At 45.5% G+C, this 72,089-nt stretch overlaps 3 protein-coding genes across 3 annotated transcripts in view; all 3 read right to left on the minus strand.

Moving 5' to 3' along the window:
* Positions 1-7,789: 7,789 nt before the first annotated feature.
* Positions 7,790-13,052, minus strand: LOC144166389 (uncharacterized). The gene is made up of 3 exons (XM_077695903.1): positions 12,902-13,052; positions 11,507-11,587; positions 7,790-8,404 (listed from the first exon to the last, which is right to left on the minus strand). Exons 2-3 carry the CDS (start codon positions 11,577-11,579, stop codon positions 7,860-7,862), a joined length of 618 nt encoding a protein of 205 aa, XP_077552029.1. The 5' UTR covers positions 11,580-11,587; positions 12,902-13,052; the 3' UTR covers positions 7,790-7,859.
* Positions 13,053-19,253: 6,201 nt separating this feature from the next.
* On the minus strand, positions 19,254-52,283 carry LOC144166350 (uncharacterized). The gene is made up of 4 exons (XM_077695875.1): positions 52,130-52,283; positions 42,698-42,794; positions 32,383-32,585; positions 19,254-19,688 (listed from the first exon to the last, which is right to left on the minus strand). The coding sequence occupies exons 2-4, from the start codon at positions 42,771-42,773 to the stop codon at positions 19,308-19,310; spliced, it is 660 nt and encodes a 219-aa protein (XP_077552001.1). The 5' UTR covers positions 42,774-42,794; positions 52,130-52,283; the 3' UTR covers positions 19,254-19,307.
* Positions 52,284-69,921: 17,638 nt separating this feature from the next.
* Positions 69,922-72,089, minus strand: part of LOC144166352 (uncharacterized) — a 17,001-nt gene continuing 14,833 nt past the window's right edge. Inside the window, exon 3 of the mRNA XM_077695876.1 lies at positions 69,922-70,787. Coding sequence (XP_077552002.1) covers positions 70,234-70,787 — 554 coding nt within the window. The 3' untranslated portion in view covers positions 69,922-70,233. The remainder of the gene's footprint in view (positions 70,788-72,089) is intronic.

Here is a 72,089-nt window from a genome sequence, read left to right on the forward strand (position 1 = left end):
GCGTGTGCATAGTGCTTCCTATGGTATGGATTACCTTTCTCGAGCGACGTACGACTCAACCTCGCATGGGGTATGTGCAGTGTGCGTGGCTAAAAGCCATCTCGGCTTGTGCGCCAGAGTTAAGTGACTTGCTGTTCGTCCCCGCAAACCGCCCGCGAGGTGAGTGCCGAACTTACGACGGGCAGGAGGAGGCAACCGATCGTCTGGCAACCGCGGTTCAGACTTGCAACGCATGTTGTGACGTTGTGTTCGTTCTAAACGCATCTCTGGATTGTTTTGAAGTTGAATAAAATCTATACGTCAAACCCGGGCATTCGGCTCAGGGCGTTCTCTGCGATTGCACGAAAGAAGTGCCACGGGGCTTCAACGCTTTCTTTATGGAACGTACTCAGGTAAGATAATATCCATGTCGTGTTATGGCCGTGTTGCATTCAGTACAAACGGGTAAACGTTTGTTTACACTTTTCGTTTGTCGTAAAATGTCCGAGCCCTCCGGTACTCCGCTGGCTGATCAGCCTGCGAGCCGACGCTGAGCAGACTCATCTCTTTGCCGGAAGTGCGTGAAAAAGCCGCCCAATAGCAGGATGTCTAGCTCATGACGAACATCTGGGAATCGATGATGTTGACGTGTGAAGATGGCGGCGTCCAAAAACAAGAAGGGAAGGGTGAGAAAAAAGCGACAAACTGTGCAACAAAAGTGTGAGTTTTCCGCTGCGCGTAAGAGAGTAATACTTGGCACAGATGACGTTGACGACCCAATCTAATGATTGCGCTACTTCATATAGTGTGCTCAAAAGGCCTTTCAGGGCCCCTTTGATTGGTCACTTTCTTATCGTTTACCTGATTTTACTCCTATATTCGAAGCTGAGTTTTTTGCAATAGTTATGGCCTTAAGAGAATTACCTCCACAATATTTAAATGTTGCTATTATTTCTGATTCCCTGTCGGTTTGTACCACGCGAACATCTCCAAAAAATTCATTACTTATCCGTACCTTCAGCCGCCTTGTGCCTCCCCATTTACGCGACATCCTGCTCATCTGGGTCCCAGGGCACAGGGGCCTATGGCTCAATGAAAGGGCTGACTCTTTGGCTGGTTCAGCGTTAGATGGCCCTACGGTGGACCTCAGCCCTACCCCATTTCTCCTGGCGCGCGCAAGGTTCCGCAAATTTCTACGACTAGGGATGACACAGGAAGGTTCTATCACAGGCTTGGATGACTATGCCTATCTTGCTCACACTTGGAATGCGAGATTTTGCGAGTCCCACCAGTGTGAGGTCACTTTAACCAGTATCAGATGCAGAATACCGCAGCTTAATTTTTATTTACATCGCGTGGGTCTCACCTCCTCTGGTCTTTGTGCTGCTTGCGGTGAAGTTGAAACAATCGAACACTTTTTCCTGTACTGCCGCGGTTTTTCTTTCATTCGGAAACGGTATCTAGCCACACCAATTCAACGTATTGGCCTTCCTCTGTCGATGCCGGTGCTTCTTTCGTTCCGGGCCACATCCCTGTGGTTTTGTCATACAGGGATTATTGCGGCCATTCACGCGTACATATCTGAGACCAGACGCATGTCCTGCTAACTCGGTCAAAATTTTTTAGCCTTTTCTCCCAAAAATGACATCGTTCACTGATTCATTCTTTAGACTTATTATATAATTCGGTAACCGTTTCCCCAATTCCTACAGGCTGATTATATAGGGCCATGACATGTGCGATTTAGCCCCAAAAAGGCGCCCCGTTTCTTGGCCAATCCCCCACGTGGGTATGTGCTACTCGAAAAGGAACAACAACAACAACAACAACAACGACAGGCCCGGTAGTTAATAGAACCAAGAAAATGCTTAGCGCTCGTGTCTGCGCGCCTCACGACGACCATCCAGCGTCCCCAGTGCACATTTGTCAAGCCAAACATACCCACTTATAGACATTTTCCAACATTGCGGCGACCGCATAGCAGTTAGGATAGGATGGATAGGAGTAAGCAGTTAAAAAAACAATAAAATTACGAGCGCTCATGCGTGCGTGCCCCGAGGCGACCGACCTCAATGTGTGTATGCCCAGACATTACTTTCACCTCTTAAAAGTAACATTCCGTCCGTTATGCAGATGTCCTGGGAAGCTCTCCCTGTTCCCCTAAGCTTTAATAACATTTCTCCCAACAATGCGAAAAGGCTGTCTACACGTCTACTAACGGGTTTGTTGAACGACTATCTGTCTAGGTTGGATACATACGTGGTTGTAGCGACTGATGCGTCTCAACTTGAGGAGGAAGCGGGTGTGGGGAATTTCAGTCCACAACTCAACTGGTCGCTTTCGATTCGTCTACAGGACTTCACCCCAATCTTCTATGCTGAGTTTATGGCAATAGTCATAGCATTAAAAAAATTTGCTCCCCAGTTATTAAATGTCGGAATCGTGTCTGATTCATTAGCTGTTTGCTCCGCTTTGATATCCCCCAAAAATTCTTCTCTTCTTCGCACATTTGGTTTTTTAGTTCCTTCCAACTTAAGAGAAATCCGCTTGATATGGGTGCCTGGGCATAAGGGTTTATATCTGAATAAAAAAGCAGACTCTTTAGCGAGGTCATCACTAGACGGCCCTCCGATCGACGTCTGTCCATTTCCATCCATACTGGCCGGAGCACGGATCCGTCGGCATCAACATCTGGCGAGGAGGCTGGAGGATGTCATCACCTCCCTTGATGATTACGCCCATTTAGCATATGCCTGGGACTCCCGATGTTGCGAATCTCGCCAATGCGAGGTTACTTTAACTAGCTTACGTTGTAGAGTTCCGCAGCTCAACTTCTATACGCACCGCGCTGGGCTCACCTCTCGTCATTGTGCTCTTTGTAATGAACCCGAAATCCTAGAGCATTTTTTCTTACATTACCGCGGCTTCTCTTGAATGAGAAGAAAATACCTCGTGGAGCCAATTCACCGCCTTGGACTTACCCTTTCAATGCCGGTCTTATTGTCGTTTGGTGCCATTTTGCTGGGGTTTCCCCGCAGGAATTTGGTTACAGCCGTCCACACCTACGTCTCAGAGACTAAGCGCCTACCCTGTTAGCCGCTCTTCTTGTACACAGACGAAATAAGAGCCTATTGCAAATTCCCGCATAGCCTTTTGTTGCAAATTCCTGCATAGTGCACTCTTTTCTTCTAAAAACTCCTGTATTTGCTGTGCAATTATTCTGATCAACAACGTTTTTTTTCTCCAAAATTTAGTCTCCTAAATCGGGCACATTAGACCCAATGTATCTCCCAATCCTGGCCAATCCCCAAAGTGGGTATGCGCCACAAAAAAAAAGAAACAACAACAACAACCGCCAGCGTCATTGGCGCTCGCTTGCAAGAGAGAGAGAATGCATTTAATGGTAAAAGCGAGGTTAGCCGAGCCATATCGCTTAGCATGCTACGCCATATGAAGGAACGAAAACATGAGAGTCTGTGAACTGAAATAAATAAATAAATAAATAAATAAATAAAAAAATAAATAAATAAATAAATAAATAAATAATAAACAAATAAATAAAAAAGAGGTAATACATGCACACGAGTGTTGAAGCACATACACAGAGTTTGGAAGTTAAGTTCATCACAGCACTTGTTCCAGGCCAGAACTACGCAAGAACACCAGCAGAGCTTCGGTAGCCCGTACGTCTTTGAACTAAGGGCAGTTATGGGCCCTTGGTCGTTTGCAAGCCTAGCCTACGCACTTGAATGGCCAACATTGGCAAAAAAAAGTATCCAGCGTTCGCATCCTGCCAATACTAGCACGGAACGAGGAAGACAGGTCACAGTGCACACCCCTGCAAGGTGATGTCCGATGATTATCACTTCCACAGAAATGAAGGAATTTCAATCTTATAGCAACAATGACGGAGTAAAGGTCGTTGCGGCAGCAGAGAAGGAGCAAAACGGCTATAATCATGGACTTAAACAGTCGTGATGGTCGTGAAGGTTGCGCACAGCTTCGCTACCTTCAAGTCTCACCCGTTAGTGTGAGCTTTCTGTATTTTTGCAAAAAACATTGCAAGAAACTAACCAGAAACTTTTATATTCGAAAGAGGTCAGGTCTATTGCGTAGTACGCAGACGTAGTACGTAGTTGTAATGCGTAGTACGCAGACCGCCATCGGAGAGAGGGCGCGCTGCCACGAACGAGCTTGCTTGCCTTACGAATAAACAGACACTTGGTCTTGACTTCGCTGCGTGCAGACGTCTCTTTCCCGCGCTCGGCTGGCCTCATAGCCGCCAGTGTATACCCCGATGAACATAACATGGTGTCAGAAGTGGGATACGAATTCGTAGCGTATGCTGCGCGTCTGCACGTAGTAAGTGCTCGGGCATCCTCGCTCCGGCGCACGTTACTGGATGAGTTGTGCGTTAGGGTAATCGGCTGCGGTGTCTGGTACGCCCTGCCCGGATGTCTTCATGGGTGGCATTTGGGTCAGATGCGTTCGGTTTGACCTTAGCTCCCCCGCATCTGTAGTAACCCAAAACGACCGCGGTGTTCCTGCTTCTTTCGATATTTTACCGGGGTGTTGAAGGTCTATGGTCCAGAGGTTTTGGTTCGTCGAAAGCGCCGGGAGTCGGCGAACCCTGTGGGGTCGGTCGAAATGGTATTTCTCAGCTGCCTTGAGTTGTTGTTCTTTGGGTCGGAGCTCGGCCATATTTACGAGGTAGGGCTCGAACTGTTTGCCTGCCATAGGAACTTGACTCGTGATGCGTCGGCCCATGAGTAACTCAGCAGGGTTAAGCCGTTTTGGAGCGGTGTTGAGCGGTAGGCAAGAAGGGTTTCATGCTGGTCGTTTCTATTCTTCATGGACGCCTTGATAATATTCACTGCCGCTCCCGCCAGTCCGTTGCTCTGTGGGTAGCGTGGGCTTGAAATTAGGTGGTGGAAATTCCGCAAAATATAACAAGTTCCTGCACGCGAACTGAGGCCCGTTGTCTTCCACAGGTGTGATGACGTCCACATGTCGCACACGGTTCAGCTCTTCCTTGGTGTTGTCGTAGAGAGGTAGGGGAATCCGACGAGGTGAGGTTAAAGCGAGAGGCATGGCGTTCTGTCGCAGCTCAAGCTTGCATTCGCCCTGTACGAGTCCAAGTACCTTGAAGAGTCGTGAGTATAGCTGCAGTGGCAAAGACGGCTTTGCTTCTAAGTGGCAGAGCTGCAGGAAAAGCCCGAGAGATTCGATAGCTAATTTTCCTAATACTATCTTGTTCAAGCTCTTAATCACAAAAACATCTTGCACTGTGAGCTTGCCAAAAGCGGTCATAGGCAGACAGCGCGTACTTTTCACCTTTAAGGGTGTGCCGTCTGGTCCGTATGGCTTCTTCGGGGGAGGCGGAGGGGGGGGGGGGCTCGAAGCTTGTATTGCTGAAACGAAACAATTGCCTATGCGTATTATATGACATGACTGTTACGTCTGCACCGGCGTCGATTGTGAAGCGCAGTGAGGTGTTGTCAACTGTTACGTCTTTGCTCCACTTGTCGGGGAGATATTCTGCCGTAGTTATATGAAAGGCAACGTTAGTGCTTGCAGTACGCTGTTTGCAGATGACAAGCATACTGAAGCGTAGTGGACCCTCTTGTGGCAGGTCGAACAGATCGATGCTTTCGCTGGGAAAGCTGCACGAGAATAGTTGTCTTTACGGCCGCATCGGCAATGTTTGTGCTTTGAAGGCTTGACGGCAGTACTTTCCCGGAACACCTGGGATTGCGACGATGTGCCCCCTCCTGAATTGCGACGTTGCACACGGTCTCTGTTGTGGTAATTATCCTTTTAGGAGTGTAGCTCCGATTACCGGCTTTTGACGCCTCCGCTCTGATTGGCTTGCATGCGCGCTTTGTCGCGATTGGGGTCTGCATCGAGCTGCAGTTTTTCGGACAGTTGCGTGCCTCTGAGTCCTGCAACAAGTCGTCGCGTTCCAATTGGTCTCGCAGACTTCGGTAGTCGCACGTCTCCGAGAGCTTGAGCAGCGCAGTCGCGAACTCTGACTGATTTTGTCGGCTGCTGGACGCTCTTGTTCAACTTCGCTCTCTCAAAAATGTCATTTCGCCGAGGTACAAAATATTTTTATACCTTTACATCACTTTTTTGAATCTTCGGAGTCGGCTTCCGAAAGGTTGAACACGCGCGGGATGTCTTCGGCTTGTGAATCCATCAGGTAGAGGAGCGTGTTGACTTGCTGCTTCCCTGGCTGGTTTTGAAGCCCTGGTGCGGAGTCCAAGTGGAGGAATCGCTGTTTCCACGATGGCCAATCGTTCCCAGAGAATGTGAACAATTAGGGAGGAGGTATCTTGAATGACGACGCCATGACTGCGTAGCTGCAGTCGTTTTAAGACAATAATACCACGTTAAGTTCTCCGAGTATAGAACACACTGGCGGCCAGCCGGCCAGCCGAGCGCAGGACAGAGAGGTCTGCATGCAGTCAATTCTAGGCCCGAAATGTGTGTTTATTCGTAAGGCACACACGCTCGTTCGCGGCGGCGTGCCCTCTTCCGGTGGCGCGCTGCGTCCTACACACCTCCCCTCTTCGGTGGCGTTGTGGTTGAACTCAGGCTGAATGTTGTCGGCGAAATTAAGCATATGGATGCATTGAAGACAAATTTTGATTCTGAAAGATGTGCTGTGGGATATAATTTTTTAAAGCAAAGCTTTGTATACCTCACTGATGGCCCCTTTGACCACCAAGACGCAATGCGGGACAGCCAACCTCTTCTGACGATGATGATGATCGTGAATGAAGTAAAAGATGGTTGTAACGCGAAGCTTCCTGTGGTCGAAAGCCAATGTCTTCAAAGTCTAAAGTCGAAGTCGCAAATCAAAATTGTTACACCCAAAAGGCACTGGAGGAAAGTCAATTTGCACAGTGGGTTTCCACAAAGGCACATTAAGCGCCTCAGCAAAAAAAAAAAACACTTCCTGTGGTCGAAATGGAACCGGGGTTCCTTGATAGAATATTAGGTTTATCGCGCCGACGCTACACCCGGGCTATGAGGTACGCCGCGGTGGAGGGCTCCGGATTTATTTTGACCACCCGGGCATCTTTACGTGAGCCGAAATCATAGTGCAATTTCTGTCATAGTTTATTTTCTGCATTTATGATTACAGTTCTTTATATCAAGCATATGCCAACTTCGGGCCTCATGTCTGATTCACCTTATCTTGACGTTAATAATTTCAGGAGTTTGGGATCAAATAAACGAAATTTATATTGTTCATGGCTGTTCCACACATGAAGCCCACGTGCGAAGCGAAGTCACTTTTGAAAAAGCATGAACATGACGTGCTTATCTGCGCTCGGTAATGCAGGCACGGTGCGTGTAAAAACGGAAAACTGCTGCCTGCTCAAGAGATGAACAAACCTTGCGAACCTTACACTGCACTGGTAACCCATGATTACTGCAACGACTGCCGTAGTGTACATACAGCGTTTTACTACCGAAGCGAAGCCAATGCTGTCGAACCTGAATGTTTTCAACGCCATAGGGCTGTCTTTTCAGCCACAAGGCAGACTACACTAGAAAGATGGTGTCTAAATAACTTACGTAGCTTAGAACAAGTTGCAAACATATGAAGGTATGTGGCGGTGTCTTCAGCTTCTGCAGGCCAGGCTATCTATACATTAGCGAACACGTTCTCAGAAAAATTTAATAAAAGCGAATGAACATGCGTTAGCAGAATAAGGGTGTGCACGTTTTAATGTTTTACGGTGTTTCGTTACCGCGTGTACAGTCTTTGTGTTTGACACATAATTAACTCCAACAAAAAAAAGTTTCGCAATGACATTTAATGGGCAATCAAAGAACTTTACAAAGCATAAATTCTGGACCATGTGTTCCTATTTCGGGAGTAGCTCAGAGAACATTTTTTCCAGCTCAAAAAACAGCGTGCCATGCCACAAGTCTGCAAGGAAACCGCCTTTAGAGAGGTTGAGAAAAGTGTTCACTTCTTCGTCGGCGTCTGTGTCCAAGCCTTTAACTTCCAGCGAAAGCCCGACCATTGACACGGGCATGTTCACTACAGGGTGAAGCTTTACCTGCTCACCCGAGCCATCTACTGTAAATTGTGACGTCAGGCGTACGAGCAGGGCCCGGCTTTCGATTTCGTGGGTTTTGCCGTCCTTTGGCGAAAATGATCCCACGATTTTCAGGGGTTTTACGTTGATTAAGTCGAACTGCACGACCTTCGTTCCGTTGCGGCAGAAGGTAAAGAACGGCCCAAATGGTCGGAGGTGATCCAGCCCAACGAACTTGAACCCGCTGAGGTTTAAACTATCCGAGCCATTCCCTTCATTCACAGGCGTCTCTTGGCGTTCGGCGGGCAGCCTCTCGATGAACTCGAAGATGGCCTTCTCCAGATGGTCGTCATGAAAATCACAGTCTTCTGCAAAACAGGCAAACACAACTGTAGGATTTTTCTTTTTCAACTAGGCGAAGGAAAAATGCGCGTTTGTTAGTTGATGGTTTGAGAGCAATGTATAACGTTATGAAATTGCACTAGTCCCTTTTTCAGTGTTTTGTTTAGCTTGAAATTTGCCCATGGGGTATAGAATCCCCTTATTTCGTGCCTACCGTATTGTTGTCCGCAATCGCCACTGGGTGTTTGAATGAAAATGGTTTAGAAATCTATGTAAGTTTTCTGGGCGCAAAGTAGCGAAAATATTTAAACGCCGATACAGTGTGTGGGAGATTTACATTTGAGCCCGATTACTCAAGATTGATTGATTGATTAACCGATTGATTAATTGGAACTGTGTATATTTGGCGTCAAGGTTGGAGAAACCGAAACCAAAATGCCGCAAGGTAAGTACACAGTTTTCCTACAAAACTATATGAGCAGCCTTAATAACAGGAAAATAAAGAAATTAGAATGCACAGAGTGAGAGAAAGAACCTCTTTCTAAAAACATTCGTAGAAATTTAAACAACCTTACGGGCGCACAGTCCAAATCCTGATATGTTCAGTTCATGGTATGAGTGCTTTTATTTCAGTCTCGTGTGCATTCGTCGTATTTGGCTGTGCGGCTGTTAGCTTGGGTTGATTTCATATCTTAGCACCATATGACCATTTTAAACACATTCTAGCCCTAGAGAAATAAAAGGGTGGATTCATTCTAGCATATCCAGCGTGAATGTGGGCCATAGTACCAATAAGTACAGTCACAGAAAAATAAAATCCCAACGCCACAATATCCGCCAGAACAGACAAATAGCCCAAATTCTTTCAATGAAAAGCAACTCGTTGCGTGGCTTCATTACAGTAAGAAAGCTTAGAAAAGAGTCTTTACAAATATGCCACACCCGCGTGATTGCATGGTCTTCAAGAATAATATTGTCAGGGGCTCGTTCTCTTGCGTCGTTACTATAAACTGAACCAGTGGCCAACCCCTCTATGGGGGTATGCACCCTCTGGGATAAGTGAACCCATAGGCTGGAGACGCTTACGAAGACGCTCGCTGATGTTGGTGTGCGTGCCGTACCTGGGACATCGCAGCTGTGAACGTGACGCCCGCTCCTAAGCTCCGTATTGCCTCAAACTGGCCCGGCGAGCGGTACGGAGACGGGAAGTAGCACCACCACCACAAGATGTGACGTGGAAACGAAAGGAATGTATTTAAAGATAGTAATTACAAAAAAAAACGGGATAGTAAAGACAGACAAGGCAGCTTCGATGTCCCAGGTACTGGTTGGTTGGTTGCCTCACACCGTGACATACCCAAGCGGGGGATCGGCCAAAACGCTTTGTACCTAATCAGGATGTGACCTAATTTATTTTAGATCTCAAAATTTAGAAAAGAAAATACAGAACAATTTTTTAATATACAGACACACGCATATATACAGGGTGTCCCAGCTATCATGCACCAAGATTTAAAAAAAGAGTGAAGGCGTAACTCGAAAGAAACCAGGTGCATAGTGTTTGCAGTACTGTGAAGAAGCGGACAGTATTTTTTTCTTTAATGAGACTTAATTAACTAATTTTAATTAATTATCTAACTCGAGAAATACTCTCCTAATCACTAAAGTGTCAATGAGGCACTTGAAGGTAACCACGAGGGGAATCTAACTGCGGTATTTTCAGCGATGAACTAATTGCGTACACATTTATTCTGACTGATAAAGGAAACCCGCGAAATATGAAAAATACCACGTGACGGCGCCTCCGCGCGCACCGTAAAGCAACGCCCTCAAACAGACTGCCTCTGAGTTAGCCAGAATGAAATAGACAAAAGAAAGAAAGAAGAAATCGCGACCGAGTTTGTTCCTTATCTGCACACGCATCCCGCGAATCTTGCTGCTGCTGCTCATTCCATGCATGCTATTATCAAGGTGATGCGCTGTCTCTTCGGGCGGGTAACACGCGAAGCAGTTGCTTTCAATCAGCTTTGTTTGGGGACGCTGCTTTACAATGCGCGCGTAAGCGTCGTCACGTGGTATTTTTCATATTTCGCGGGTTTCCTTTATCAGTCAAAATAACTGAGTACGCAATTAGTTCGTCGCAGAAAATAGCGCAGTTAGAGGCCCCTCGTGGTTACCTACAAGTGCATCATTGACACTTTAGTGATTAGGACAGTAATTATCGTGTTAGATAATTAATTACAATTAATTAATTAAGTCTCATTAACGAAAAAATTACTCTCCGATTCTTCACAGTACTGCAAACATTATACACTAGGTTTTCTTCGAGTTGCACAATTTCCCTTTTTTTAAATCTTGGTGCATGATAGCTGGGACACCCTGTATATATATATATATATATATATATATATATATATATATATATATATATATATATATATATATATATAATATATATATATATATATATATATATATATATATATATATATATATATATATATATATATATATATATATATATATATATATATATATATATATATATATATATATAGTCACACGCACCAACATTAGCGAGCGTGTTCATCTTCTCCATCCTATGGGTTCACTTATCCCAGAGAGCGCATAACCCCAGAGAGTGGTTGGCCGCTGGTTCAGTTTATAGTAAGGAGCAAAGAAAATAAGCCCGTGACAATATTCTTCAATTTTCCATGTTCAGGTTCATGTTTTTGGGTTCACAGTTCACGAATTCCAGTAAATGCTTCAAATATGTTTCACGGCACTCGGGTTTTACTGTAGAATCGTGCTTGCTCAAAAACGAACAAGTGAAAGGGTAAGTTTCCCAGTAGTAAGTATCATAAAGCTAACTCACGTGCCACCCTGATACCGTCAAGAAGTGTTTGAACAAAACCGGCGTTCTTGTGCAAAGAAAGTTGATATAAAAGCCAACATAAGGCATAGGGGCAGCAAAGCGGGGAGGTCAGTTACCTAAATGCGAAAATTTCGTCGAACGTTTTTGCCTGTTTTGGAACGTGTTATGCTTTATGCGAATTGTTAATCGGGGTATTCGTTAGTGTTATGCCTCTGAGTCTTGATTGAAGAATGTGCGCGCGTAAAAAACTTACCTTTTTGGGACGAAACAGCAGATATCATTAGCGCAAAAACCATGAAAGCGCTGACTAGAACCTTCAGAATCATTTTGAAACCTGCCAAAGCAAAAAATAAAAATAAAAAAACAATTAATAAGGCGTGGAGACAGGAACCATGACGCCGAAACTCATTCAAACATTCATATTCTATGACAAGGACCTGATTAATAATTTTAATGAGTTCTCCTTGCTATCAGTATAATTAGTACCCATTTTATTCAGTATAGACTCAATGCATTACTTCGAGGTGGCCTAGACTTTAGGTAATTACAAAATAACAATGCTTTCAAGCTATTGATTTGTTACCCGTTGTAGAAATAACACCTAATGAAAACTTGCCACCCCAGAAAAATATTTCACAAATGCTGCAGCTAACATTTGCCCTCACTTTTAAAACAAGAAATCACGGGACATCTCATAAAAGCCCGTCGCACATTGGGAGCAATAGCACAAGACAAAAGCAGCGAATAAGATTCTAAGTGCGCACAGACAAAAGCAGAACTGAAGTAGCTGTCTTGAATCACCGAAACTCTCGATATCATTTTCTGCCTTCAAGGTCTAAGGCTGCTACAATAAGTAACAAAGGTGTGGGCGTCAACTGTACAAAACTAGCGTGAGCAGTACAAGCTTCTTGGCAGCGAATTTAAGGTAATTTCTTGAAAGAACACCCACCAACATGCTGCTCTCAAGAACCTTCCCACTATTTTGGTTTTGTTACACATACATGCGCCGGAACTAGGCCCGTTTAACTTTGTGAGCGCCATGCAAACCTCAAATGAGCCTAAGCTTGCGAGTACTCCCCACAGAAACTTCCACCGAAAACTTCCTTAGTTTTGCTATGCGCAGTAACCGCTCAGTCCTAACTTGTTGGGCCTGATGAATCGTCAACGTTGCTCACAACAAGGTGCGTATAGTAGTTCAGTAGATATTTTCAAAGTACTCAGTAATGACATGTATTGAGCAAACTCTCACGCATTAGGCGAAGGAAGATTGAAATTTTCACAATATAAAGCAGATGTACAGGTTGAAAAGCTGGATTTGACGATTGGTTACATTGGCCTTTCCGAATACATAGCTCATATGTTTTCACGAGAATACTATTTTAAGTCAACTTAATATCATCGAACTTTTGTACCACACCTTCGAAGAGGTGCTCGAAGGAACCGATATTTCATAAACGAAAAAACACCTTTATCCAAAATCTTGGTCAGTTCTAGCACTGTGTCTTTCGATAGTTGATAAACGCTGTTATCTTTACCGCTGCACTTCCCTTACGTTACCTCAAGCTTGTCCAAGATACGTGGTAAAATGAGAACTCATCTTTATACCACAAAACATTAGTTATCTGGTGATCCAAATACAACTGCTTACCTTTGTATTGAGTAGATCTTGCACACGTCGTACTTCCAGAAAGGCTCTATTGGTGGCACCGGTTAGCTTGAGTGCAAGCGCATGACACACCCTCTCGAATCAAACATCAGCGTGGAGGCGGCAAGCTTTTTATATGCCGGACAACTCAATCCTAAAATAGCCCCCATCGCTATCGACAGCCAAGCTGATTTCCGTTGTCAAGGGCAGCCTGGCAGCACCGATCAAACGCATTTACCTCATCGTTTCTCGATACCTTTTGTGCCTTTTATTTTTCCGACGTGTGCAAATTCATCTCCTCGGTTCTGATTGTACAGCAGTCCTTCTTCAGATGAGACATACAGAAGCTTTCTGATCTAATACGCACGAAAATATTTTTTTTCTTTTCTGCATCCGGTAGCTTGAGACCATTCGCGTGGATAGCTGCAACCTCGAAGATGTGCAAAGCAGCAAAAAAGAGACGTTGCCAAGCTCGTCTTTCCTGCGGCCTTGACACGTGACCTTGTGAAAGGTTGCGCCCATTATGGCCGCGGACCGGTCCGCCTCGCAGACTTTCCTTGTCACTTTTGCCACCTGACATGTACACACGTGAGGTGTTGAAACTTTCCTTGGAATCGGATGTATCAAGTGGTAGTGTGCTTGTGTAATGTTGTCGCAAGGGCATAACAAGCCAAATAGCCTTCCGAAGATGCTCTGCTGCCGCTGAAATGTTTGAGGTTATGTATGGATTTCGCGGATGTGATCTCCTCATAACTGGTTTACGCGCGGGTGTGTGGAGCTGCTACGTTTTGGCGATGTGCATAAGAAAACGTCGAGCCCACCCAACACTTCTTAGGAGTTCTGATAGGCAAGCATTACTGGCCATCGCCTCCACATCCGCAACTTTGTTTGAGAGCGAATGCAAGAATTGTGCGTCGGTATTTTGCTGGAATCCGATTACCGACCGCTATTAGCTCCTGTACCCGTCTTTCAACGTCACTGGCCTATCCGAAACTAAGTGCTTACAAAAAAATTGTTGCTGGCTGAGTTAGTGAACACTTCATGACAGTTTAATCGCTGAAAAACACGCTACACCTGGAAAGCACTAGGAGAAGCGCTCCTCCGGTTGCCTTTCAATTGCCTTCTTTTTAATGCTTCAACCATGGCCTCCGTGATCGGCTGCCGGCGGCGCGCCGTTGCTCCGGCCGTCCCATTCGGCGCATCCCCCAGCAAAAACCTGTAATTTGGCTCACTCCACAACGCGCCGCGAGGTGGCGGTGTTAGCCGATGGTTCGGCAGCTTGCACCCACTCCTGTCCACGGCTTTGCGGGGCCTGAGTTTCTGCGTGTCTTCGCTGCCGGAATTCGCGTAACTGTGTTGCAGCTTTATTTTTGCTGAGCTGACCAACCAAGCGATCAGGTCATGAAGTCCGCTTGTCTCAGAAGCTTGTCTCAGAACCAAGATATATCACTGTACGTCGAAAAGTTAATCGCGTTTTGCTTGTTGGGCTTGATTTGATCGGTGCAGGACATTTCGGAGCAGGACGTTTCGGTGCGGACATTCCGGTGCGCGGACACAAATGGATGCGGAAACTTTTCGACGACAGATTTATCGGGTGCTTGCTTGTTGGAACAGCCGTTATATTTTTTTTCGCATAGGGTGGGTTATGGACAACAATCGAGAGTAGTCATTGCATTTTTATATTGACGCCGTGTTTGATTTTTGCCAGTTATTTTTAGAAATTGACCCTTTCTATACTTTTGTTTGATACCTCGTTCAGGGTACACCTGCTCTGCAGCCTAATTATGTTCTTGCGCTCATGCTTTTTTAAATTTACTACAAGATTTTAATTTAAATTTGTTTTCTTGTGGCATGAAACTCAGCTAAGACAATTAGCCGCCGTTTACGATGGTATGATTCATAATTCTTTATTCAGTTTTCTCTAAATAAAAGGCGCACTGTCACTATCTAAAGAAAGCAGCTTTACAGGCATTCGGTTGCACCCCACAACGCAGAAAATCTGATGAGGAGTTTTATGTAGGTTGTGCTGTCAAACTAAAATGATTTTGCAAACACTAGTGTTGTCGCCAGTATTTTTTTTCCAAACGGACAAGTCTACGATATTGTCATGGAAAAAGAACGGGCCTCTTTGAAAACAGCTGCAGCTTCTTTTTATCCTAAATGCTGATAAAGCGCGTGCTGCTTGTGCGTACAAAGCAATGATTTTGCCTCATCTAAAACGTTGTCCTCTGTTCACGTCCACAGCAAGGCATGAAAAACATATGCTACCACCACTCTGTCCATAGTGATTGTGAGGTCACTGCTTGCCAGTGTTGGTGCAACTGTCACGAACAACGCTGTATTCAGCAAAAAAAAAAAAAAAAACTGGTTTCCAATCCCTTGCATCGCAAAGTGCTTTATCTGTGAATTATTCTGTTTGTCAAGACAAGCAGATCAGAAATGTACGCTTTCAAGGCATCGATGCCTTGAAAGCGTACATTTGTGAATATAAGTGCAGTGTAGTTTGCAAATAGACGTTCAATAAAATATGCAGCTCTTGAACGAGCGTTAAGTACAGATTTGGTTCCCAACTTTTAGTGTGTTCATATAAGTGGATATTGTCCAAAGGAAACATGAAAGCTGTCATCATTGCTTAACACATGGACATGTGCTTCGAAATCAGTAATTGAAAATTTAAATGTCTTGGCTATTCATTTCAAAATAGGCAAAATTGGGCTTGCCTGTAGCCACCGAATAACGTTTAAGAATCAATGAAATCGGGGTATATCTGACTTCAGGTTTTTATTTGTTGCGACTTAAATTGAAACCGTAACTTGCTTAACGTGCATGTGTAAAACAGATTGCCGCATCCTTGAGGCTATCGCTCAGGGTAACACTCCTTAAACGTGTTAATCCTAAAAATAGGATGGGTCCTTCTACCCAAAAGCCATTATTTCAAAGGCTAGATAAAAGCACAGCCATTCGTCACGGGTATGACGCTCTAATGAACTGCATTGACCATGCAGATTATGGGTCTATTCGTTTCACCTGCACCGCGTGAACCAGTTCAGGCGGTGCCGCACTTCGCCGTTCGTTTCAGCGGTGCAGCTCGCGGCACCTGAACCGCGGCGTTCGATTCACCGGTGGTGCCGGCGGGTGCAGGACGGGTTCATGGCTTTGCCTGCACTCCCTGCCGAGGAGGTGCAGAAGCAGACGACAAAAGTGCAGGGCTGGTTCCGCCGATGGCGGAACCCGCTTTGCACCACTGTGAACTGGTTCAAGAGGTGCAGGCTGAATCGAATAGACCCTATATAAAGTACGTTATACGTTATAACGCGTAAGTACGTTATAAAGCGAACTGAACGTTATTTAAGCGCCAGAAATTTTTTGGCAGCAGCGAATATTGTCCGTGTGCCGAGGGCGTCATGCGGCACATATTAAAGAAGTCGCATAGCTGCAATCCTAGCTAAAATAAATGCATTATTAGGTTCTATGAGTCGCTTTGCATCCATGACATCAGGTATGCTTTGTTTTTATTCCGATACAAAGCGCGAAAGCTGACGAAACGCCATTTCGAGGAGCGCTGCAGCATACACGCCTTTCGTTTCAACCATCGGCTCCGCGCGCCGCGGTGCGGCGGAAAACGGCGAAACGGCCTCTTCGGAATTACGCTCTCTCCGGGCGATTGGGACGGCCGGAGCAACGGCGCGCCGCCGGAAGCCGATCGCGGAGGCCGTGCTTCAACTATGGCATCAGAACAATCAGAATTTGTGGTTGCGCCTTAGGGCGGGAAGAGGGAGGGGGGCGGTCTGATGTTTTTGGCACTAATGATGATATTCAGTAGCCCACACCAACAATTATTATAATTTCATAATAACAATAGTAGTACTATTAATAATAATAATGATAAAAACCGCGTTTATTCCCGCGCTCTAAACAGCCAATGGCCTTTAGGAGCGGCCAAAAAAAGTACTTGGAAATACAATAGTATTATTTTTTGCCTATGTTATTCAAGAAAAGTTTGAAACAAGCAGCGTTTGTATATATGTCTGCGCAAATAAGGTGAGAATATGAGTCGCCGTTGCTTCTCTCAGTCCAACTTGGACGAACACAACCGGGGAAGGAAAATATAAACTATTCTTCGAGTCCCACTCTCTCATATAAAAAAACCTACCAGGCTCAAGGAAAATCGACTGGGTCACATACAAACTATCACAGCTTGAGTCTTGACTTGTGAAATAAAAATAATGCTACAGTTGCTTCTAATCGCTGGAATTGAACTTCTTGTTATAATTGCAATCATTGGCATAGCTGTTACTTCAGCTATTGATTGAACTGACGCGAAACATTATCGGCACTGCCGTAATAAACTCCAACGTTACAACAAAACTATCAGAATATACGAAACTACATTTAGGTTGCCGCCTCTAGGAAGGCCAGGAGCGGTCGCTAATTACCGGTACAATGAAGTGGAGCGACCCGCATACAGCACAGGTTGCTGGCGAACTCTTGTTTGAGCGATTTATGACAAGAGCTCGATGCTGCTTCCTGTAGACACATCTAGCAGTGCAAAATACAAGTCATTGCTTGCACAAACTATAAAAGCGTGGTAGCGGCATCTTTATCTGCTTAAGTGCTAGTGCTATCGCCATAAGCGCACGCCCCCATCCCCATCCCCGAGGCATGGTCCTGAGCTTGAGTGGGCTCCCTCGCTAGAGAGGTAAACCATCATCGCGCCGTGGCGGCAGTGGTGCCAGATTTGGCAATTCATAGATGCATTGTACGACTCAATATATCTTTACGTGCTGTTTTAGATGATTTGGCTACATGGCTATTTTTGAGCTGCAGCTCTTAAAATGAAGTCACCTTTAAAAACCAGTTTTAAGAATGCACTTCGTTTTCAAGATTCTAGCATATGCAACCGCCCAGTGGGCAATTGCATGTGGCGGCCACTCCGGGTTCCGGCAGGGTTTAAGTACCTTTAATCAATGTCAGCGGCTACACCGGAGGGAGTCTATGGCCCCTTCTCACGAGCTTATTCATGAACCTTTAGGGCATTGTGGCTGAAAATAATGTCAATTTCGTCCGCTGACACGCACCCAATGCAAAGTGTAATGTTTTTGGTTATAATACTAAATCATAGCAACGTTTTGGTCATATGATGACGCTTGTGCGGAAAGAGTCATCAAAGAACCATAGCCGAATTATTCCTAAATCATGCAGGGGGCGGCAGCAAAGGCTCAACTTACGCACCAAGTCACGTTACCACAAGAAAACGCTTGCAGCTGTTAAGGGCACAAAATGACAGGGCGGATGATGAGGTGCCATCTGCGCTAAGTTATAAAACCGCTGTTTATAATCTTAGTCACTTCAATTTTTCTAGCGACGGGGGAGAGGATGGACTGGGGCACCATTAGATTGAAAATTGAATCGTAGCGTCGTGTTTGTTTGCATTTTGAACACGTTGTTTCAGAAATCAGCGCTTTAGAAAGAAATGGCAAAATTATAGGACACATGCGTACACTCAGCCGCGAAAAAGCATGTGCCTAACTATATTAACAGAATGCAATATTGTGCGCACGCATTGTTTGCTTTTGGAAGTCTTAGAAAGCACGACTATTTTCGCGCTCCTTTCCGTGGTTTGCGATTGCGATCGCCCGCCTTTGTAGAGTGCAGAGGTGAAGGATGGATTGTCGAATTTCTCGCCACGCTGCGTTGGTTTCTGAGCGACACCGCCTCTTTCCACAAATCCCAGCTGGGCATCTTGATCACCAGTTGATGACTATACGCTCCACCCACCATCTGGGCGTCTATGCATCTACCATGCATACACTTACCGATTTTGGCTAGCTAGTAATACGAAAGTTTTGCTGTGTTCTGGGAACTTCTGGCTTTCACATGCCATCCCAAAAACCGCAAGGGCATTTTCTCATTTCCGTGAGCGAAAAAGGATGCACTCATGAGAATCAATCGAGATCAATTTTAAGTCTTCTGCGGGGAGGGCGACCAGCCAGAGCACTCTTTTCCAATTACCCCTGCCGACATTTCCATCAACATCACGATAGTAGCAACCCTTACAATGTATACTTCTACTGCCACGGCTCCTCGTATACGTGTTACAAGTATACCTTCTGTCATGAAATCTACAGCACTATCATATAAAACAATAGCAGCAAACAACGCGTCGAGGACTGTTGACAATGCTACGCACCGGTGGACAAGCGGAGTTAGGGCCTACCCTGTACGTAGTGGCCAAATGAATGACCGATACTGCATTGGTCTAAAGGTCAGTTTCTTGATGCCACCATTCACGCCGGTCCATGCGATTTTGTCTTATATACTGCAGCTACTACTCGGAAAGTGCCAGGCAGGTATGATGTTCAAAAGTATGAAGTATATTTTATTTCGTCCGTTTTTTTTAACCCAGGCTTCAAACACCTGCAGGTGCCTCCTTCAGTGCCCGGAAAAGCTTAGGCACGAAGAGCGCTTCCCACGAGTCATGAATGGCAGCTAAGGCCAGGTGCCTGAGGAATCCTGCCGTCGCCCTGGTATTCTGTCCACTCGGGTCGTCGATATGCAGCGTCACCCTACCGGTGCGCAGTGTAGTCGTTACGGGCTCGTCACGTTCGTCCAGGATCCGCCGCGGCGTTGCCGCGTTGTGGTCTGAGGTACCGTCTGGCGCGGCGGTGAACTTTAGCTGCGTTGTAGTTTTCACTCCCTGGGCCGCGAGGTCGAGGGAGCCATTTCCTCCAGTGGTCCAATGGAAAGAGCACAACACCGGCTCTTCAGTCGATAGGTCGAAGCTAGCAACCTGCGTGAAAAAGAGTCAACACTCCTAATAAAACTTCTTGATGCAATATTTCACTATGGTTTTATTTTGTGTTCGAGAAGCAAGAGGTGAAGGATACAGAAGGGTGCAAGAAATATTGACTCAAAAATTTCAGCGAAGCATGAAGAGATGAGATACGACCAAGATATTTCCATGAATGTTTCCCGAGAAAGGAGGGAAGATATGAGAATTAGAGAGACCTAGAATATTACGTACTTGGTCCAAAATGTCTACGGAGTGTAGCCTACAAAAAATTGCAAATCAATGTAAGCCGACATGAATTACTACCAATGAGCACCTTACAAATCTCATGCAGATGATATCCACACCGATCAAGCTTTATGTTGCCTTATCGACAAGTGAAAAATAAAATCAATGTAACAGCAAATTGGGCTGTATCTTATTGGCTACTCAGTATGTACTCTTCTGGATAGACGCACCGTTCTTCATCGGTTTCTTCCGTCGTACCTGCGTTTGATCGCTCGGTGCGCGCAGGTGAAGGTCCGCCGTCGTTTCGGGTAACCACAATAGGGCCAGAATGCACTTGCATCAAAAGGGTAATGCCCAATAGAGAGTTTATGGCAAAACTCCTCTGTCATGACCTTCATGAAGGATCGGGCAAATTATCAACGTGAAAGTTTGTTGAGATACCCGTAATAGACTAACTGACTTCTCGTCCAAATGATAGTGCAGCTGCAGCGCTTCTTTTGAATCTTCTTACTTGGCGTGACAACGCCGTGCAGGACCACATTGAATCGCGAAGTTAGACCTATACGCTTTCACTGGTACAGTCAAGCCCGCTTATATCGAGCAGCGCTAGGACTGTAAAATAGTTCGATATAGCAAAATTATGATATAGAAAGTGAAGAAAAAAAACTTATATGAGAGTAATGCTGCCGACGGAGTCACGAGCTAACGCTGAGCTCTTACCACCCTGCAGTTCACTATTGATACAACGCTTTCTCGGAAAGAAAAGAACCATTCATTGGGGCGGAAGAACTGCGTGAGTGTAGGAACCTGCTTTTTGGAGCGCAACGCGTTGGTGGTGTCTGCTTTCTCACTTTATCTAAACACTCAACAAGCACAAGACCGCTGCCCTCAATGGCACTGCAGTATCGCCGTAGCAGGGTCACGGCAGCGACGGCTTCACTCGTGCTCGGAAGGGGCACGGAGTCCTCGGCGTCTTCGACAGAGCGGAGACAAGCATGGATGGAAGCGAATAACGGCGAACCCAGCGAACTTAGCAAGTGCGCGCAGCGACTGGAGCGGACCTAAAGATCGGTGACACCCAGCCCGCAGGACCCAATGTGGCGCTTTCGGCGCCAACGGCATGCATTCGCGTCGCTGCCTCGCTGGTGCAGCGTTACAGGATATATATATATATATATATATATATATATATATATATATATATATATATATATATATATATATATATATATATATAATATATATATATATATATATATATATATATATATATATATATATATATATATATATATATATATATATATATATATATATATATATATAAATATATATATATATATATATATATATATATATATATATATATATATATATATATATATATATATATATATCCAGTCAAACCCTGCTATAACGAACCCGGATAGAGCGAATTATGCTCTATATCGAACAAAAATAATTCAGTTACGGAAATACATGGGAGACATATTTCTTATAACGAAGGTCACATCCGATATATCGAACTCTGTGCGCCTAGAATGGCGGCCGAAATGCATGGTCTCGGAGCGGTGATTGAGATGTGGATTGGCCGCGACCACGGAGCAAGAGTTGCGACTTAGACATTGCGGCCCGCACGGAGCGACAGACGCCCCACACTTTCCGTAACTGTTTCCGACGCGCGGGACTCACGACGGAACCCGCGCAGTCAGCGAGCCCGGACCAAGACAGCAGCATCGGTGAACTGTGGGAAGAGCTCCCCCACATTCCCGATGATGTCGGGAGTGAAAGCCGTCCGACGCTTATAATGAAGCGCTTTCGGCAGTCAATGTGCTCCGCCAATGCTTCTTACATTTTGGAGGACGCGGACTCGAACTGGTGCAAACAATGTTTCGTGTACAGAATGCTATGCTAGTTGAAGCCGCCAAAACAAAAGTGTAAACAAAAATCACCGTTTTTTTTTGCAAAGTAGGCAGTTCAGGCGGAAAGTACCTTTAATACTTGAAATAAATGGATTACTTTGGGTATGGTAACGGCTACTTTACTGTGTTCGTTTTTGCATGCGGGGATGGTGGAGTTGAGAAGAGGAGGGGGGCTCCTGCGGATTGCGAACTTGTAGCGATAAGTTCGTTATAGGCGGGTTCGGCTATATCGAACTATTGGATATATCGAAATAATCGCAGTGCATATTGCAATTCGCTATAAACGGCTTTGACTGTATATAAATATATATATATCAAAGTTGCAGTCCTTATTGCCAGTGCTGTTTGGTGTTTTTTAACAGTGTTTTGACCGGGCTCTGAACAGTCGTAAATACAAAACCCCGCGGTATAGTCGAGACAGGAGTCGCCGCGGATCTAGCTCAATGGTAGAGCACCGCACGCGTTATGCGGAGGTTGTGGGTTCGATTCCCGCTTCCGGAAAAAACGGCCCATTTTTTCTCGACTTGAATTTTCAATTATTTATTCCTGCATTAAAAAAAAGAGGCAATCATACTTCATTTGGCACTAGAAAACACCGTTAAAACGCCAAACAGCACTGGCAATAAGGACTGCAACTTTGATATGTGTCCTTACGGAATCCCTCGTCTCGTACGTCTCTGTTCTACAATATATATATACATATATATATTGCGTGACTCTAGCTCGTCCACTCGGCCACGGCCGGTTTGAACGCGCTCGAGCTCGCGCGAGAGTCGCAAGCGACACCCGCTCCACCGTTGCGTGCTGATGTATGCGGGAAAGCCTGCTGTATGCCAAACGAGAGCCAAAATTCCGGCGCGGGTGAGTTCGATATATCCATTGTGAGCAAAATCGCGTTCGATATAAAAAGTTTAAATGCATGTCGTTTTTATCAGAACATACAAGGGTTCGATCTAGGCAATAATTCTATATACCAGTGTTTGTTATAAGCGGGCTTTACTGTATTGAGCTACTATCGAGCGAAAAGACCCTCAGTGAAAGCACTCAACACGCAATCGCAAGAAGAGTATATCTAGCACGTCGAGGAAAGGTTAAGAAGTCCGCAGCTTCTTGTTTACAGCCGGGCGAGCTCACTTCAAGAGAATGGGGGAGGGGCAGCGGAGGGGCTGTCATCTAGGGTATTCTATTGTCGAGTATAGAGGAACCTAAATGCGTTCGCCCAGACTCCCAGGACCCAGCTCAGTCTCAACGTTATGGTATGTGCCCCCGGGAACCTTTTTATTTTTCTCTTTCTTAGCAGGCCACTGGCCCCTCCGCGAAGGAATTCTAATCGCAAAACTTCTAGAGCGCGTTAATTTTCTGACGCGTATTTAAAAGCCAACTCAGAAAGCACGAGGGCATTCCCGTTCGCACAGGCTCCCGGGACCCAGCTCAGTCTCCGCCGCGGGAAGAAAATAACCTGCGTGTTTTGTTACGATATGTGCCCCGGGCAACTTTTGATTTACCGCTGCACCGTCGTGCGGTGCTGTAGAGGTAGAAAGTAGAGGTATAAAATCCTCCTCGCGTGTAGAAAGACCATGGTTCGAATCCCGGTGCCGGACAATTCCTAGAAAAAAAAACGCGCAACTATGGAATTGCAGTTCGGGCTTGGGGTTGGGCCTGACCCCGGCGACCATGGCCGGCAACGCACTCCCCACCAGAGAAGAATTGGCCACCCTGGTGCAGTAACGGCCACAACCTCCCATGAATACGCCAATTAACCCACGGCCCTCAGTCTCCAGTGGCTGCGAAGCAACTGACAACGGCGGCGGTCAGACCTGTGACGCAGCAGGGGGTGCTAAGAATACCTGGACCCGGACAGGCTGCCATTGGAATCTGAACCTGGCAACGCTTACCACGAGAACCTTATCTAGTGAAGCGAGTCTAGAGGTATTGTTCGAGGAATTAAAGGGCATCAAATGGGATGTCATAGGGCTTCGTGAGGTTAGGACAACAGGTGAAGCCTTACGGTGCTTAAAAATGGACACGTTCTATGTTACGCTGGTCTAGAGGACAGAAGAGAACTGGGCGTGGTATTTCTCGTCAATAAAAGCATAGCTGGCAACATAGAAGAAAACTATACCATTAACGAAAGGGCGGCAGGTCTTGTAATTAGGCTCAATAGGAGGTACAAGCTCAAGGTGGTACAGGGCTATGCCCTTACATCCAGCCATGACGACCAGGTAGTGGAGCGCTTCTATGAAGACGTAGAATCGGCAATGGCTAAAGTAAAAACACACTACACCGTAGTTATGGGAGATTTCAATGCTGAAGTAGGCAAGCATCAGGCTGGAGACAAGGCAGTTGAGAACTAGGGTCTGGGTTGTAGAAATAGCAGGGGGGACCTACTAGTTGAGTTTGCAGAACGGAATAACCTACGCATAATGAATACCTTCTTCTGTAAATGGGAGAGCCCGAAGTGGACGTGGAGAAGCCCGAATGAGGACCATAAAAACGAAATAGACTTCATATTATTCGATAACCCTCGCGTCGTGAAGGATGTGGAACTGCTCGGAAGGGTAAGTTGTCGTGACCATCGTTTGATAAGATCTCGAATTAGCTAGATTTGAAGAGGTACCGTAACAAGCTAGTACGAAAGGAGCCGATTAATGAGCTAACAGTAAGGCGTAAAGTAGAAGAATTCAGGATCGCGCTGTAGAACCGATACACAGCTCATACCGAGAAAGCCCAGCTTACGACACAGGAAGCCAGCGACAACCTGACACGAATTATCACGGAGTGTGCAGTAGAAGTCGGGGGCACGATGGCTAGACAGGATACTGGTAAACTTTCCTAGGAGACGAAAGATCTAATTAGGAAACGGCAAACCATGACAATCTCCACCCCAGCTGATCGAATAGAACTAGCGGAGCTTTCGAAGTTAATAAGTGTAAGGCAGCTGACATACGGAAGTATAATAGGGAGAGGATGGAATACGCTGTAAAGAACGGAGGTAGCCTCAAAGCAGTAAAGAGGCGTCTTGGCGTTGGGAAAGATCAGATGTATGCACTTCAAGTATGTATGCACTTTGTCTGCAAGGCAATGTCATCACAAATAGGGATAACATACTCACAGTGGCCGAGGAGTTCTATATGGATCTGTACAGTAGCCGGGACGTCCAGGATAATTCCGAACGAGAAAGTAGTTCAGAGGAGATAGACATCCCACCAGTTACGACCGAACAAGTAAAAAAGGCTTTGAAAGAAATGAAAATGGGCAAAGCACATGATGAGGATCAGATAACAGCAGACCTCTTGAAGGATGGCGGAGAAATTGTACTTGAAAAACTGGCAAACCTGCATCCGCAATGCCTGATTACCGCAAGCGTACCGGAGTCTTGGAAGAACACGAACATCATCCTAATCCATTAGAAAGGTGACATGAAGGACCTGAAAAAACAGGCCGATCAGCTTACTGTCAGTCGTCTACAAGGTACTTACCAAGGTTATCGCTAACAGAATTTCTGCAACCTTAGATTTCAGTCAACCTAAAAAACAAGCAGGGTTTCGTAAAGGTTACACAACAATGGACCACATTCACACGATCAATCAGGTGATAGAGAAGTGCGCTGAGTATTCTGAACCCCTATATATAGCCTTCGCAGATTGTGAGAAAGCATTTGACTCGGTCGAATCCATAGTAGTTATTCAGGCATTGCGGAACCGGGGGGTGGATGAGCATTATGTAAAAATACTAAATAATACCTACAATGGGTCAACCGCTACCATCATTCTCCATAAGGAGAGCAGTTATATAGCTATACGTAAGGGCGTCAGACAAGGAGACACAATCTCTCCAATTTTATTCACAGCATGTTTACAAGAAGTATTCAGAAGGTTGGATTGGGAACAGATAGGAGTAAGGGTTAATGGAGAATACCTCAGCAACCTCAGATTTTCTGATGACGTTGCCTTGCTAATTAACTGGGGGACGAATTTCAAAGCATGCTTTCCCCACTAGACAAACGGAGTAGAACCGTGGCCTGAAAAATAATATGCAGAACACTAAAGTAATGATTAATAACCTCGGAACAGCACAACAGTGTGGGATAGGGGGCGAGGTTGTGGAAGTGGTAAAAGAATATATCTACTTAGGCCAAGTTGTGACCCCCGGATCCCACCCATGAGGCAGAGGTAATTAGAAGGATCAGAATGGGATGGAGTGCATACGACAAACATTTTCAGATAATGAATAGCAGCTTACCATTGTCCCCGAAAAAGACAGTGTATGACAGCTGCATCTTACCGGTACTCACCTACGGGGCAGAAACTTGGAGGCTCACTAAGAGGGTTCAACCTAAATTGAGAACGACTCAGAGGGGAATTGAGCGGAAAATGATAGGTGTAACATTAAGGGACAACAAGAGAGCGGAGTGGGTCAGGGAACAAACGCTTGTTAAGGACATACTAGTAGAAATTATGAAGAAGAAATGGACGTGGGCAGGGCATGTAATGCGAAGGCAAGATAACCGCTGGTCATTAAAGGGACACTGAAGTGATATGTAAACATTGCGGGATTACTAGCGCAAATTGTAGTCCGGAGTCCCCAGGCCATGTTTCGACCACTCTAGGCGCGTTTACGCGATTTTATTTAGTAGAAAAACTAATTCGAAAATGCTGTCCTCCTCTCTTTACGCTCGCCCATTTTCTGTGGCATTTTCATGTGACGTCAGGAGGGGATGAGCTGGCAATTGGCTGCGCCACGGCTGCGCTACTGCACGGCTCCCCGGCCGACAGAGTCAGTCGGCCCAGCGTTTCGTCCGCCGGCCGCCGGCAGGTCGCCGCAATCAAGGAGGTTAAAAAAAATTGCTTGGTCGCAATTCGTTCGCTTAGTTGAAACGAAGCCAGGACACGTTTGTGAATGGAAGAATGTGCCTTTCTTTACTTGGTTTGTTTGTACACTGTATCTAGCTCCAAGTCAAGTTCGCTTCACACAAGTGCTGCACAAGCGCACATGCGACGCTTCGCTGACTGGTACGTCAGTAGGAAAATATAAGGCCTCTTGAACGCGGGAAAAGAGTCAGCGAAGTCAATATAGGTACTAAGGAAATAAAATCAACTGATATTTTTACCGTACAGCGAAAAACTAGGGCGCGGGAAGCACTTTTTTGCGCAGGGCGAACAAGCGCACAGCGGTCAGCAGCACGACTACGCATCTGCGAACGCTTTTCCGTCTACGAAATGCAATTGCTAGACGTGAGCTACTGTGGAAACTCGGGCGACGCTTACTGCACGATCGCAGTACAACAAATAGTCACCTTATCTGCTTGAAATGCCAAAACTAAATAAAAGTGTAAACCGGTTGTACAATATATACCCTATATTAGCACGGCCTTCGCGTCCCGCTCCGTGGCTCAGTAGTCTGGGGCGCTGGGTATGTCACCGCGAATGTTTTGCAAGTCACGAGTTCGAATCCCCGCGTGTACGTGCTTTTTTTTTGTAAGTTACCTTTTTTGTTTTCCGCCGATGTTTTCTATATTGAGTTCACCTTTTTTTGGGCCGCAACGTTCATGGCTACACGAACTAGTTCACAAAACGCGCGCAGGCTGGCACATGCATGGCGCGCTAGCGAGTTCTCGTTGGCGTGCTGTTGCCATAAGAACCGACTGCTTGCAGGCAGTGGGCACAGGCCAGAATGAACAGACCCTTGGCCTGGTGCGAACACGCTTTTTACGATACAGGCATGAGGGAGGCAAGCTCCAATTATGGGGGGAAAGCGCATGACATTTGGGCGTCTACGGGTACGCGGAGGGCGTTCATGCACTGCGTAGGTTTCGGCTAGTGAATGCTACGATTCCAAGCCGTCCTAGGAGGCTTATCTTTATGCATTTTTACAGCTGACAACATGGCAGAAGCGCGGTACGATGATTACTGAGTCATTGAGAATGCCCATCCAACAACGCCACCGGTTGTGTTTTACAGAACCGAAACCGAAACCGAAACTTGTTTGGTTGCTCACCTTGGGCATCGTCCAATCACGGTGCCCGCTCCTCCTAACGTCACAGCTTTAGTTGGTGCGGCCGCCGCAAACCGCGCATGGTAGTTTTTCTTCTTTCGCGCTTTGTAAAATAATTACCGATTTGTCAATCGTAAAAACGATGAAAAGTGTGCTAATTTGAGCCAGTCTACACAGTGCAAGCAAAAACGGGAGCTTGACAAATTCACTTCAATGTCCCTTTAAGGGTAACAGAATGGATCCCTGGAGAAGGCAAGCGTAGCGGGGGGCGGTAGAAAGTTAGATGGGCGGATGAGATCAAGAAGGTTGCTCGGATAAATTGGTCACACTTGGCACAGGACCGGGGTAATTGGAGAATAATGGGAGAGGCCTTTGCCCTGCAGTGGGCGTAGATAGGCTGGTGATGATGGTGATTATGATGATGATGATGATGATGACATGCATTGGGAGCGCGTGAGTACAAGCCAGCCGCAAAGATTTTACACTACAGTGGTGCCCTGTAATGATAGTGATTAGGACATGTCAAAACAATTAAGCGGCTGTTTTGTCTGTCAGGCAAATTGAACGAATCCAGGAGATGACAATGGCAATTTTAAACGTTGTGCTTCATTAAGCACGCTATACATCGGCAATAGCTTTGTCTTACTAACCAAACGTTTTCCACGGAAGGAAGATGCATACGGTCATATCGCAAGCTTGCTCTTTTATGGCATGGAGTTCGCCAGTATGCTTTCATTGAAACGTCGGTATTCACAATTTCGCATAACCAATACTTTGGTAAGCACTTTTTCCGTCGCTGATTGCCCAATGAACAAGGCATGCATCCACAGTCCACTGTTTCTTTAAAAATTATCGTGAACTATTTCCGAAGCGTACAGTTTCCGACATAGCTGCACGTATATACAATTCATTGATATTGGCAGGAAGAGGGCTTTAGCGCAATGCTTTTAAAAAAATTGAAGCCGCATACTCGGTGATCCCCGGAGACATAGTGTAAGTTACTGCCGGCACACAACGAAATTTAGCCCGGTGTGACACCTATCGTAGTGTTAGTGGACGGCCTAAGACATCACTGGAATCTCATGAATCTCAGCGCGCGACTTCAATTTCCGTGATCAATCCGTCGTCATTTATATGCCGGAGGACTTTTGCGGTGAGTCCATGTAGAGGGCAGGGTTAGTGGGCGGAAGCACCTTAGGTCAAGTCGGGTGCTGTTATTTTGACACGAAATGGTTTTTATTCATATGTGTGCCATAAAATAATTGTGGTGGCAACCGCACAAACTTTGTCGAAAATATCGCTATTGGCGCAATTTCGATGCGCTTTTCTCAGAATTATTTAAAATAAGTAGAAGTTTAGACTAGTTCGCGTAGTCCGCGTAGACGTTTAGGTAAGTAACACTGAAATCTCGAGAAAAAAAGGAAGCACCGCTATTCTGCTATGACTAACACCTCCGTAACGTGCTGTACAAAACGTCTTGCTCGAAAATGCAAAGCCCAGGCCCCATTCTTTGTCTGCGCTTTCTTAATCATAAAATTTATTCCTCCTCCTTCCTTTATTTTCGTGGTTTAGTTTCTTGTTTATTCAGAATATACCCAAAGACCCTTTTTCAAGGGGTTTGCAGCGAGGGGGATGCAGTACCAAAACAGAGAACTGATTCAAGGGTAGCATTGAATTCTAAGTTGATGGGCTTAATTGCACAGTATGAAAAATTGTTATAGTAGATGGCTTTATCGGCAAAGACGAATTGAAGGTGCGTCATTATGTTGGCTCTAGGTGGGGAGACGGCTTTCTTGAGGGAAAGCACACGGAAATGCCTTGGGCTGGCTACATAAAAGGCCTTGGAGGTAACTCATAATACATTCTAGAAAGAAATAGCGTATTGATTTTGCAACGGTATTGGAGATTATGGAGATCGTCTTCCGTTTTGACATTACACTGATTTTTACAATAAGAAGAGAAGATAGTTTGTTTAGCTCCGTTTTGAAAAGGTCCATTTCTTTTCAAAAATTTATTTGAATGGGGTCACGTAAGTTTAAACAAGCTCTAATTTATGTTTCAGTGGTCAATTATAGCCAAGTTTTCTAAGAGCTCTTGCATCAAATGGCTTTCTTCGAATGAAACCAATTATGCATACGGCATCCTATCATCTTTTTGTTACTAGTGTTCGTTGACCAAGTGAGATCAGAAAAATAGTTGATACGCAGGTATTTAGTGAAGGACAAGAAAGGAATTGCACGTCTGCTACGTGAATACCTGTTTTAAGGGGATGGCGGCGTTACTGAAATGACACTAGGGGCATTTCGTTAGATTTCCGACCATGGAGCACTTGCGACACCTTCATGAAATTTCTGTAAGTGATTCTGCGAGATTTGTGCATCTTAAATGCAGCAGCAAATTACCGAATCCTTAGCGAATTGGCGAATCTCTGACGGAATTTTGGGTGCCAAGTCATTATTCTCAATAACAAATATCTGACTGCCCAGACGAACACCTTCATATGATCTTCTAGCTGGAGTAAATATTTATATCCTGCTTATTAGCCGGTTCAGAACAGTGTAGAGTCATGCACAGTGACCTCTGGTGTGCAACTAATCCGAGTCAAGTGCTCATCTAGTACGGGGTATTTTGGCAGAGAGGCACACCAGCATTGCTCGATTGCCATCGCGAACTTAAAAAATTCTCGCTCTGCGTTATTGAAGGCTGGTGTGGAGGAAAAACTATCCATTCCGGCTGTTTTTTGTGACCGTGGATAGCTCACGCGAGCATCATTGCCGGTATTACCCATCCATAAAAGCTATGCTCGAAATGTGGTGAATCAAATGGAAGGTATACAGCTCGACGATTGAGTCTGTCATAAAAACATTTATCTGAGCCTTTACTTTTGTCAGGGTTGGCCTCGTAACAGTTTCTCACAAGAGCCGTCGTCCTTGCTGACACGACTCAATAACTCCTGAACGACGTGCGCGTTGTAACAAACTTAGAGCGAGCATTCGCTTCCGGAAAGTGTACTAAAACATTGTGTCAGCTTTTTTAGTTGTACATTTTTATCACAGTGAAACAGAACAGCTTTTCTAGTATTTTGCTTTGAAAACGAGTATACACGTGCACGCGATTAATTACGGAGATGTAACATAACATCTTAGAAAAGGGGGAAGGGTCAGTGCATTCAAATATCTGGCTATAAACATTTGTCTTCTTCTTCTTCAGGGAATCGATTAGACTTAATGTATATCATCAGGCTCTTCCCAAATAAACCTGTTTGGGCGACCTCGTGAGCCCCCATATAGCAGTCCGTCTTTTATGCGTCTACTGGGACGGAGGGCTGAAATGAATGCGACCCATATGGTACCGTCTATACCACAAGGTACTGAAAAACACTACCTACAAGTACAATAGATTAGAAAATGCTTACAAACTATCGTTATAGGGCGAAAAAAGCCACATGGAGGCTGAGCTAATACATCACTCCTTGAAATACCTCCGGTCGATATATTGCCATCATATAAATACACTCTTCGTTACGATTTGCACCTTATCTGTATTCCACAGTGAAGACAGCACAGAAACCTAGCCGGTGGCGTTTGGCATGCTCATGTCATTCGGGAATAACGAATACATACTCCATTGATGTTACGCACAGACGTATATGACATTTGGCACGTGTATAAAATAATCAGCGATAGGACTTCGCCAGAGATTATACGAAAACATTAATAATTATGCCCTACAGGAGGGTACATAACTACCAAAAGGCATCGATGTTGTTGGAACTGCTTCCTCTTGTGCGCTGTAGCAGACGACGGGGCATCATCACCAGTTGCATGTGACAAAGAAGCCGTGGCACGCGCTCGCGCTGCACCCGCAGCCAGTTCGATTAAAATGCTCATCCTAATGCGACGTGTACTCTCCGCTTTCGCACGACTGCTTGACAGCCGGAGCACCTCGAGGTCTATTTCAGATATGGCAACAGCTGGTATTCAACCAATGTGTAACTTCGCTGGACACAAGGGGCCGTGAATTAGTCTCATTAAGCATTTTTAAAGAAAAGTTAGATCTACATAACGGGCTGTCGTATATTACAAACTTTGTTTTGGTTACTGGTGGTCTCAAGGGTGTCTCCATAATAAGCAGGTATCTCAAACAGCCCTTCAAAAGTTTTGGTAGACAAGGGGCTGTAGTATACATTTTCTGCATAAAATTTTGGTCACTTTGTTGCAATTGATCTTGTATAAAATTCATGCGATGCTTAGGACAGTACATAGCAGAGGTGACGTTTGCACTCCTTTATTTAATCCTTCTTCTCTTCCCCTGACTCGAAAATACCGCTATATGATAAATCAATGCGACAGCTGGGCGGCAACCCCGGTTCAATTATACGAGGGCTCCGAGAAATATTTTTTTAATTTTTGTGGGCATTCAGTTACCTCATTCTCGCTGGCACAGAAGTTGTTAGCAGATTTAATATTCGCTGTTGTTTGGAGGCGAAATGTAGGTTCCAATCCGTGTCAGCACGTTTTCCGTGCCGAACACAACAATATCCTTCTCACCTGGGTGCCATTTGCACAGTACGATCGGATGGGGCCGCTTCGTCGGAGCAGGTGGAGGCCAGTAATTTTGTAGCCGTCAAATCCAAGTGTTGAATGCGGCTCTGGGCCTCCTTCGAGTTCCGAGCTGTATTCGGGCGGTATTTCGTTCATTGTTGATTCTACGACCTGTTCCAAGTATCTGTCATGGGACTCGTCGCACCAACCTGGACACCAAGCAAGTGAAAAAAAAACTCTAAGCCATACATGATCCAAAAATTTCTATTCTAAGACTAATGATACTGTACGTGGAACGTGTAAAAATATTCCTTCCGCCGTTTTCCTGAATATTGCCGTGATTTTTGCTTCTGGAGGGAACAGGGGCACTCAAATTGAGTGTATTGCAAATACTGATCCCTGCTTTCCCCTTTGAAAGAAACTTGCAAAGATAACGATTGACAAGCAAAATCCACCACGTAGGTTTCATCCACATTCGAACCTCTTAGGAAAGGGGACTTGTAAATACTTCGCATTATTTGAAAATTTTGCGTGATTGTAAAAATAGTCACTGAAATTTAATAGTTTCATTAAAGACAAGTGAATAGGTCTTCTTCGGCATAAACAAGTATTTTCTTTAAAATATTTGTTTGTAATACGGAAACATTTCACCTCTCACGACGGGGTACAAGAGACAATGTCAGCGACAAAACACACACACACACACACATGTGCGAAATCTTCGGGAACACAGACATGTCTCTCATATGTCCTACATGTCCCATATGTCCCATAAAATAGGCTGGCAGGTTGTCACTCTGCAGATGGGGCACCGTTTGGAAATCAATGAGTAGGAATAGGATGCTTAGAAGTGTCCATATTCATAGTCGTTCACCTGGCATATATGTTTGAGTAAACAGCGCGCTGTACTAGCATGACACAAAATTTTTGTCAGTTTTCTTGCGCTGATTTGTAATTAGTGTGACTCATTCCGAGAAAGCCTCAGTTCCCATTCATTTTTTCTTGTTAACTATTTTTCGTTTTTATTTAGCTATTTTTTATCTTCTATAAGGTTGACCCATCCGCTGACCGGTTCTTGTATAGCCGTAACGGCACATTTTCATCGAAACTTTGTACGTCTTCTATCTCGCTATTTTTTATACCACTCTTCAAGTCTATCTTGTTACGATTTTCCCTATTTTGGTGCTGCAAATACACAATTTGAATTGGAAGTAATTGCGAGTGATTTATTAGCGGTAAGTTAACTCTATCAGGAAGCGCAGCAAAAGCAATGAATCAAAACATAGAAAAGTCGGTCGAGTTCTAAGCATACCGAGCCTCTATGGGCTAGGATTTCGTTACTTCTAGCTATCATAATAAAGTCCTACTGGCTTACCTATTGGTTCTTTACAAAAACCGTCTGTGACACTCGCGCGTACTAATAAAGGCACGCGACATTATAAGACAAGCACCTATACAGGGACCTTCAATGTGCTTCTACACACCTAAGTATCCTGTACGAGCAGCTCCAACACGTTCATCGCTGTTGTCGCTTTGCGTTAAGGAAGTGTTTTTTGGGCGCTTGCCGCCCAAGCACTCGTGCAATTACCTCCATCACCGCAAATAACACTAGATGATAGGTTGGCTTTAAACGGCTGCATATAGAGCGAAAAACCGACACCAAATTATCTACATGTTGGCCTCGCATATGGACTAGTGGACCCTCGACGTCGGCTGCATTTGCCAGAGGGGTACACAAACCCTTTTTCCAGAAGCATGATGTCGACATTTACATACACCAAGTTTGGTGGATTTAAATTTGCCTGCGCTGCTAAAATACAAAATAGCGAGGAGTTTCTTTGTATTGTCGTTGTAAGTAACAAACATAATGTATTCCGTGGTGGAATTTCCCCGAGACTATCTTAGTGCTGTGAGACAATGGGATAAAGAGTCTGTTGCAGAACCATAGGTCAATAAATACACAGGTTTAGTATATTGAGCCTGCTGGGGTGCCTGAGAAAATATAACAGAACTTTGAACTTCTGAGAACTGGATTTTCATTTAACAGGTACGCAGTCCACCGCAACCTGTTCGAGTACGGCCGTTTTTTTTAAATATCAGTTTTAAAAGAGAATCAATATTAAATTTTTCTTTACGGTTCTATATACCTACTTACCTCTCTGTACTCGCGCACCTCAAGTTCTGTTGTCAGAAAAATGTGCAAGAAACGTGCCGTCATTAAGTTTCCGTGTCAGAAAACGTATAGCATTTATTGAAAGTCAGCATCCCTATAAGGATCTAGCAGAAGGAGCTCACGAAACTTCTATGTTTGGCATCACTATACTATGAATACTTTTTTCGCTTCATCATGCTTTGGCAATTCTACAATGATCTCGGGACTAGGCCCTTGGGTGCAAAATGGTCGTAATCTTTTTTTTATTTGCCGGAATTCTTTCAAAGTTTACAGCACAATGTTTCATTACACTACCTCACTACACCATAATACTACGTGTTTCTTAAAAGAGGACTTGCAGGCAACACACCAGTTATTATTTGGTTCATCCGAAAAATCGTCGCGTTAAAATACTACTCACACCACTTTTAAGGCAAAAAACAGCGCAAAAAACGGCACAGAAGACCAGAAAGAGATGAACACCGGCGCTAGGATCTCTTTCTCGTCTTCTGTGCCATTTCTTTGCACTGTTTTTTGCCTTCAGTATGAACAAACTAGCCCGTCTTCACACTCTAGACCTATTTTAGCGGACACTGTGATCAAATATACTTAGGAAGAAAGAGAATGGTCATGCGAACAACTAGCTCATTTCCCGTAAGAGGACCTATGATGCCATATGTGGCAGCACTGCTATTGGCTGAGGCCGGGAAAAGCCAATGCAAATTAGGCACGGCTTATAAGCTTGCCGGACGAGCTATTTGCGCCTTAATGTAATGCATATTCATTTCCAAGACATAAGAATGCTGGTGTAAAAAATGAAAGTTACGAAAATACACGCAAGTATAGATGTAGCAACGCGCACTGCTATTGGTACTGGGCGCACGATGCTTGTTTTAGCTGCACAGCGGTCCGCCGCTTTGGGGTTGTCTTGCACGACACTGGCCGATTGGCGTAAGCGACGTTGTCTTACGTGACCCTTTTTGTCGAGGATACCACGTGTTTCACGAAACGATTACTTTCTACAGTAACAATAACAAGCCAGGTGCTAATACTGTCGAAAAGAAAGAAGCAGCGGACAACGTCCGTGGCAGAGTATGGAAGGACTGACGGCAAGCATGGCTGCAGAGCCCAATGGCGCAGGGGACGTTCGTTTGAATACACGCACTTATTACTTCGTCTACTTCGAAAACACGCGATATTACTTCGAAAACACACGATTTGGCAAGGGAATCAAAATTTTAGCCTCAAATAAATAATTTCACAGTGAATACGGCATCATCCCCTGCCGGAAAAGCGATGGAGATCATATAAAACATAAAATCTTTCGATTTGGTTTGCACGGCCCAGATAAATACAGCAAGATAATTTATGCCGGATACCTGATTATAAAATAACTGCTCGCGTATCTCCTTTCGTTTATGTACATATCCCTGACAGTCAATACTGCACTATCCTTGCCTTTATCCTCCTCCCTCCTTGTTCTTCCTATAGTTAAATTATCTCGCATTCGCACTGCTCGCGCCATTTGGTTTTCTTTCACCGCTCTTCGGCACCATTTTAACGGGTTCTTCCTCTTAATTGTCTGGCGGAAAACTAATCCAATGTGTATTCCAGTTCAAAGGGCACTGGTACTGACGGTTATTCACTTATATTTTGCCTGAAACATGTCGGTTGTTTTCTTTTGCTGTGACTAAATTGGAGATGCGTAAACACGAACCGATTGTTTTGGAAAGAAGCGAATGTATACGTAATCAATCGCTTGTCTAGGGAGCATTTATTTGAGTAAGGTGACCTACTGGCAATAAAAACCCAAATATTCGCATTGACGCAACCCAAAACCTTTATACAGTGACACATACGATTACACTTCCCTGTAATGAGAATTTTCAACGCTTCTGCAGCGATATTTATGTATCGATGACATGTTTATATTCCAACATGGTCTGACTTGAAATCAAGGCTAACAAAATCCTTTGAAACGGAAGAAAGAATGAGAAGATAAATGACGCCTTGCGTTTGAGGAGGGCCTCATATTCTAGCCGCTCAGGACACTTTGACTTACGATCCGCCTTAACGCTTTCGAATGGCTTCGATCTGTCCCTTACGCGTTGTGCATCTTCGCATTCTAGCTTCGATGGAAGGGGTGAATTCATTTTCAGAATTTCCCCTTTAAAAGGCCGTAGATGGTCTAGGAACCGATCCTGAAACACCATATTGCTCTGCAGAATTCCCGCATATCCCATTCGCGAGGAACCGCTTTCGCTCCACTTTTATCAGCGAGCCACAGACAATTCCTTCGCTACACGCTCAGTTACTTTCACTGAATTTGTTACCATAAAAGCGAACCCCTTACATATATCCTCGGTTGCGAGCACTCTTCTCGTAATGGTAGTTCCGTCTTTGGTTTGGTAGTTGGCTCCAGATACAACGAGGTGGATGGAGGGTGCAAATGCTATCCCTTAGCCACCAAAGACCTCATGCCGCTCTGTTTCCTCGTTCACAAGTATCCTCCTTTCCTTTCCTCCTGATGCTCCGGCCTTGCCATACTCTGTTTTCCTATTCGCGTACTGTTCATTAACCACGTCGATTATTTCCGGTGCGCTCCCAGTTCGCTCGCCTTCATTTTCCCGTGCTCCAGAAACAAGGCTAGTTCAGGGTGTATATTGCGCGTATCACCCCTTTGCTTGAGTGTTTGTCCCCGGTGTACTCTATAAGCGACGCGAAATCAATCAAATTCAGCCGGTACAAAAAACAAAACGAAAATGTCCATTTTCTGCTGAGGCGATTCCTGTTTTTTTCACCAGTATCAGCTTTACCGCCTCTGAAGCCTTTAACACTTTCATCGCTGCGGCTTCTTCACTCTACCGCCAATTCATCTCACAAGCTTTCAAACAATAAATTTCCTGGGATGTTCTGGGCTCTCCGTGACACGTTATTATCATGCTTCTTATACGGCCCGTTTCTACACGTTAGCAAATTCCGGTTTCGCTCTTTCTTTTGTACAATTGAACTCTGAAACAGTTTACCCGACAACATACATTGTCTTCCCTCAAACAATTTCGTAGTGTGAGCTACACTGGCCGAGGTTGAGCAGTTTCGCGTGGCTCCTGGAGAGCCATGCTGCGCATCCGCGAGGAGCTGTGACGTCTCAAGGCGCACAGCTAGCGCGCCGGAGCCGCTGCCACCGCGAGTGGATTGGATTTGATTGGATTGAATTGGATTGCATTTAGTTGGTTTATATTGGATTGTATTGAATTGTATTGGTTTGTAAATCGTTTTAGCAGCAGTAAGCATGATAGTCAGCTAATCCTAGTCAACCAGGAAACTTAAGAAAAACCAGCTGAACCTTAGCTCACGCTACGTATACCCTGGCATAGCCGAGCTAAGCCACTGTTAATTTTTTGCTCCTACAAATCTCTGTCGAGCTTTTTGAAGTATGTTTCGCGCTCTGATCTTTTCTTGCCTTTTACTTATATTTTTGAATCTATACTATCATACCGCTAGCTCACTTACGTAACAATGTAACTCCGTCGGTTGCTCATGTAGCCGCTTTTGCAGCACTCGTGCTGTAGGCTGATTTAGGGCTCCAGTTAATTTAAACGATAACTAAGTAATAACTAATAAATAAAAAAAAACACTCTGTTACGACAAGGCAAACAGAGTAGCACCTGAAGAGCTGCCAATTAGAAGTTGAGAGACCATCACCTCAACGGGAACCACCCCTGGCCGCTGCTCGTAAGCTGCTTCGCAATCACTGTCATATTCATATAAATTTAAGTGGTACGCCTTACAGTTCTTGCGAAAATAAGCACAAAGACGAGAACTTTTAAACACAGGAAAGTTTCATATGAACCTGAATGGGTGCTGGCCTGCCATTGGCATGTCCACATTTACCTTGCAACGGGTTAAGAGTACGTTTCGGGTCATTGCCACGTGTCGTTTTATGCTTTGTGCAATACCTAAGTGGAAATGCGTCCGGAACGCGAGATTCTGTTCCGTAGTGCGTATAAGCCCGGCATCTACCGCAAAAAGTGCGCCGCTGCCATGCATCAGTAACATGCGGGTAGAATCATGGGTTTTGGAACGAACGCTCTGCGTTCGGGCTGCAGCAATACCACCATCTTTTTTTCCAAAACACGTGATTTTTTATAGTGACATGTTCTCTTGGCTGGTATCTGTGCATTTTCTTTGTAAATAAAAGCGGTTTCACTCGTTTTAGGTCGGTTGAATTAACATTTTGCATCGCATCCGAAGTGCCCGCCATTCTCCTGTGTCGGAAAAGAATATCGCGTATAAAACAACCCCGCATGTGCTTCTGGGAATGCGTTACGGATTGCGGCAAAAGTAAAGAGCAAGTAAAATTTTTTTGGACTTCCTAGATTCGTAAAAAACTTGAATGCCAATCCCGCAGTGTTTGCTTCGCAGCTAGAGCTCGTAGTGCGCCACAGCATCGTTTTGGGACGGGACCGTCTTAATTTGTGCATTTCGTTTGGCCCTTCTTTTATCATTTTATGGATATACTGGACTTGGCTCACGACTGGAAAAGCTGATGGAAAAAATGGGGCGGGACGTTTACGCTTTCAAACCACGCAGAAACATCACGCTAATACTGAAAGACCCTGTCCTCACGCCTTAGCGGCGACATGTCTTGGTGCATATTGGAGTCTAAAATATGTCAGCGGCTTTGGTAGTGTGATGACGTACACGCGCTCAGAAGCGACGTCGGTTTGTATATTGCCTAATTGGCCGCTTGTTCCCGCCAATCCCAAGCTTGGTCGTGTTGTATTGACACCATGCGCGCGCGTACAAAGACTGTTGTAGCATTCCATTCCGTTATTCTATCGCTGGTAATTTATAACCGTAACAAAAAAGCAGCCGAAAGTTTGCACTGTACGGCAAAGCGACTTTTTTTAGAGTGCGCCGTGCATTCCATTTCCTCCTTCTCCCTTACTTTCCGGGAAGCCTCTAACGCGACCCTGTGTTTATCAACTACTAGACAAGTTCACCGTAACAGATATTCCGACCGGTCTCAAAAGAGTACTGCGAGTTTTGGGGCCATGCGTGCTACCTTTTTGAGAATACGCAGATGATAGCACAAAACAATTATTCCACTCTCGCTTTTCCCCCTTACGGCCTGGACCCCTTTTCTCTCTGTAAAAGCTGCCAGTCCATTTTTTACCTGCTGAGTGCTGTAGATTGACATATGTGGATTGCTTGATTGCCGGCCACCGCCCTATATTACTGCCCCTCCCCTCCCCCCCCCCCCAAAAAAAAACATACCTTGTGTATTGTTTAGGCGGATGGGAGGAAACTATGGTCGCTTTATATAAAGACGTACCATTTCGCAAGATACACAAATACGTATTTTGTCCTCAGAAAGTACAATTGCCTATTTATATATACAGAGCACGAGTTTAAAACTAAACAAAACGTACCAATGACTTACACGACGCATTGACGTTTTTTTTTTTTTTTTGCGCGATAGAATGCCCGTTGGCATAAAAATAACTTATTTACAAATATACATGGGCCCCGGTCTTTCGAAGGAAGTCAAGAAGGGAGCGGTGGTGGGGTTCCCAGAGCCACCGCTGAAAGTCGGGGGGTCTTCCAGGATGGAGGCCTGTGCCTCTCAGGTGTCGCTTTCTGGCTGAGGCCAGTGAAGGACACGCCCATATGAGATGGTCCGCGTCAGCTTGTGCGGCCGGAGCTGTGCAGAAGGGGCAGGTGTCGTCGAACGGGGCATGGTAGCGTGGTGGCCACGCCCGGGTCACAGCAGGTGAAAGCGCCACTCCAACGCGAAGTCTGCGCAGCAAAACCTCTTCCCAGCGAGCAAGTCTACTGGGGAGGTCCGTTCCACACGGGGGGATGAGGGCACGTGTGGCGCGACTCAGATCGTCCTTCCGTTGGAGAAAGTTTTCTATCGGACCGGTTCTTAACATTGGCAGCGGCCGAGGAATATACGTCGGGTGACAAGCCATATCCACTGCAATGTGAGCGGGGAGCGAATTCCGCCTAACCCACACCAGCCTGAGAGGACAGGGGTACGTGTCTAGTAGTGTGTGGGTGTCCCTTTAAATGGTACAATTGTTCGATACTTGGCGTAAATCCCGTATCGCCGCGGTGGAGTCCGTATAAAGATGTAGGATAGAACCCACGGGGGCGCGCTGTAGGGCCGGCGTTAGTGCCTGAAGGCCATCCCGGATGGCTGTGAGCTCCGTTGATATTGTACTTCCACAGTTCAACCAAAACGTTTTGCGTTGTAATCGCGAGTAAGATTCGCAAACGATGCCCCTGAGAAGGCAGAAAAAGAAAAAAAGGCAAAATATGCCCCGTTTCGAATTCGCGGCTTTGAAAAAGCGAAATTAGTCCAATCCAACACGGAGCAATGGCAGACGAGGGGAAATAACATGCATAGTGTACTTCACAGCTGATCTCCACGAACAGCACTGTTTTTCCTGCGACTGCGATTTCGCCCTGCGGGAATAATGCTCTCCGCGCTCTTGTTTTAAGCTTTCCGCTTAAACCTTCTGTCGATACAAACTCCTTATTACCTAATAAACCTCCCGTAACTCGTATTGTGCTGTTAGCTGAGCTTATATTTTCAATAAGCATTGCTGGTCGCACACCAATATGCAGTTTGCAGCTCCGGGAAATGTTGCCAAAGCGAACGACCGATGCGTGGTGAGCCGAAATACGGATTACATTAGCGCTTGTGAGTGTTCTATAAACTGTTCTATAACAGTGTTCTATAACACACACATAAACTGTATAAACTGTTCTATAACGCACACACACACACACACACACACACACACACACACACACGCACGCACGCACGCACGCACACACGCACGCATGCACGCACACACACACACACGCACGCATGCACGCACACACACACACACACACACACACACACACACACACACACACACACACACACACACACACACACACACGCACACGCACACACACACACCGCTTCGGTTGCTGGCCTGACTAAAAAGCTTCGTTCGGACAGTCAGCGATGTCACGACGATACGGAGCTGCGCGAGGGCGATGTGCTAAGCACTCGACATATTTAAAAACATAGGACCAAGGAACTTTGCCCATCAGAAGCAAATTACTGTCGACAGAAAAGCGGAATGGTGGATGCTTGCTGCGCTACTTGCCGCCATGTTGGAAACGCAAGCGGCCTCACCTACGCACGCTATTTCGCTGAAATAGCGTCCGCTCGGCTTCCGTCCGCTAAACGCAGAAGCGGCTTAACGTACGGCCCATGCGCAGTGAGAACGACGCAAAAAAATAACGTTCGCTAGCTGTTTGCGTACGGTTGCGTATATTATTCTAAAACTCTCTAGTACCCGGCAGTGCGTACACCGCGCTATGAAAATGCCGAGAAAATGCATCCAATAAGTTTACCATATGTGAGAAACTATTTACAGCGGGCAAGTTGAAAATAGTGCCTCAGTCAAGAAAGGGTACCTGCAACAGTTTTGATAAACGCTTTCACCCTTCCCTTCGCGTCCGGAAGCACTGCGCAAGCTACAGTTATTGCCAGCACGGAGCGGCACCGCCTGATTTGCTCGTCGCTCGGCTTTATTTTTGAAATTGGTATCGAAAAGCGTTCATCGCTGCAACTGAAGGAAAACTGGCCAACAGCCGCTACATGCTTCGGTGGCGTAATTCGGGCCGTCGAAGAACGTCAAGACCGGGAAAGAGAGAAAATCTTTTGAGCAACTTTCCAAGTTATCTGATGGGCATAGGGCAGTAATTTCTTGGTGAGGTACTTTGCGATCCCCCAATCTAAGTACTGGGCGTGTCGGTTGGCTACGTTCTGCAAGCATTCAAGATTTCAAAAAAGTAAAAAAACGTGTTGCAGGGTCCCTTTATGGGCCTCAAATGTGGGTGCTCCGGTTGCAATGGATTAAATTCTTATTCCAATTTCCCGCATGCCTTGCAAGGGACCATCTGCGATGGCGAAGGTTTGTGGTAATTTTTCGTAACCGCTAACACCATAAAGTCCTGATGGGAGGTAGATTAAGTTTCATCGCTACGAAAAAACTACCCTTTTGCTAATCGGTGCACACACACCGTGCAGAATGTATAGGTAAAATATTTCGGCATACGTAAGCGCTGTTAGGTTCATGCAGATTTATGGATTCTTACCTGAGAAACACAGGGCAACAAGCGGGTATGACACCACCAAGAAAATGAAAGCTGCCAGCATCCTCTGGGGAGCCATGCTGATGGGGATCTGTTAGGGCTGCGACCAGACACCAACAAAAGGATAGAATATGATACATTAGTCAGTCCTCTTCCCCCTTGTCTCCGCTTAGTCAAACAATCTGAAAACGTTAAGCTTTTAGGCCAACAAAAACCAACAGCCCTCGTGCAGTGAAAGCTACTAATTGTTTGTTACGTTTCGAAAAGTGCATCTTTTTTTAATTTCGATCTTTAACGATTTCTTTGCCCCCATAAACGACGAAAAAAGCCCAATTTTCGTTGGGTGGCTTCGCGGTACTTCGCTTTATGTCTCTGCGGGGCATGTATCAATTTCACACGCTTTAACCGTGCGCAACGACCTCATTTGTTGCGGTAAATATTCAAAATTATTGAGCTCATTATTCATTTAAATCACAAATTTCATCACTTAGCTCTTTATTAAATACTCCAGGACCACCCATTATTAGTACGTAGCTGCTTAAAAATGCTGTAACACGTGGTCATGTGTTGTTTGCGCACTAAAACAGTGAAAAATGCTGCGTAGCTTTTTCTAAACGTGTTTGTTTTAAAGTAAACGAGCTGTCCCAATCAAGTTACCGGCAGACTTTAATGCAGTTTTAATACAGTGCATAACCCTTGTGTAAATGAGGGACTAACAAGAGCGGCTGCCGCTCTATTATACCGCTTCCGAAAAGGGTCAACGAAGACCCTTTGCGATACAAGCTGGCCCTGGTTTGATCTCCTCTGTGTAAGTTATATGGGGGTGGTAGAAGATGTGGATCGCTATGCTATCGGCCACCCAGAGCAGGCTACGGAAAAGACAACGTTCTTCTCGGTCATGCACAAGTTACTGGCCGCACACAACACTCTTGGCCACCTCCTTTTTCCAGTGGTGCATTGGACATTTCGCAGACAGGTATCACGCCTCCTTTTCAGCCTTCTTTGGCAACCCGCAACCTACGGAGTCATGATGAAGACTGCACATATTTGACGTATTGTGCCCCATTCGGGTAAAGCAATTGCCGGCCGGGCTAGCGCCACATGACTAAAGTACATCACCACCAATGAAACATTGTTTCCAGCTCGTATTGTGGCACTATTCTTATAGATATTACTTACCATGCCTAAGCATTTCTTCTTCCTACCGAAAATTTCAATATTCAGATGAAATTGCACGTATTACCCAAACAAGTTTTTGTTAGAGAATTGGTATCGTGCCGTCAAGTGATCGACATGAGAGAGATTGAAATTTGAGATGCAGCGCGTAATAAAAACGGTGACGTCATTCTTTACTGAATTTGTTGCGCGAAATTTCTTGGTTTACTGTATTGGTTGCGTGCAACACCATCTGCACGTGCCTGGGCAAACCAAATCGTAATTCCTTCTGACGAAATAAAAACACGAGAGCCTATAAAAATTGAGTGACAATACCTACTACCGAAATCAATCCTTTGACAAAACAGAACCGTTTCCATATTGACGTTACCCAAAGAAATCGCCATGGACAGAAAAATGTTGGACGCAATTACCTATGTCATTACATAAAATAACATTCATGTTTTTCTATATCGCCCCGCCTAGCGCTTGTGAAAAAATGTAGAATGTGGGTTTAACGGGTATGAAAGGAAGATATGAAACATTCCTGCAGTCACACGCTTCCTCCAAGAGTTGTGTATAAAGACATTGCTATACGAGCACGATGGTCCAAATTTAAACCTCTTTATACACCAAAAAAGTTGCACTTAGCATTGCGCATTAGTTGCAGGAGTTTAGCGACAAATTTCAATTCAGGCGGCCCCTCGAAATTATGTTTAAACCGCCGTTTCATGAAATCATGGCGTATACCCCGGGGTTTGAAAAAAAAGCCTCAGTTGGGCGGAATCTGAACTAGGCGAAAAATACGTATATACCACAATCATTCAGCGACATTTTTTTACACTTTATATGTGGGTGTAAATATTAGTATGTGAACGTTTCTTGCAGTTCCTACAAAAAAGATGACTGTATACAAAGAAAGGTCGACCGTTACAGCAGTAACAGGCTTGAATGTAACTATAAACAATGCATCAGGAACAATCTGTACATAATCGGTGCGGTTATTGGCTCTAAAGTTATCTCTTACGAAAAATCACAATTGTACTGCTGCAGTTGGAGAGATGGGTTTGAAAGACTGTCTCAGCTGTTTCTCCTGATCTATCAGACTGCGAAACAACCTAACTGTAACTTGGAGAAACTACGTCAATTACCTCACCGTTGCCACAAAGTGTTCCCCAAAGCTCTGTGTTTGGAACCTTGTTTTTCCTGTACATATAAATTACTTTCCCGAGCAAAAAAAGTACGTTGATGACACTGTTTTTTTCTGTTGCAAGATTAAGGATATCAAAGAAGAGTTGAATACCTAGCTGCGGAAGGTAGCGCAGTGGTGCCCCTGAAATAGATAACAACAAGCTAACCATAAAACAAAAGTTATACTTTTCCAAACTGCCACAAAACACAAAGATTATACCCATCGCATCAGCAAAGCTCCTTGATGATTACAAATGTCCGGACATAACTCTTCGTCCAGCGCTGCTCTTACATCCACAGCGTCAAGCTTGATTCCACCATACTGATACCAGCGAATTTCTGTTACCGGAACCTTCACATTCATTTAGTTCACGAACCTTATCTACCATTACAGTTTTAGGGGATTATAACATCCTTCTATGGCTCTTCGGGCCTCGCTTATCCTTCATATCTTAAGGCGACCCTGAGAAAGTTTTTCAACTTTAAAATAAATTAAAATATTTAAATAAATGCCTTCGAACAAGCTCAAGAAACACACCCAGTACTTAGCATATGGTATCACAGAATAACACAGTCCGAAATTCCTGCAGTGAAACCGTCAGATGACTTAGCAGTGTGCTAAAAAGATCTTTCTCTCTTGCAGGGTCTTGGCGTTATTCGAGCGCTTCAATTACGTCATAACACCGACATCGCAGGTATTGGACGGCTTCCCTGCAATTCCAGCAATTGACTAATTCTATAGTCACAAACGCAATGCAGAAACGGAGGACCGATCAGGTTTCAAGGTGCGTCCAGGCACGAAGGAAAGAGTGGACGCGTTTGCCGGAGGTATTCCAGAGTCCATTTAATGAAAAATAACTATGTAGGAAACAGCAATTTGTGCAAGATATTTCTAAAATCGTTCTACCTTCGCTTCGCGCTTCAGCGGGTAAGCAAAATATTATATTATAATAAAGGGCAGACGATTCCAAAGTTACCTACACCAAGACGAGAAGATTTGCAATCAGTACTGATTGCATACGAGTCATTTCGTACATATTTGAAGTGGACAACGCCTTCTGTCCATCTGTGCTGTCCTGTTCTGTATTGTCTTCTGTTATATTTATTCCTTCTAAAGTGGTAATAAATTTTGTTTTCATTCACCATTGCATTGCTGTGATGTTCCAGCCGCCCTGAGCGTTGTTGCCGCTGTTGACACCGTGTGAATAAAATTATTTCCTCTTGACTCCTCATCTGCCTTGTTTGTATATTTTTACAGTATTAATCCTACACTATGAATGCCACTGCACGGGTGTTTGACGTGATAGATTCAACTCAACTGAAGGCGTTGTGTAATTCTGGCCCTATAATATGTAACAATTCACAACTAAGTACTGAAAAGTTGCGTTTTCTGATAAACTGGCAAGTAATGCTACAAAATGAAATACACCTAAGTTAAAGCTGACTTAAACTAAGCTCGCGAATTGCAGGAGACAATAACATATTCTGGGGCTTGCAGAGTAAAAGAAATAATTTTTGGGTCAATTGGTGGATCTTGAATAATGCGTCACCATCTCATAATTCTTCATAGCAAACTTGAGGCGTCCCTTCTCAGAGTCTACCCTGATCTGAGGAATCAACAATATTCCACCCAGCAAGCAGATCCAAATTTCATAGCATATCTCCGAAATTGAGACCTAAGTTTGAACCCATGAAGTCTGCGCTCTTTGTGCTCTACCCTCGCACAGAGAAGACCCCGGGACTCGCACGTTGAGGTAATAAGCTAATATGTAACAAGTTCTCACGATCAGCATTATGGAAGCACCCTTTCATCACGATGTATCGAAAGTGGCTTTTTTTGCGTCAACTACACAAATAATAACCGAACAAACACTCCTCAAACAACTTATACGACGTCAAAAAAAACGGAATCAGAAAAATCTACTACCGCAGGTTCGTTCGAGCCCTATTTCTCAGTCGACTTACACCCTTAATCGCCTTCAAACCTGAAGCGAAAGCCAAGCTGGATCCGCTATTACGCAAAGCTCATAAAGCCCAAATCTAGCTACAAGCATACACCTCGACTGAAAAGTTACAACTATTGAGACTTCATATTACTCTCTCCAAAGTTGAACAAGAACAGGGAATGTCCCAACTCATCCGCTATATCCTCCACCAGCAGGCGCAAGGGTATACCTAACACTCGGCAAACTGAACCAAAGTTCCGTCAACATCTCACCTGTGCTCCCATCGGACATCAAATTAAGAGTGCTACTGGCACCCATCTCGAGACATATCTACCTCATATTCTAAAAAGAATCAGTGCAAACTTCACGAGAAAAAAAGATTGGCACATACCACGAATATGTTGGAACGCAATTCGAAGCTTTCATCGCGGTGTATATGCGTTCAGAGGAACTGGGATGTAACATATTTTGTGCTTGGAGTAGTTGCGGACTTTTTTCGAACGATGAGCCGTACCGAGTGCATCGCTAAATACCAGACGTAACGAGAAGAGCTGAACGTGACCATCTCCCTAGTAAATAGGCCCCGGCTCCAAGCGATGCTAACGTCCTACATGCAAGAACTGCGGCTTCCCCAGATCCCCTCTTCCCCACAAGTCACCTCCTTGCGGTACCGACGGTCGCAGTCAGCAGAAGCCCGCCTTATATGCCGCAACTTAACCAGGCCCTCCTGGCAGCCGATTTCAAATCCCTGCGAGCGCTCAGTCTGGAGGTCAACTGCGTAATTTGGTGTAAGATAAAACCCAGCATCACACTAGCCCCGAAAGCAGGAGCAACAGTAGACCCCTAAAAACTTGGGGTGCCAAAGGAAGCTTCGCTTTATTACTCTGACAACATCTACATCTCATTGCACGGATATAGCAAAACTGTGTATAACCGAGAACGACCATCGTCACGATGACCTAACCAGGTGAACTGGCCTCTGTGCCATACTACCTTCGTCTATTCCTCGACACGGCACAGGCCCTCGGCAAAGAGCACACCACAACGACCCACCACAGTAAACCATATTTCACCGTAATCGTTGATTCCCAACATGCCGACTGCTTTTATAAAGCTTTACAAGAAAACCGAGCATGCTCCTCTACTACCCTCGAGCTGTAACAACAGACCACTGCATCACCATACTCTGGAAACTAGACATTTCAAGCCCATCTAGGAAAAAGGCAGATCACGCTACCGCCTGAGAACTACACGCCCAGGCATTCCCTTCGCAAAGGCGGGATGCACTGGGTGGCTCGGGTTTCCTCACCGGCCTTTTGACCACCTCAATGCGACCTATGTTACTACCCTCGTGCAATATCTTCGCGCGAGAATAACCTATGTTAGTGCTTACGCTCCCTTACCAACAACGATTCTCGCACCGGCACATCGCAACATTGAACTGCCGCCCCGCTTATTCCCCTTCCCTTCTCAAATTCAATTGCTCCAATTAAAGTGTCCCCCTCAAATCCTACAATGTCGTCTACTACATTCCACTTAATCCTGATCCGTACCTGAAGCCTAACCCGATATGTGACAGGCCACGCTGTCCAGCTCAGCGCCGGAACTTCAGCATCCATGTCGGACAGAGCACTAAGAGTCTAGAGGACTCGCGGTCTTCTGGACTTGTGAGGCTGATCCCACAACTTTTCTCTTAACCTGTATTGATCAAATCAAAATTTCTTTGTTTTGAAGTCGCCCTCGAATGGAACTTTTAGCCGCAGACTGGACGCCAAACATTAACGCCGAACAAGCCATGCTTCATGCGTCCTCCAGTGTCCGAAATTAACTTGCAATGTAATGAACAATTCAAACGAAAGTAAGTGTCGCTTCCTTGTGGAGAATAAAAGCGAAAAAACCTGTGTTTCGAGATTTCGGCGCACGTTAGGTATCCCAAGTGGCCAACATAATCGGGAACACTCCACTACCGTGCGCCTTTCTGCCCAGACGTGGCTTCGGCGCTTTAAACCAAGAATTTTAATTAATTTAATGTAACACCCCAATCTATAAATGTCTTATTTTGCGAAGAAGCTTCTTGTAAGATATAGACCAAATCACCCGCTGAACGCTGAGTTTAAGTGACAATGATTTAGCCCGGCCTGGGAATATGTAAGCAAAGCGGGGCAAATTTGGTAAGAAAGAAAAGAGTTTTCATGTGCTTCACAAAAAACTAATTGCTGATTTTTTTATAAAGCGATTCGTCCTTCAAAACGGGGGTGGCACCACTTTGTATTGCCTAGGGAACCACAGAGCTATGCTGTTTAAAAGGATCGTATTTTCATCCATTGAAGCTGTGCTCTGGGTAAGTCACAATAAGCTGTTTGAAACTCCTTGCCAGTGTTTTATGTTTTCTTTTTTCGATAAATTGACTGCACCTCCGCCTTTAAGTAGTCCGTCTCTGTTTTTTTAGGAAACCTATATAAAAATCAGATCCTATTCGTGTGAAGGTCGTTTAGAGGAAACTGCGTAGCGATTTTTTTATTTTAGGAATGTTAATCTATTTCATTTAGGATACTCCTGTTCTCCATGGCAATATAAAACATATAGTAACACACCAGTCACGTGCTGCTAGGCTCACGGCGTGAATGAGAATCGATACCCATAAACACATGATGTTCCACCGGAAAGGTTGCAGTATTCGAAAGGGCAGGATCCATTTTTATTACCAAGTGAGAACATAACAATAGGCGCTTGACAAATGTTCTTTTTGGACACATTATTCAAAACAGTAAAATATAAAAAAAAACAGGGAGTGACGGCCACTATTTATGAACCATGTGTCATCTTGGAACGTCATGTGAATATAAAAAAACCACTATACAGGGCAGTGTGACACACCTGCTGACATTATTTTGTACCCAAACGCCTTCTAGAATATCTGCTCCGCCGGTGTCGTCGGAAGCATACCCGCATGGAAGCGGTGGAACACTGCCCCATTGCTGACAGCGAGAACAGAGATACGACGTTGGCGTGTGTTTTCAGCGGTTTGCAGGTTCCCTGAGGCACATGGTGAAACACGGTACGTCTGTGCAGCGCATCTTTTGTTACACAAGAGAGGATGTCGACTTTGTGCCAATGCTGCACCTAGAATTAGAAAGCACTTGCTTGCTCATGTTTCTTTAGAATAGCCGCTAAAAGCATACGTAGCTAGTTTCTCTTCGAAAGGTAGATGTCAACCGCAAACCTTTTTCAAGCTTGTTTAAGCCTCCGAAAAATTGCGTGCCTGTAAGAGAACCTGGGGAAGCTCTTTCGTTATTTTTCTTGTTTACGCGCTTGGAATTCTACCCAATAAAATGGACCTCTTCGATGCAAGAAAGAGTGGGCCTCATATCGAACGCCAGCCTTTCAAAACAGCCATAAAAGCTGTAATTCAGGCATCACAGGTGCAATACCCATGAAAGTTTTTGTTTGACCGCGATGCTACAGTCGAACATTCTTGGAAAAGTATCTAACGCAGTTAGTTGTATTAAAGCTCGCATGTTGATACAGTATGCCTGCAGATATTATAGACACAATATAAATACATTTTATAGTAGGAGCATTAAAAATATAACGCACCCCTCCGTCAAGCGACGGCGATTGTTGAACGCGAAGCTTTGTTACGAGGAACTCCTTGGCTGTCATCTGAGTTTGGACTTCCACTCGCCAACGGGCTGGGCTTCGACTGTTTAAGCTTTGACTTTGACTCGCTCGCAGTTGGACGTTTGAGAGCAGAGGCTTTTACTTTGACCCTTCGCTATTTCATTTCGCACGAAGAAAGCTTCGCGTTCAACCGTCGTAGCCGTAACACGGAATGACACATGAGTTTCTAATTGTGCACGGCCATGCACCCGTCTCCAAATTTGAACTGCTTCGCCCTTGTCGAAAAGAGAAATCGGATAGAAGTGGGATTTATAATGCGTCAAACTCTGGTTCGATTCCGACCACGGGAGGTGTTTCTTTTTTCGTTAGCCTCGCAACTATAGTCCCACTTTGTAAGCCTGTATTCCTCACCACAATGGTCACTTTCAAAATACGTCCACTACAATCTAAACTTGTAAAAAGGTGGAAGCGTACGCCAAAGCGCATGGTGGCTTTTACACCAAAATTGAATCTGTCTGAACTTCATGTATTATAAGACACCCTTGAATTCTCGTAGCCGAAACAAGGGAGAAGCAGAATGCCGCGTAAAAATATTTGTGTCAACGAAATGAGGACGAAATTTTCATCTCTACATCGAGTTAATGGCCTGCAATGCGAAGAAAATACAAACAGCACTTCCTAACACAGAAGGCCCGGTATTATCACTGCATGGCCGAAACGTTGTCCATTTTCCCTAGTGGAACCCGCTTTCCCCTCACTTGTGTTTTAGTGGGGAAATTTAACTGGGCTAAATATCTTCATAGCGGGTACAGAACGGGCCTCTCAATGTCGTTTTTCTTTGGCGTTTGCGACTACACTTGACGTTCCTTCGTACTGCGCGCCCTGAGAAAGCAAAGTGGTTTATCTTAAACGCACGTTTAAAGTATTATACGCCGGGCGTATCTCAGAATGGTGACCATTAAAATATTTTTTTCTTAACCCATTTTGGCTCTTGAAAGACTTTTTCAAGCTTCTCCCTAGTTGAATCATTTGTGCCAGAAACCTGGCACTGGCGTTAATTACTCACATGGTTAGCGTACAACCCCAAAATTTAGAATGTTTTTTGTGACTGATCCACCCTGTTCGAAGCGCCTTGAGACCCGTAGTCTTTGCTAACATCGGAAACCAGTGTCAAAGGACTACACTTGCCCCATGCTGAAATAAGTGAGTTTCCTGGCAGAAGAGCAGTTAGTCGCGCTAAGCTTACTACTTAGCGTTTGCGTTTAAAGCGAGGCTACAATGAAGTATGTTTTATAGAGGGGTGTGCTAATGTTGTAGCAAAAATTATCATAAATCATAAATGGGCGACTAAAAAAATTGATGCATGAGTGCTCTTGATTTAAGGGAACCAGCATACCACAGAAAAATTGCATTAAAGGGTAACTGGATCTATATTGTAAATTATTCCACGAAGTAGGAACTTCATCACGTAACATCCACTGTTCCGGGTTCGCAGGACTTTCACAGAAAGCACAGTTCTTACCTTGTAAATTTCCCCTGGGAGTGCTCTTAAGGTCGAGCAGTCATACGCAAAGACGGCCGTCTGCGAAAGCTCTCTTCAAACCAATGAAAAGTACGAGCCCAGAAAAGGAGAAGTGAACGAGTGGAAAGCACCCGATTTGAGCAATCTCTGATATGAGCTAAAGTGGACGTACGAAATATAACACCCCCTCGTATCACCCAGGACCGAGGCTTCTTTAACCTTGTGAAGCCTGAAGCCACATTGATAAGTCTTCCTGGAAATAGATTACGTGAAACTTGAAACACATACACGAGTTTTTTTTTCGAAAATCGTTATTTTGAAAAACAAGGGTACTGTTTCGATGTATTGGCACAAAAGCCGTACAATGTTTAAATATTTATGGACAAATACCGTTTCTCTGTCCCGTAGGTCAATCATTGGAGCTAGCACTATCAACGTGAGTAGAAGAAAATGCGAAAGCAAAGCCTCTCTCTTAACTTGGCGCTGACAACTTTCTAAGGTACACAATTATACGTAGTGCATGCCTTTCGATGGCTACGCATGGCACCTCCGAAAAAAATTGACTTACTGCTTGACAGGTCCTAGCTTTTGCAGTGACATGACGGGCAACACAACACGACCAATTAACTGCTCTCGTGCCTGCTGAAGTCGAAAAGAAATCAGTCCAGAACAGCGTAGATTATAAGCCAACATGCAGGAATAGCGCAATTTACAATTCAGCAAGCGTTAACTAGCTACATCACAAAAATATCAGAGCTTTACCACCTACAGAAGAGAGAGGTGAGCGAATATGGCGTTCTTGTTGAATTTGCTATCAAGAGGTTTCGCTGTATTGGTTATTTGCTATATTTTAGTACAATAACAGTGGCCCAATCTCTGCATCACAAACTAAGGGCAGACCCGATTGGTAAATACAGACAATCGCGTTTCACTATATTGCGGCTACGCCAATCAAAGCACAGGCTCTGGTGCCCCACACAGATGGCCGCCGAAGAGCGTGCGGCATTGGGTAGTGTCAGCACGAAGAGAGACGCCGCTCGAGCCGAGTATACGCGACTCGGGAAAAAATGGCCCCGTATCTCCTCCTTTCGTTGCAAATGTCGACGAAAGACGATAGTCGCCTGGCGCCCCTGCCAAGTAAATACCTCCCTTCTTTTTCCTGCTAAGCTGTCATGCTGTTCCTATCGTGCCTCACTCCTCCCAAGATAAATGCGCTAGAGGTTTGCTCAATTGAGTTTAAATTTACCGCATTTCAATGTTCCACGCCGGGTGCCTCGATGTTAGCGCTCCCGTACTGCGGAGACACGCGTGAATCAAGCACTCTACTACAACGTTTAAACAATCACTTTGGCAATCTCCCCGCGTGCTTGGAATGTGGAAACATTTAGTGGAACCTTTTGTTGCTGTTGTCATTTGATTACTTAAAATGTCGCCAGAAGTAATTGCGGTGCGGTCGGCAGCAGGCGACACTGGGATTTATTTTCATCAGTGAATGTATTTTGTTTGCTATCGCAAAAATCAAGCATCCAGAATTTTTTTTAATAACGGAACACTGCAAATATTCCTTCTGTATTGATTTTCCGCCTTATATTTGCGCAATGTCTCGTTCTTGTTCCGCAATTTTGACAAATACGAACACTGCCACCACACTTAGGCGTTTATAGATGGCTGTGGGTGCATAAGACTATTGCGCTGCTTCGGTTTCACTTTGGGTGGGTGGCTGAATCGAGCCACAAACAAACCAACATACATGCATACAGAACAAAATTTCTGCATTTAAGAAGCCAAAGAAAGGCTAGTGTCTTTAAAACACGATGGTGGTGGAGAGAAGTACGAAGGGAGTGTAACCCTACTCGCACCGGGGCGGTTCATGCTTCGATGTAGGAAAGCCAGCACACAATGACAGAGCTTAAATCGATACCCTTAAATATGGCCTCACCTTTAGCACAAATGCAGTGCTGGTGAGACATTTCTGTATAGGAAAACTAAGCTGCCTCCAATCATATTATGGAACAGTAAGACCCTTTTTATTATTAAAATATACTATATAAAATTTATTTATAATTTATAAAATATATATATATTATTTCCACGTGTATTAATATAATTTCTTTAATTCGCTCAGGCACACGACACTGAGTAAAGCAGATTCCAGCCGGGGCGAGATGGTGGCATCCCAGCCATCACATGTCCACACTCACAAACAGAAATTACTGGTTAAAACTGCGATAACGGCGCATTCAGTATAAGAATTCGGAACAAAGGAGCAGGTAAACCAACATATTTACTTAAATAACACGGCTTGACAATTGAACGCGTACAAGAAAGGGACGCACTGCTTCATTTTCAAATGCTTTGTTTATTAAGTGTGGGTATATTAAGGAAGGATGCCTGCGTTAGGAGTGTTTCCGATACTTTAGTGAATATATCCATCCGGAAGTTGTCGATATCTCATCGAGAACAGCGCCTTTTAAATTTCTCAGGGTACTCTAGTCTGCTTGCAGGGTTTGAGGGAAAAAACGGGATACATCTAAAACATTTCTTTTTGTATATCGTGTTCGGTTCTCCCACTTCCCTTTCATTTCCTTGTGTAACAGTACAGCTGTTGTTGCTGGCCGTAGTGTGTGCGGCGTCATAAAAGAAAACGGGTAATAGTTACTCCCGCCGTTAACCGTGCTCATGAGCACGCGCTTTACGAATAGCGCCCGGGCGTCGTCCAGGCTTGCGAGTGGCGTTGGCAAAATATACCAAGAAAACAGTTCACGCGCGTAGGCGTCTCTACGGGGAAGCACAAGACAGCTCAGCTAAAGACGCCCAGTTCGCGCAGTCGGTTTCCGCCGGTTCGAGCGCGTCCAGACCAGACGCGTTCTACTTAGGAAGAAATGTGCAAGCCTGCGTGCAAAACGGTCCGTTCCCCCCCCTCTTCATCTATGAGGAAGACGACGATGTAAACGGATATGACAATGACTACCACTACCACTATGAAAAGCGACGACGGAATAAGTAAATAAACAATTTCAAACGTAATACATTGCGTGGTGGTGTGTCCTTGTGTGCTTATATCGCTGTGGTGCAAGCGTTGCGCGACTTAGCGCAAGCATCGACTATTTTTAGGCCACCTTGGCGTCCTTGGCATCCTTGGCCACCTTGGCGTCCTTGCCTTGGCGTCCGTGTACACAGTGTCGCGCACGCGCGAGGAGCATTGGATAGGATAGCATTGGATTGGATTCAATTGGATTAGGATTTGGATTGGATTGGATGAGATTGGACTGAAATGAATTGTATTGGATTTGGATTGAATTGGATTGGATTGAAATTGGTTGGATTGGATTAAATTGAATTGTATCGGATTGGATTGAATTGGAATTGTATATACTGTTTACATGCGTTGTCACTCATTTACATGCGCCAGTGGACAATGCCACGGGTAATTTACGGTAAGAACGATCTCCAGTGCTCGCCCACTCGTCGTGATTACTTCGTGGAAATGCGTGAACTTTTTTTGGAGCGTATTTCTTCTTCCGGCTACTTTTCTTTTAGACCTTATTTGCGCATCTTCGCATTCGTTTCTGAGTCTTGGGAGCAAATTAGGTCAACGAGCAGACTGGGCAACGTCACAGATTCTGCAGTATCTCGCTTTCGCGCAGCTGCTGCGCACGTGCCTTACTCAAGTGCTATTGCGTTCAGGTGTGAGAAAGGAAGTTCTATACTACAACTTTTGCATTTATAAATCAATGATACGTAAATGTTCTGAAGCGGACGCATTTGCCTTTCAAAACTAATCATTACTGGCGAACACCATGGGAGAAATTTGCCATAAAAAAATGCACCCTTCCATCTAACCACGGCGATGGTTGAATGCGAAGCTTTCTCGTGATGAATTAATTTGGTTGGCCAATACCACACTGCGAGTATCTGTTACTCTGTAAGTACGCACTATTTTTCTGGAATTCTTACAGCAACTCTCAGCTGTGCACTCCTTAGGCCTAACGTTTTGGTTTGTGGTGTAAGGCGCGAGTTGGTTGGCGTTCGCTTGGCCCATGTCGAAATGAAGCAATCGATTCTGCTTCGGGTACGCTTGCGTACGGACGCAGTATGTCGAGCTCCGCCCAAGGAACGGCTTCGGCGGGCCTTTCGGCCCGCGGTAACAGGATCACTGCGCAGGATTCCGAAGACTATCGAGTTGTTCTGCCCCAGTTTCCAACAGCCCCGTCGGTGTTAAACACGATTTTCTTTCATGCCGACAAGCGTGCAGGCCCGTACCTGGTCGAGGATTTTCGAGATACCCTGACTCGTCTGGCACTGCTCTCCGATGTTTTGGCATTGGGGGCGTATCAGATGAATCATGTCTGGGCTATGACTTTCAAATCAGCGGACGGCGTCAAGAAAATGCTGGCCATGAACGATGTCAAGGTAAAGGACCGACGCTACATCATCATCGATCCTACGAACCAGGAAGTGTGGCCAAAGCTGCACTGGCTGCTCTACAACGTGCCGGACGACGCCGTTCGTGCTGCGCTGGCACCCTACGGGCGTGCTGGCGAGGTGCGTAAGGAGCGGTGGCGCGTTGACGGCATCCAGGACAAAGGCTCGATGCTGTGTTCGGTGACCCTTAAACTAAAGGCTGGCGTGACCACTGCGAACCTGCCGCACGAACTTCGTGTGGCGGGTGACAAAGCCCTCCTCGTCGTCTCAGGAAGGGCCCCGCAGTGTTTACGCTGCAACCTCAAGGGGCACGTCAGGTGTGACTGTAAGATGCCGAACGAAGTGTTCCTCGTGTAGTCGCTTCGGGCATGACGCGAGCACATGAGTCAAGTCGTACGCTAGCGTCACCGGTCCAACGGGGGAACATGTCCTCCGCGAACACGTCATGGACGAGGCAGACGCCGAGGAGACGGCAGCAGGAATCATTGACGAGGCGGTGAAGGAGCCGACGACGGCGGGACGGGTTGCGGCCGAGGCTGCCCAGCGAGCTTCTGAAAAGTAGAATCCGGACCAGCCGAAGACAACTCCCCTACTTGCGGCATCGAACGAGGTCGGCGGTACCCGAAGGGCGGGTCAAGGGAAGACCGTAGCGTCGGCTCCCGCAGTGGACGTCGTAGGCATCGACCTCAGTGGTGACACCACAAAGCGGCAGCGCGAAAGCAACGACACCGGGCAGGGTGATGAACTTCCCAGCGGCGACGAGCCGCCTACCAGGGCGGTAACAGTGAGACGTCCGGGGTCTAAACCGAAGACCAGCGTTCCCCCAGACCGAACGAAGCCACTGGCTACGCCCACTTAGCACTTCGCTTGAAAAGGTAGTCGGCATCCTTTGGCTCTCTGTTTGGCGTTTTGCTGTTTCTTCGAAGTGCAAACGAAGTAAATGGAACTGGGCAGTTGTGTCGCGGGAGTTTTTTTGTCGTGCCTCTGAAGTTTCTGGAGTTCATAATGTTTTACAAGGGGTGGGAGGGTGGGAGAGGGGTTAGCGTTTATTGCAGTCTTTGAAGCCCTTAGAGGTTATAGTGTGGTTTGGGGGTATTTAGGGGTGTGTATGAAATGTTCAGAGTGTGCAAGATGTATTTTTTGGGGTGGGTTGAATGTAATTGTAGCGCGGGAAGTCTGATCCGTCATATAACATGGTTTATCAAGGCATGCCTATGCGCAAAGCCCCGTTTAATGTCAGGGGGCTTGCTGATAGAAGGCGTCAAAACCAGTTGTACTGTCTTGTGACAGATGAAGAGCTAAATATAGTTGCTTTGCAAGAGACGAAGATTGAGAGGAAGGATCAGACGGACCGTATGGTTGCGGCCATTTATGTCCCGCTACGACGTCTGTGTCTCGCACGCGGTAGGCTTATCTGGGGGTTGTGCGCTTCTAATACGGCGAAGTGTAGGGGCGACACCAAAGACCGTCACCGCGTCGGAGTCAGGACAGTTTGTTGTGTGTGACTTGGAGTTTAGTTCAAACGATTGGCGCGTTATTTGTGCATACGCCCCACCAAAGTCTCTGAAAGGAAACTGTTTTTTGAGGAAACCCGTAAGTAGTGTAATACAGAAAGGCTAGTTATTTTAATGGGTGAAGTTAACTGCGTGTGTTCCGCACGCGACAAAAGTAGCTCGTCCACTTTTAGGTATGGAAGTACGGTGGTACTAAGCGATATAGTTGCCGACTTTGCAATGGAAGATGTAGGTGATAGCATGAGTAATGCTGGTTCAGTTTGCTATACACACTTCCAAGGCAATAGCCACGCGCGTCTAGATAGGGTGTATTTATCTCTCGATCTTCTGCCGCAGTGTGAAAATTATAAGCGACTTCTGTTTCGTTTAGCGATCCCTGTCTGGTATCGTTAACGTTAGGCAGGATCGCAAAGCGGCGAAAGGCCTTTTCTTGAGCTTGTGGAAAATGAATAATAAGTTACTCGAAGCCGAAGTATTCGCGAAGGCAGTTACCACATGCGGACAAAATATTTTAGCGGCGAAGGCCACACGAACATTATTTTTAAATGGGAGCTTTTCAAACAAAAAGGTATAAATGGAAGCCCTGGAAAAATCGGGCGCACTTAAAGAGGAGGGCAAATGTAAAGAAGCTCTGCTACGAAGTAGCCTTGATGTTTGTGTCAAAAAAGAATGCAAGTCGCCCGGGACGTTCAAGGATTATATTTCAACACTGTAGGCGCAGCTCGAGGAATTAGATAAGGAGAAGTATCATGGCGCGCTTGTACGCGCGAGAGCTGAACGGTTCCTGCTTGGTGAAGCGCTGACCAAAAGGGCGCTCAGCTCTGTGAAAAGATATGTACTAAAAACATGATAGTGGAAATCGAAAATGATGGCGCACGGTGTAGCGACCAGGCGAGCATCGAACGTAGCTTCTGTGACTACTATGAGAAGTTTTTGCTCGTCAGTCTATTGATGCATTGCAGTTTGAAAACGAGTTTATGTGTTTGTTGCCATGCCTGAGCGAAGAAAAAACTGCAAGCACAGAAAGCGATATTACAGTCGACGAAGTAAGGAGAGCTATTGACGAGGTGAGCCCAAGGAAGACGCCGGGTCCTGATCGACTGACCGCAACTTTTCATAAAAAGTTTAAGGATGACATTAGCCCGGTTCTACGGAACGTCTACGCCGAGTCGTACAAAACAGGAGTGCTACCACCTTCCTTTCTTGTGTCACATACAGTGTTTATACCCAAATCAGAGGAAGAAAACAAACTGACTCATCTCTGAGTATCGCCCAATCAGTTTGACAAACGTCGATTATAAGGTGTTAATGAAAATATTAGCTAGTCGTTAGCAGACTGTAATAAAATATATTGTGGGGCCGCACCAAACGTGCGGAATAAAGGGGCGGTCAATAGTGACAAATACTCGTACTGCCAGAAGTGTTCTCGAATGCTGTGACAGTATGCAGGGTGCTTTGGTCATGCTATAGATAGACCTGGCAAAACCATTTGACGAGGTATCGCATGAAATTCTTTTAGATATGCTACATCATATGAATGTAGGTTCTGTTGTTCGCGAGGGAGTGCGCATGGCATACAAAGGGTGTTGTACTCACCTTGTTCTAAACAAAACGCTAAGCAAATCCATTCAAGTTCAACGAGCTCTGCGTCAGGGTTGTCCATTGTCACCGCTTCTTTTTTGTTTGTACATTGAAGCCTTTTGTTTAAGTATAATAAGAAGTGAGAAAATCAACGGTTTTCGGTTAGAGTCCTCTGAAGTGCGAGTGCTCCCCTACGCTGACGACATAGCCTTTTTTTGCGTTGACAGGAGCAGTATAGGTGTTGCTGTAAACATCTTAAAAATGTTTTGTAAATATAGTGCCAGTGGAGTAAACAGGCAAAAATGCTTGGGATTCTGGCGCAGGGACTGGGATTGTACGCCAAGTGTGTTTGAATGTATCAGCCGGCAGACGAGGCCAGCTAAGTACTTGGGAGTGCCCCTAGAATAGTATGAAGGTACAGACCCCTATTGGCGCAGATAGACAACTGAACTACGCGAAAAAGCAGAGAAATGGAAAGGCAGTAGCCTGACCATGTTCGCACGGGCATCGGTGTGCAACGTCTTTCTAATGAGCAAAATGTGGTATGTGCTTCAGGTGCTGCATTGTTCGCGGGCGAATGTACAGGCCATGCACCGGGTGTTCACAGTACTTATCTTGGAATCGGCCTGGGAAAAAACAGGTCAAACTAACCTTTTCCGGCGCGTGCGTGAGAGGGGCCTTTCTTTGTCCCATTTGTTTTTGCAGCAAGTCGTCGATCACTTTTTGTTCTTTTGGACTGTGAACGATCCTTTCTTGCGCACGGTTAGCTGAAGCAATCCAGGGCATTGCCTGAATTTGTTGTTACATCCGCACATATTTCAGTAGGAGCAATCAAGGGCTACGTCCGTGAAGTGGTTCAAGCGACCCAGTTTTTGCGTGCACGTTTCAGTTTAGAGTACATATGAAGCGTTACGCTGAAAAAGTTGTACCGGGATTTCTTTGACTTTGAGCTACCTGTGCCGCTGTACAGGACAATGTATCGTGCAGGTCCTGGGCAGGACGTGCTAAAACGTGTAAAACGTATGGTAGTGCTGCCCTGGGTGAAGCCTTTCTTTTTTAAACTTCACGTGGGTGTGCTTCCAGTAAAAACGTCGCAGAAAGAGAAGGGCTTGTACCTTCCATGGGCGGTTGTCTGCTACCCGTGTAAAAAAACCCATACAGTAGAACATGTGTTCCTCGAGTGTTCGGACGGAGTCTTTTTCTGGGATGTCCTTCCGCGGACCTTGAAAAAGGACTTCCCTCTGGACGCACATGGGATCAGGTTCCTACCCATTGAGAGTGACAACGGGGTACCATATGACCTCGTCATGGTCCTGGCCCTCGTCATGGTCCTTGGAAGTCGCGTATGGTGATTCGTCATCATGACGTTGATGCTAAACGCTCGAAAGATAATTTTGCTGATTCTATGCGAATTATGATCGAAGTCTGGAGGGCTCAACCTGACCCTCCGGAGTGTTTGTCCGTGATGGAGACTCTAACGGACCTCAAGCAATTTTAGCCGCAGTCTGCTAGCAAAGATTTGGCTAGCAGTTTTTATCATTATTGTGTTTTCTTTCTTTGGTTCAAGTGCTGTGTAAAATTATGGCAATAAAAAAAAATCAACCAATCGCATAGACGCCCGCTTCGTAAAACGAGGGACTCAGGTTCGATTCCCGCCACCGAAGCGTTTTTCTTTTCTTTCATTTCACCCACGATCGTTCATCCTCATGGTCAGAGAATGTTGGCTTTCCTGCAGGGCGTTTTCGCGTACAACGCCGTAAATGAACACACTAATGCGGCGTTTAAAAAGAACAACGATAACTGTTTTTGTTCTACCCCTGGCAAGTGCGGAGGTAACAAAGTGTTAAGGCATCGTGCTGCTTCCTGTGGATAGTCAGGTTAAAAACCCATTCGATCTCGCCTGTGCTTCTATTCATTTACTCTTTATAGCTTAAAGACAAGGATGTGACGGAGGGCCGTCTAGTCGCGATGCATTTTGATGGAGAAATACAAGGACGCCGACCGCCGGTTAGTTGAGTTTAAAAGAAAATTAAAGTTTCGCTTCCACACGGAAGCCTTGGTCACAATTTCTTGACCGTGTAAAAGAAACTACAGCAACTACGGCTTCTTTTCAGATTGTAACACTTAGGAATTTCGCCTTAAACTTACGGTGGGTGCTTATACCTTGTTAGGAATGTGAAGCCGAAAGCTGAGTTTGACCTTCCATTGATTTTCTCTTGAAGTTTCTGTTTAAAGTTGTCGCCGTGCCCCTCACCACTTTACCGGAACCCTGGACTCCCACCTCCGAAGCTCGTTCCGCTCACTACCCATCGGCAGGACCCTCCTACTCGTCCCTGTCAAAAACTTCATCTCTCAAGGCGGACCATATTGCACTTGCGGCAGGAGCCTACTATCCTTCACGGCTGCTGTTTTTCTTTCCCTGATTTTCCGGGCATTTCTGTGTAATTCACAGCGGTTTTCTGTACAAACCTGCGTTCTATGAAGCATAGAAATCGACGGCTTTCGTCTTAAATAATGTAGCCGAAATAAACCGCCCTAGCGCTACAACCCCTATTCACGCTAGCGAATGGACTTCTGATTTTTGAAGCGTAAGCTACCCTAGCCAAGGTTGAGCAGTTTCCCGTGGCACCCGGAGAGGCGTGCTGCGCATGCTCGTGGAGCAGTGACGTCTCACGGCGCGCAGCTAGTGCGCCAGAGCCGCCGCCGCCGCGATTGGAATGGATTGGATTGTATTAGATTGGATTGGATTGTAAATCATTTTAGCAGCAGTAAACATGATAATCAAGCTAATCCTAAACAGCAAGGAAAGCTAAGAATAACCAGCTGAACCTTAGCTCACGCTACGTATATCCTGCAGCAGAGTCGAACTAAGCCGCTGCTAATTTTTCCCTCCTTTTGCTTTAAAAGGCGGTAGTATTCCAGGTGGTAGCACTGAAATGATGCAGAGAAGTTGATCTGCTGCCTTTCGCAGTCATCCTTTTGAAAGAATTTTGGCTTTTCTCCCATTGCTCCTGAGTGGGACAATCCCTCCTGAGCTGCTTCAACACAGACATGTAGAACCGTCTCCCTGCTTGTTTGTTGCTTACTTCTTTATGTATCTGCCCCTTCTGCGTGGAAAGATGACATCGGTTCTGCTTGTATATCTGCAAATCAGTTGATACACTGAAGAACAAAAAATGATAGTGATGTTTCTTGAAAAACAAGCCGTGTGTATTCAGACAATATATGCAACATAACAGAGGGAACGTGCGTTTTTTTTTTTTTTTTTTGCAAGGAGTACACGTTACATAGGCTCTTACTATGATGAATGAAAAAGAAATGCGTAAAAGGATATTTTAAAGAGGGGTGGTCAGAGGAAGCACTCAGGTCAGCTCGTGCTGCTCGAAGTCGAAATAGAGACAAACCACAAAGGAAAAGACGTACGAAACTCGTAACAAATGGCGCGGATGCACCCTATGAAAAAATTAGGTGCGAACGGGCACGCTGCTACTGCGTTCCTGCCTGCCGGTCTGGCTACAGAGCAGCGGCGGCCGCCCGATGCCCTCCGATATGCGATGGCGCCCCTCGGGGTAGCATTTGTCCCCCTACAAAACTTGGCCGGGAGTTTCATTACCAGACAAGCATTGAAGGACTCTGATCAAAGTAATGTATTGCAGTCATTTTCTTTTAGGCTGTGGCTAGCGTTCCGTACAGAGGGAACGATATACAAGTGCTAAAGTTCCGTCCAGACGGAGCAGAGCGCTGCTGGTTATCCTTCCGTACAGACAGAAAACATGCAGAATTAACGCGGCGCCTGGAAGAAACCGGGACGCTCGCCGCCGAGTCTGTACACAAAGCAGCCGCGTCGGCGGATTGCCTCGAAAGCGCGTCATCCCTATTTCATATTTGCCGCGCTTTCGAGGCGCTTTTTCAAAGTGCTACGAGTTTTGCCGCGCCTCCGCCAGATGGTGCCACGGGTCCCGCGACGGAGAGAAGCCGCAGTGAAACATCCCCCTCGCGAGGGGCACGATCAACTGCAGAGCATTTCCGGGGGGCGCACGACGTTAAGTAGTTTGCGTTACGTTAATGTTGTTGCACTTGTGGCAACTGCTGACGAAAGAGCGCTCGTCAGCAGTAATTTGAATGAGTCAACGATATAAGGCGCGTTCGTAGAGTCCCATTTTGTGTCGGCTTTGTGGCGCAGTGGGTAGAGCACCATGTACATTGTGATCCGCCCTCAGGGTCGAGGGATCGAAACCGGGCACCGGATAGTATTTTTTTTATATAGTAGGGAGGGGTGCGGTGCGGACTACGGACGTCAACGCGGGTGACATCGTGAGTTACTGAAATGCTCTGCATTTAAAAGGGCAGAGAAAGGGAGTAACTTTTACTAACATTCTTTCCTTGAACCGCGAAGTTTCTACCTCCGACCAACTCGTTAGTCCCAGTGTTCTACCGAACGGCGCTCCAAGGAACAGTATTCCTGAAACTTGTTCCTTTTGGGAGGAAGGGAGGAACGTCACCGTTCCTATACGAGTGGGTGGAACTGTAGCGGTACCTCGTTACGTTTTCGAAGAAATTGGCAGAGGGAACGGCGTTCCTTCTGGATACGTTCTGTCGCTGAGATTTGGCTGTTTTGATGCCAAGGCATTAGGGCGTTATAGCTACTACCAAAAGGCACCGGCCGCTACTGTGTTTATCGTCCCATACGCGGCCCAGTTTTCCCGCCCTTCCGCAGAACGTGCTTCCTCAAAGCTCAAAGACAGAAGAATCCCTTCGCAGCGGGCTGCAGCCTGTCGGGCAGGCTGCACCGCATGCGGACGGCCTTGTGGCTACGTCGGCAGCAGACGTATATGAGACAGGTGCTTGGGCGCCCCTCTGACTTGTCTTCTGCCGCGACCTCTTTTCTGCATAGGACTGGAACGCGAAAGGCGAGCAGGGGAAGACGTGAGCGTACGGTGTTCATCGCACACGTATTATCTATAGTACACGCAGCCGTGCCTTCCGGAGGGGCCGTACGAGACTGCTCTACTGCCCGTCAATGCACACATGGGTATCAGGCTTTTTTAAGTGCAATGCACTTAAGCGACCCTGAACCTGCGTCCACCGGCGATGTCCGCGCACGTGGAGATGGGCGCACGCAGCCTGGCCGCTGACATGGCACATACCCACTCGGGGGATTGGCCAGGAATCTCCTCGTCTTCCTTGGAAACGGGGGGAGATGGGCGCGCGCTGCCTGGCCGCTGACATGGCACATACCCACGTCGGGGATTGGCCAGGAATCGGGCGTGAGGAGGGCTAATGCACCTGCTTAAAGGAGTACTGACCCGAAATTTCAAAGCTGAGATCCGCTCTAGCAATCAAGTACAACGACAACACAAATAGGTGTCTGTGAATAAATGCATCTTTCTTTCTTTGTAGTTGTGTGTGTGTGTGTGATCTCTCTTTCGCGAACATTACCGAACCGCGCATATTCAACTCGTGCATTCGCACTTTCACATTCTTCCCCTCGGGGAAATGCGGGGAATTTTTTAAATCTTTAACCCTTTGTTACCTATGGATCCTACCTATTTCCTGTTCAGTTGCTAGCTCTTGGGCAATGTTCTTTTGTGTACTGTGTCTATGCTGTCCATCCGCGGGGGGAACACCAAAAACACATTCGTCGTTCATGCCTGTATGGATCCCTCCGTACCAGTCTCCCCAACCACTGAATATATTATTGTGTCCTTCCTTTTGAAACCGCGATTGTCTCTAGTCTTCCGCACTTGCAGCCTATGCGCGGTACGTTGCCCCGTCGTGGCGAAACCTTCCCCGCTGCTTTGTAAATACGAGCCCTTCGTCCCTCTCTCCCTCTCTCCTTTCTCTCTTTTTTTGTTGTTGGTGTAACATAGGCATAGCCCGACTGCATGCATACTCTCAGTTTTCGAAACATCTTCCGATCCTTCTCACAGTTTTCTGCAACACTATATAATAAATGTGCCCCAAATGTGTGTGACAGCAAAATCATGAACCTGAAAAATTATGTAACTCTACTCCGATGAAGGCAATTCTTCCCGTTGCCACTAAGTAAGTGAACGTTCTTTGTTATTGGTCCCACTGTGTATCCCACTCTTCCCTGATACTACTATATATATATATAAATATCTCTCTCTCTCTCTCTTTCTATATATATATATATATATATATATATATATATATATATATATATATATATATATATATATATATATATATATATATATATATATATATATATATATATTCATACCAGGGCCGTAGCCAGAGCGGGGTTTTGGGGGTTTGCACCCCTCTCGAAATCTTTTCCAGGCAGCGTATAAGCAATACTTTCTGTTGCTTTCGGCAAAGCTACCCCCTTCCCAAAACCAATAACCCCCTCCGAAAAAAAAATTCTGGCTGCGGCCCTGCATATATTCATACATACATACATACATACATACATACATACATACATACATACATACGGTTATCTATTGTTTACTGGAAGTCGCAACATCCGCATAAAATTTCTCGATGAGCCGACTTTCTAAAGGCCGAAAATTTGTGGCGAGGTCACTGTATAACACGTAGAGCTGGTAACAAAAGCTTCCCTGCACAGGGTAACTTTCAAAATAAAGGCAAAGAAATTCACAGAAAAAAATATTGTGGAAGAAAGAACTGCGGATGCTCGAATATTTCAAATTTGAATTTCGTCTGACAAAGGTGTTCTCAAGCAGCTCAATGCGTCACAGCGATTGTAGGTCGCACTCCTACAGCCTACCTTGTTGCGAAGCAGGAGCGGCATGTCGCTTTTTTCTGCCCATGCAGGCACTTCTCAAGGCTCCTCATCGTTCACGTGATGAACTCAGTCGTCCAAGCCTTTCTCAACGATGTAGGGGACCGATAGCATTCCGGTAACGGGGACATCGGCCTAGTACAGCGCTTACTCCTCGTACGTTTGCCGTTCATGACCGCGTTCGGCCCGTAATGGGAGCTTATTTTTCAAACGTAGACCTTATCAGCTGCCTGCAGCGGACTTTCCTTTGTGTCCTCTCGGTCAACATTTCAAGATATCCGTGGTCCCCCAGAAAAACATATCGAGATGAAGACGGGCAAATAGATGGCAAGAATGTAAGAAAGCACGACGAGAAAAAGTTTCGACAAAGCTAAATTCCGAGATATCCGACATCGAATGAATGAGGAATGGTTAATGTATTTATGTGTATAAATCATCATCATCATCATCACCACCACCAACAACAAGAACAACCTGTCGACGCCAACTGCAGAGCAAAGCCGTATATATATATATATATATATATATATATATATATATATATATATATATATATATATATATATATATATATATATTTATGTATATTTCCCGCTTCCGGAAAAAACGGCGCTTTTATTCTCGACTTGAATTTTCAATTATTTATTCCTGCATAAAAAAAGGCAATCATATCTTATTCGGCAAAATAAAAAAAACACTGTTAAAACGCCAAACAGCACTGGCAATAAGGACTGCAACTTTGATATGTGTCCTTACGGAATCCCTCGTCCCGTACGTCTCTGTTCTACAAAATGCATTACGAGGGTTCTGGCTTTAGCAGTCTGAAATGCCTTTGGCTATCCCCGACTTCCGACCACGTCTTACGTGCGGCCGCTGGGAAAAGACGTTCTACGTCTTCCCGCGGTGGTCGAGGGGCGGCGCTAGTTGACCGGGCTCTGAGCAGTCGTAAATACAAAACCCCGCGGTATAGTCGAGAGGGGAGTCGCCGCGGAACTAGCTCAATGGTAGAGCACCACACGCGTTATGCGGAGTTTGTGGGTTCGTTTCCCGCTTCCGGAAAAAACGGCGCATTTTTTCTCGACTTGAATTTTCAATTATTTATTCCTGGATAAAAAAAAAGGCATTCATATCTTATTCGGCAATATAAAAAAAACACTGTTAAAACGCCAAACAGCACTGACAATAAGGACTGCAACTTTGATATATATATATATATATATATATATATATATATATATATATATATATATATATATATATATATATATATATATATATATATACAGTGAAACCTCGCTACACCATACCTGACGGGGACGCGACGAAAGTACGTAATAACCGGCCCTATGGTTTATCCGACTGCATCAGGTAAAATGAAAACCGAGTCGGCTATTCGACTTTATCACGTATGAAAAGAAACTACGGAGTATTCGGGTACAGTTGAATGGGATTGCACTATATATATATATGTGTGTGTGTGCGTGTGTGTGTGTGTGTGTGTGTGTGTGTGTGTGTGTGTGTGTGTGTGTGTGTGTGTGTGTGTGTGTGTGTGTGTGTGTGTGTGTGTGTGTGTGTGTGTGTGTGTGTTGAACCTTGATTATCATCGCGGCACCGATGAGGTTATCATCATCGATTCCTGTCATCAGGCTTCAGCGGCTCTACCTCGAGCTGCTTCGTCTTTCTCCGTCGCCAACTTGTAAAATAGAACCACCTTCACATCACCGCGACGTCTCGTGCCTTGGTCCTCTTATTTTATATATGGTGCCAAAACCCGGGGAAAAGGCCCTATACGATTCGGAGTCATCTCTAGTTTGGCCTATCAGAAGGAGGACCCCTACATGCCGACGACGGACGATGGTGCTACCCAAGGTGACCGACGCGATGGGCAGACAAGACGACCAGAGAACATCCCCTCCGACAATTTTCCTTGCTGGGTCTAGAAGGCCATTCTGCAAAAGGTGAGGGGAATGCCGCAGCTAATCATGAAAAACGAACTACCTTCGATGCACAAACAGGGTGTTTTTTAACCTAAGATGCGACTGCACGAAGTGAAGATGGCAAGAGAAAGGACGCGCTTAATTGCTCGTGAACTACGCAGAAACGCAGAAGCCGCATTAGGGTTTACGGTAATGAAGAGCGGTGTTTGCGAGCTATTGACGAGCTTAGTGCGCCATTTGCGCGAAATTGAAGTTGAACTGAGACTGTTAAATGAGGAATTCGCAGCCAACGTAGACTACAATCATGAAATTACTCGTGTTATGATCCGTATATACTATGAATTCAAAGATAAGAAACGTGACACCAAAGAACAGTGCCAGACCGGCAATGAACTCATCTACAAACTTCAATAAGTTTTATACATTGACAGGAAAATTGCAAGACCCACGTGATTCGAAGAACTGTGAAGAAGACTCCATGACAGAAACTTTGCGTGCGTCAGATTTTGTGCCACAGCATGAGATTGAGACTGCTTCGTTGCTCGCGCGTGACATTCGAACAGAAGATGCCTTGTTCTCGTATGCATTCGAAGAGTCTGCCGAGATCACCGCAAGTTACAAAACCTGCACATTGAATCCCACAGCAGCAGCACGATCTCCGTGGGGCGAACGTCTCGAGCAGCAGATTACGCTTGTTCCACCTGAAATACTAAAAGCACAAGATGAAACACAAGTATTTGAACTGAAAGAGCAAGCCATCCAGAGCATCAAAGAAAGGGATCCGGACGGTTTTCCAGCAGATCTAAAGATTGACGTTGCATTGACCACACAACGCAATGTAAAAGGAACAATTCGCGGTAGTCACCGTTCCAAGTAGAAGAAGGCCTCTCACAAGGATGCTCGAATAATGAAAGTACAGAGCTAGACAAACAAGCTCGAGCTTTCAAGGCATAGTTCTCACGCCGCAGGGCAAAATCATGAACTCCTATCCGTGTACAAGACCGTCGAAGACAGGCTACGGATTTCAGCGAGGCGACGTGGACTACAAAGACACACTGCTTGCGCTCAAACGGTGGCCCCAGTGGCAGTTTCGCCTTCTGACTGTGCCAGATGAATGCGAAAGGACCAGGGCTTCTTTGTGGCCGGGGAAGATGTTGAAACTTTATCATCATCGAGGCACCGATGAGATTATCATCGTTGGTGCCTGTCATCACAAGTGAGCAGCTCTCCCTCGAGCTGCTTCGTCTTTCTCTGTCGCCATATTGTAAAATAGAACGACCGTCACATCAGCCCGACGTCTCGGCCCTTGACCCACCTATTTATAATATAAATATATATATATATATATATATATATATATATATATATATATATATATATATATATATATATATATATTTATATATGTATGTATGTATGTATTGTGTTGAAAAAATGCATGCAACTGATAGTTTTCCCATCTGTCGGTATACGGAGGACATTATCACCATTCGGTCACGCCCCGTGACCAACGGTTGTCACGTGGGATTAACATGTCTCATCATGCAGAGTTGCAGTTGGTGCAGCTGCGGGACCCGCCAACCTGCTACGCTTTATTCGGACGTCCGTCCCCTCTGTTGCCGTCATGCATGGTGACAGGAAATCACCCCATCGCCTTCCCGATCCACCATCACCACTTCAAATTCCAGGTAACGCTTCAACAGACCAATAAATTAAGAAACGCCAGAAACAATCGGACAATAGCATTTTGGAATACGAAAACGTCGGTTTCTATCATTCCACTGGCTTCGACAATTTGTCTGCTGTCGGGACGCGCGTTCAGGATTTTTTATGTAAACCTCTCGTCAAAATCAATAAACAAGGTAATCATTACAGCTACTTCAATATATTCTCTAAAACTCCATAAAGAGCTGTAAAAAAGTGTCGGTTCCATTCCTGCCTCTGAAAAGCTGGTGCCAGCTTCCCAATCAAGTCGGCGGTTTTTTCGAGTTCGCTTCCTGCTCCAGTTAGCCTTAAGTGGATACCTTCGACTGCGACCGGTGTAGACGGGCCTTCGTAAGCCAGCTTCGCACCAGACCCTACGCCGTCCACTCTAAAGGGTACCGTAATCCGCGTGAACCCTGCGGCGAGTCCGATGGTGCCCGAGTGATCGGAGCACGAGTATTTCCATGGGGACGTGACCTGAATGCCACCACCACTGTTGACCAAGTCCACGTGAAACAATCGCGTTCCGTTGATGCAGTAAGGTGAAATTGGCCCGTATCGCTGCAGGATTTCGAAGCCGGTGACACGGATTCCGCCAATCTCGACGCCCGGTATCAGGGTCGGCCTAAAGTCGGCGTCTGGCGCCGTCCACTGCTGGGGCATCTTCGACAGCAGTGCATCCACCGCTGCGTCGAGATCCAGGTCTGCGAAACTACACCGTTCTCCTGTGGGAAAAAAACAAAAGGAGCAATTACTTGAGGTTAACAACTTGTGCCTGTTTTAAATCACTCTTAAAGCAAGACGTCCGTGTAACGCATTTGAAGTGTCCGCAGCAGTTTATATCTTCATATCAACTTTCCCGGTCGTGCGCAAGGTTCTGTGGTTTGGTTCAGCGTTTTGGTTTTGGTTTTGGTTTACCTAAACCATTGCGTTCAGCGTTCTGAAGGAGCCTTTAAGAGAGCGCTACCCTAGAGTTCATACGAAACAAATGATTTCAGGAATTGCCTATAACGTAATCGTCAGAAATAACTGTTAGAATCCGAGCAGCGCCACTAGCCAAGCTTCGCAGCACTGGTGCACTCAAGCGCTGGTGCACAAGACCCTTCTGTAATTTTACAGCTGTGAGGAAAATGGTGGTCGGTAGTAGCAGTAAAGCAGGGCGCTAGCGATGCCCCTTGTCAGGTAAACGGTGCTGATAAACGTATGTACAGTGGGCAGCGCGCTAAACGAAGGTATATTCGATGTCGGTGCCCACCACGTCTAACCACCACAATTTCATCAACTGAAAGAAATAGAACAAAACAATATAACATCTTGTACAAACGATAATGACCTCTCCAGTTAATATAAATATTCCACAACACTGCCTCCTGGCATTCCGGCGCTATCCTAACTGATCAGCCAACGCCGCCTGTATAAACACTGCCTACCGCGTCGCCCGGTTTCCGATGAGAACGGTAGGGCGTGGCCTCCGCGATCGGCTGCCGGCAGCGCGCCGTTGCTCCGGCCGTCCAATTCGGCGCATCCCCCAGCAGAAACCTGTAATTGGGCTAACTCCGACACACGCCTCGAGGCGGCGCCGTTAGCCTAAGGTTGAAGCGAGGCTCATCTGACCGACACTGCCTGCGATTTCAGGTGTTCGTCAGTCTTCGTTGTCGAGTTTTCATTGCAGACAAACCTTGAGTATGCGCTCGATGTGTTTTCACTCCTTCCTGCAAGCAGTACCATGTTAAGGTACGTACGTTGTTTAAAATGCACATGTTCGTTTTTCATGCAGCCGGTTTGGTTACGTGTAAGTCGAATGAGGAAGCCCAAACTCTTTTCGCATTTCGTGCAGATTGAATGCCAGTGTGCTGAATTCTTTTGTCACTTTTACGGCCTTTTCGCGAGCTTTCATGGCGCTTTACCTTTGTATGCCTTGCAGGCTGTCTCGAGAGTACTTGGCCACAGTGCGCGCGTGTTGTTTCACGGCGCGTGTGCTTGCGTGTGCGGTCGCGTGCGCACGCGTGCATGTTACGTGTGTGTGT

This window comes from Haemaphysalis longicornis, unplaced genomic scaffold (genome assembly GCF_048455015.1).
Source record: "Haemaphysalis longicornis isolate Haplotype H1 unplaced genomic scaffold, Haemaphysalis longicornis Haplotype H1 scaffold_17, whole genome shotgun sequence".
In the NCBI taxonomy this organism is placed as follows: domain Eukaryota; kingdom Metazoa; phylum Arthropoda; class Arachnida; order Ixodida; family Ixodidae; genus Haemaphysalis; species Haemaphysalis longicornis.

What these genes read in the sequence shown, in the direction of transcription:
- LOC144166389 (XM_077695903.1), bottom strand. Translation starts at nt 11,579, where the DNA reads ATGATTCTGAAGGTTCTAGTCAGCGCTTTCATGGTTTTTGCGCTAATG. An exon ending in TGCTGTTTCGTCCCAAAAAG is followed by an intron (nt 8,405 to 11,506) that starts GTAAGTTTTTTA and finishes CCTGTTTTGCAG; the next exon opens with AAGACTGTGATTTTCATGAC.
- LOC144166350 (XM_077695875.1), bottom strand. Translation starts at nt 42,773, where the DNA reads ATGGCTCCCCAGAGGATGCTGGCAGCTTTCATTTTCTTGGTGGTGTCA. An exon ending in TGTTGCCCTGTGTTTCTCAG is followed by an intron (nt 32,586 to 42,697) that starts GTAAGAATCCAT and finishes CTTGGTGTCCAG; the next exon opens with GTTGGTGCGACGAGTCCCAT. An exon ending in ACTGTGCAAATGGCACCCAG is followed by an intron (nt 19,689 to 32,382) that starts GTGAGAAGGATA and finishes TTTTTCACGCAG; the next exon opens with GTTGCTAGCTTCGACCTATC.